At 42.3% G+C, this 72,089-nt stretch overlaps 2 protein-coding genes across 2 annotated transcripts; both read right to left on the bottom strand.

Moving 5' to 3' along the window:
- Positions 1 to 20,309: 20,309 nt before the first annotated feature.
- On the bottom strand, positions 20,310 to 26,275 carry LOC144327568 (uncharacterized). The gene is made up of 2 exons (XM_077927795.1): positions 25,435 to 26,275; positions 20,310 to 22,059 (listed from the first exon to the last, which is right to left on the bottom strand). Exons 1-2 carry the CDS (start codon positions 26,273 to 26,275, stop codon positions 21,485 to 21,487), a joined length of 1,416 nt encoding a protein of 471 aa, XP_077783921.1. The 3' UTR covers positions 20,310 to 21,484.
- Positions 26,276 to 32,862: 6,587 nt separating this feature from the next.
- On the bottom strand, positions 32,863 to 64,452 carry TMEM47 (transmembrane protein 47). The gene is made up of 3 exons (XM_028727422.2): positions 63,532 to 64,452; positions 45,478 to 45,618; positions 32,863 to 38,277 (listed from the first exon to the last, which is right to left on the bottom strand). The coding sequence occupies exons 1-3, from the start codon at positions 63,755 to 63,757 to the stop codon at positions 38,099 to 38,101; spliced, it is 546 nt and encodes a 181-aa protein (XP_028583255.1). The 5' UTR covers positions 63,758 to 64,452; the 3' UTR covers positions 32,863 to 38,098.
- Positions 64,453 to 72,089: the final 7,637 nt, after the last annotated feature.

Genomic DNA, 72,089 nt, shown 5'->3' with positions numbered 1-72,089 from the left:
CCCCTTGCTTGATAAACTTAGCAGTTCCTGAACCAGAAGGTTTTCCATCAATGGGCTCCTACTGTATATCAGCAAGAGCATGAGCACATGCTATTTAAGTGGAAGTTCACATTCAAGCTGAACCTCCTCACACAGTAAAATCATATTAGGAGGGTTCCTTCTCACCTCGTCACGCACGCGCTTGGTTGGTGGTGGCTAGCAGATGTATCAGCGAGAGGATCAGGACTAGCTCACCTCACTTTGCAAGCCTATCACATGTGAGAGGGCTTCTCTCCATATCCTGGATCAACAGTTCTAGAAGCTGACTGGGCACCTAATGGAATTGCCCAGTTAATAATTACTTTTAATATGCCAGAGTTAATTAGCCCAAACCATCTTTCACATTATATGTACCTGCTCTCTATCTCACCAAAGAAGGCAAATGAACAATTCTCAGTTGACCTGTAGAAAAAAGAGTGCATAGTTTTGATTATCCTAGAGAGCACATTTTATTTCCAAGCCAAAATTAAAACAAGGCAACCATTTAATTTTCTTCCTTTCCAATGCTTTGTATGTGGCTTGAACAGAAAAAAAACACTTATTTTTCTTTGCTTTAAAAGGCTTAGGAGGCATTTTTCTTGTTATATGATATGTATCAGGTTGTATGGCTCTCAGACCTATAATTTAGAGCTTTGGAATATCTATTCCAAAGGAAGGGTAAGTGGACCGAATGATGTAGCATTGTGCTGGTCTTTATTCCTACAAGGCATCGCCACAACTGCATTTTTTACCTTGATTCTGCCCGAGCCATAAATAATAAAAAAAGCCTTCACAAATCCCCTGAAATCGGCATTCTGATCTTTACCGGAGAAGTTCCCTCTGTCCTTTCCCACATAAATGTGAGGCTCTCAGCTTTGCAACCAACTTGCTTTTTCAAGATGTTCTAAATGTGACAGCTCCAAGACTCATTGGGCGTGCGGGCATGTGTGTTCACTGTGGATGCGTATCTAGGGAAACTGTTAAAAGCTTTGTACGGCTTGAAGAAGTGAATGTGAGGTAATAGGAAGCTGTATCATGTACACTTTCATTCACTTCCTCCTAGGAAAAGGCCGAGAGGAAAGTATGCTTTTAAAACTGATGAATATTTTACAGGCAATTCAAAGAGTGTCGGGGGGGGGGGGGGCAGAAGCAATGATTGAGGACAAGGCGAAGAAAAACACTAGAAACGGAATCCATTTTCCCCCCACATGAATTTTAGCAGAACTTGAATATGCCTCATCTCCAGCAACTAATGGATATTAATGATATTGAAGACACACTGAGAAACAGCCAAGGTCAAATAATTTCAATTTCAGTGCGGCACAAGTGGCTATAAAATCCCTTTGCCACAACTTGTTTTCACGTGAATACTTATAGAGATGAAATGTGAGTAGCCAGGCAGCCTTTGTTGCTGAATTTGTTGCTTTCCTTTATGTTATGCTAGCAGCTTTTCCTGCATGAACATAATAGAATCATGGAATTATAGAGTTGGAAGGTACCCAAAGGATCATCTACTCCAGCCTCCTCCATTGCAGGAATCTCAACTAGATCATACATGACAGGTAGCTATCCAAATCATAGTTGTGCTGTTTGGACACGTCCACCACTGCTTGGCAGTGGGGAAGGCATCATACCGCAAGGAAAACACCAGAGGCTGTGGAATCTGGAGTAATGATGTAAGAGCATAAGAAGAGCCGGCTGGATCAGACCAGTGACCCATCTAGCCCAGTATCCTGTTCTCACAGTTGCCAACTGTAGGAAACTGGAAAGGAGGACATGAGTATAAGAGCACCCCCATTTTAGCTTCCAGAAAATAGTGGCCAACAACCATCCATGGTAATGGACCACATTCCTGTCCCTGCTCCAGCCACAACAAAACTTGTCTCTCCCATATTGGTCTCTAAAGCCTCAGCTGGAGCTGTAACTCTCCAATGGTTTCACTTCACCACCAACCCCCCACACTCTTCCATTGACTCCCAAGATAGACTGAAGCCAACCACAAGGAACCCTGGGTGGGCCTCTCCTTAAGTACTACTGCAGCAGACATGACACAGAACAGCCTCCAGTCAGTTCCACTGAGTCTCTGCCTCTCAAGGAGCCCAGGCTGGAAGCTGACAGGCTCCCCAAGTTTTGCTTGGTTCCTTACTTCCGGTGTGACTGGAAAGCACACAAAGCAGGGGAACAGGTATTCCAAAAAGGCTAAAATCTCAGTCATTTAATTTTTTATTCAACCAAGACTAGGTTCACCAAATTCCTGCACCCTCAAAAAGGTAATGGAATTTCTCATCCCTTTGCTCAGTTTCCATGGGACATTACTTTTTGGCATCCTGCCCCCAGTGGTTGAAATGGCTGAAAAAATATTAGCATAGTTCTAGTTCTATGCATAGGCACATGGACAAGTTGTCTGATGTGCCATCCTTCTCTGTACCTAATGAAGCTAAGCCCTCTTAAGTTGTGTTGATCTCAATATAGAAGTTTGTCTGAAATCACTGGGATTTAAAAGTGCTTCGCTATGGTTGGATTGTGCTTCTTATCTTGTATTTCATTCTGGTAAAAAACAACAACACACAAATAGGTTCCCCCCCCCCCCAATGTCCTTGTTATGATATACACAGGAATTACATTGTAATTTACCATGAAGTAATTTCCGTTTGCTGTATAAGGGCACACCCATTAAATAAGGAATTACATCAACAGGAAAAAAAGGATGATTAAGCTGAGCACTGAAACAATTCCAAAAAGCAAAACATAAGAGGCACATCATCTGGAAAATCTCAAAACACCTGGACCATGAAGTCTTAAATAATATTTCTTTTTGTGTAAGTAGTTTGTTTCCCCTCATACTGTGCTTTAAATGCTCACGGTAGTTACTTTCTTCTTTGCATCTGACTCCCATCTGCACTTCTGCGCTGATGGCTATCTCAGGAGCACAAGAGCAGATGGAAGAATACTTTTACACCCCATACAGGAAGCACCACTTATTGCAATATGGACACCCTTTATTGCAAGTGATTACACACAGCAGTTGCTTTGTGTCTGGGAAACCATGGGATTTGATCATAATCCCAATTTCTTGGCCACACAGCTACATTAATACTTATGAATATGAAGTTATCTGCTTCTATTCAGAGATAAAAAGGCAAGCTAGATTGGTGCATTATGATTAAAAATGAATGATACTATTCTGGATATATTGCACCCTCAACAGATCATTGAAGTTACAGCTGTTGTTTACCCAAATTATGTATTGCAATATTTTTCACCCTCACTCCCCCCCCCCCATAAAAACAAGGATCTGTGCTTCTCAACAGTAGCTGAATGTGTTGTTTCCTATTTGTCATTCTAACTTCCACATTGAATCCATTCTTTCCTGTCAACAGTGCTTATATCTCAAAGGCTCCTGCTGAGCACACCAGAAAACCTTAGAAGATAATAAAGTGTTTCAAAGAATCTTCTGTAGTTTTGCAGAGCAGGCAGAGACTTAAATGGATTCTCCTGCCAAACCCCTTGTTACAGTTCGTGGTCAGCACAATCCTGTTATTCTGAGTAGCATAGACCAGACTCCCTTCAGTGCAAGGATCTCACCTAGATCATACATGACAGAGGGCCAACCAACGTTTGCTTAAAAACCTCCAGTGAATGAGTCTATCACCTTCCAAGGGAGACAGCTCTTTGTCAGAAAGTTCTTCCTGATGAAGAATCTCATTTCTTGTAACTTGAAGCCATTGGTTTGGTTCTACTTTCTGGAGCAGGAGAAAACAAGCTTGTTTGATCTTCCATGTGGCAGCAGTTTAGCTATTTGAAGATGGCTATCATATCTCCTCTCAGTCTCTTCTTTCCCAGGCTAACCATACCCAGCTCCCCCAACTATTCCTCATAAGGCTTGGTTTCCAGTCCCCTGATCATCTTGTTTGCCCTCTTCTGCACACATTCCAGCTTGTCAATGTCCTTCTTAAACTGTGGTGCCCAGAACTGGACACAGTACTCCAAGTGTGGTCTGATCAAGGAAGAACAGAGTGGTACTATTACTTCCCTTGACCTGGACACTATACTTCTGTTGATGCAGTCTAGAATAGCTTTAGCATTTTTTGCTGCTACATCACACTATTGACTCATGCTAAGCTTGGGGTCTGCTAAGACCCCTAGATCCTCTTCACAAGCCAGGTGTCTCGCCTGTACTCACTCATAACATAGGTAGAAGGAAGGTCACCTATTCCTGAACCTTTCTCCACCAGCAGAAATTAACCAATTATTTTGGAAAGGAAGATAAATTCCATTTAGCACATTCATAGTTTGTAACTTCCTAAGTTGTTGTTTATGAGCAAACAATGGAAGATATGTGGCCAGGTAATAACAAGAGCCAGATAGATTGCTGTGGAATTTTTCCAAAGTAACTAGACTGTTTGATCCACTGATGATTGCTTCTTTTGCTGCTGATTACTCAAGATGATTATGCAGCAATGAAAGATGATTGTACAATAATGAAAACTGCATTATAAAAAGCGTGATCTTTTTGATAAGCTACTTTATTAAAATGTGTTCTTATTGTAAAATATTAAAATATAATAGTTTTATATTTTAAGATTGATGTACTGGCATGCATGAGATGCAACCTTTCTGTCCGGCTAATTCCTTCTTCATTTTCCCCACAAGCAAATAATACAGGTTTGGAACTGCAGGCTGATCTTTACATGAATTGTCCCTAGTGAAGAAGACTATACTATCTTTCTTACTAATATGAAATGGTACAAAACATGCTTAAAACCCCACCCCACCCCAAGCTTGGAGCTTTCTTTAGAGAAGTAAAACCAGCAGCATGTTAAAACAAATACAATGTTTAAGGGTACGATCCATTCTCCTGAGGAGGTAGCTGGGATTTGCCTTAGGATTTGATGAAGCCATCTTTTCTCTCCTCCTCTCCCCAACCCTTCAATGTATGGACAGAGGCATATACCCAGTGCAGTGTACCAGCTAGTATTCACTGGGGAAGGCTTTTGTGTACTTCCTATACAGTAGGGGTGGCTAACCTGTGGTCCTCCACGTATTGATAAACTTCCATTATCCCTAACCATGATTTGAAGTCCAGCAATATCCAGAGGAGTTATCCATCTCTGCTGTTTAGGATCCACCCACATCACTTTTCCACAGAATACATTCCAGACTATATTTACAATGGGAGGCTTGTGATCTCTCCTGTTGTAGCACTGGCTGCAGGGCAGAGAGCAAAGGGTTTCCATAGGGCTTACTTCATATACAGTGGTACCTCGGGTTAAGTACTTAATTCGTTCCAGAGGTCCGTTCTTAACCTGAAACAGTTCTTAACCTGAAGCACCACTTTAGCTAATGGGACCTCCTGCTGCCGCCGCGTCACTGGAACATGATTTCTGTTCTCAACCTGAAGCAAAGTTCTTAACCTGAAGCACTATTTCTGGGTTAGCGGAGTCTGTAACCTGAAGTGTATGTAACCTGAGATACCACTGTATACAAATTTTTGCAAACCAATTTCCAATCATATCATGGATTCTTGCATGTTACTTTCATGAATATATGCATTTACTATAAGCATAATTTAGTCTGTGCATTTTTTTACACATTACCTGGCTGGAGAACCACTTTGCAAAATTGGGATACATGAGAATTTTGAAGGACGGCTGTGTTTCAGTTCACATCTTGTTTTGGAAATTGTGAAGTAGGTAGGTTCACCTTTAAATGTGAACTGTGTTGTGTTTCTCTGTCATCTCTACCATTTCTGTTTGCGGTAATCCTCATGGCTCTATGATACTCACAAAACATACTTATGGATCAGTGAAAGTGTTTCTTCCCGAGCTTATGCTAACAAGATGAACAACTTCCAAAACCCATTTCTTAGAGAGAAGAATGTGATATTTTAAATTCTAGAGCAGTCTGCCATGGCAAAATTTACTATGAATACAGTACACAGACTTAGACTGCGTCACCCACCAGTAAAGAAAGCTATGCACAAGTATCAATAGCCTGGCCTAGACTTGACTAGAAACCTTGAGTGATCACTAAATTTCATTAGAGCTTATTAGAGTTTATGTTATACATGAATTGTGAGCTGGATAAGAAAAGGCATTTCATCTTAACTCCTTGTGTCCAATAAAATTCACAAAAAGGGCATCTTTGTAAAACCTCTTTTAACACACACAAATAGAGCCTATCTCACTCACTACAAAAAAGAATGTTTGGATCTTTGTAAAAAGAAAATGATCTGCGAGGTTTGTGGCAAATGCAATCTTTATGGAATTAGTTTTTAAAATGAAAAATTAATGAACTTCGAATGAGACACCTAGCTTTCAGGAACTGTTAAGTTTTTGTCCAGGTATGTGACAGAATGGCATTCCATTTTTGCTTCTAGCACAAGGGCTAATTCTAGGACTTAAAAAGGAAGGGAAATAATCTGTGACAAATCAGAGGGCTCAGTCACAGAATGATATGTTATCCTGTGACATTGACATTTGGCAGTGGGCTCAGGAGGATATTGAGCAGCCTTCTATACAGATTTTGTTGTACAAAATCTGGCCAATGATCTGCTGTAAATATGCAAATTCCAGTCTCCAGGCTGCTCCTCCACTGCTCTGGGCAGCTGGGCAATATGGCTCCTTGCCAAGGGCACAAGAGTGCCTAGGTACGCCTCTGATGGGCTATGGCTAATGCCATGTGTATTCTGCTTCAAATATCAGCAGTGGGAGTGCACTGGAGCTAGAGTAAACAGAAATGGGTACACCAAAAATTACACCATAAATTTAAAGCACTTGCCATTGCCCAAACAATTTGGGAACTGTACCTTACCACCCATAGAGCTATAATTCACAGAACACTCAACGAACTGCAGTTCCCAGGAGCCTTTGGGGCAAGTCTGTTGCTTTAAATTTGCTCTACGTGTATGGTGTATATGCAGCCCAAGTTTACAAACAACCTAAGCTCTCTGCTTCTAGCCACTGCCACTACACACATACAAAACTTTTGCTTTACACATTCTGGATACCATGTAATTGTGAAATAAATTTGTGCTGATATCCGTTATTTTCTTCAAGGTGATTTAAAAGAAAAAGAAAAAAAGGAAAAGCATTCTTCCACATTTTGAAAGACTGCCTCAGGATATACCCAGTTATTAAGTTATTGAAGAAAGGAGAAAGGTTAATATTTTTGTCTGTTTGCAATTGTTATCCTAGAGAAGATTTCAGAACTTGGATTAAACTGGAAGAACCAGCCTTATAGCTGACGTTCCCCACAGCGAAAGATCCTGGAAACTGCACTGTAGCAGAGTTTGCCCTATGCCTTGAATAATTTTGTCAATAACTTTAATATGCAGGTGAATGTCAGTCCCATGTATCAGCGGCATTCAAAGGCATTGCTCAGCAGTGGAAACATATTAGGCTATGTTTTTGACCAAAAGAAAATGAGAGCCTATCCTTTTACAAGCTGGTTTCAATTTTCTTCCAGGGTTGAGACAGGGGCAATCCAATAAATTCTAACTCTTATTATGAAATCTAGCTTTGTAATTCTTCTTACACAGAGCTGAATTGCACAGCTACAGAAATCTTATTAAGTTCATCTTGTCTTTTTAATGAAAATCACAAATAAATGTAAGGATATAATTCCCCAGAGTTTTCTAACAGCTCACACCAGAAGCAGAGAGCCAGCGCCCACAGCTCTGTAACAGTTCGCCAGCCAGATTATAGCAACCACCTTTCTGTGCCCTTGGCAGCTGCCTACTTGTGGCAAACAAGTCATCCTGATTCATTTCAGAAGAAGCTGAAATTTTGCCTGCCGCCGCAAATAGAACAATTTGTGTGGAACTGTATGCAAGCTGCTGTATGGTCAGATGGTTTGTCAACTCATTTGCTGCACAGAAGATTGTAAGTTCAGGATTCTTGTGGGAGGGATGGGGAGCCGTTTAACTTTCAGATGGGCAACAGATTAGGGTCAAACTACACATGATATGGAAATTGAATGGCTGGAATTGGAGCCTTGACTCAGCGAGAAGAGGGGAATCGAATCCTTTGTTCCTGTGTTATCACGGCAAGCCAAACCTCCCACTCTCACAAACATAATTTACACATACAATATTTGTGTCTGTGTGTGTATTACTGCAGAGGGGAAAATTTATTTGCTTAAATTCCTGCTTCTGCAACAATAGAAGATTCAGTGTACCATTCTGATGCAGCCTGGACATGCTGTGATTTCTGGGAAAGACTTAAAAGGCTACAACCACTTCCATACTTCCTCTGGCCTGGTGAATGAAAGACCGTAAACTTTTTTAAAAGGCTTCATTTACCTACATAAAAGTTGATTTACCTGCATAAAACCTAAGGCGGAGTATGATTAATGTTATGTAAAGTACAACCTTGAAATGCTCAGGGGGTGATTTGGATAGGAATATGGCTTGGGCACAAAGTTACATAATGGATTATGGCTTTCCAAGAGCCATCTGCCTGGCCACTGAGGCTTGAATTTTGTTCCTAGTGCCCCCAATTTTACTTCCTTCCATAGGAGATAAGCCAATAACTATGAACAAGCAACTGCCATCAGCACAGAAAATAGTAGAGCTCCTATGAGCACTCTGGACAAACACAAGGCAACAGCTTAATCAATGGAATGTGAGCTTCAGAACATGTTTTTCTCAAAGAAGAAGCAGAGGAGCCCAGATTAATGGAAGCCTATTGATTCCACGTAAACTTAAAAAGTCCACATCTATCTGGAGACAAGAAAGTACTTCCAGCCAAAATTGCTACCACCCAATCAGCCATAGCAGCCACTCCATGCAAAAATGATGCATGGGTTCTTCAGTCAAAGCTTCCTGAAATGGTATAATAATGACACAAACTTGAACCACTCCAGAGCCAATACAGTGGTACCTCGGGTTACAGATGCTTCAGGTTACAGACGCTTCAGGTTACAGACTCCACTAACCCAGAAATAGTACCTCGGGTTAAGAACTTTGCTTCAGGATGAAAACAGAAATTGCACAGCAGCAGCACGCCGGCAGCAGCAGCAGGAGGCCCCATTAGCTAAAGTGGTGCTTCAGGTTAAGAACAGACCTCCGGTACGAATTAAGTTCTTAACCCGAGGTACCACTGTATCTGGAATCAGACTTAGCATTAACCTTCTTGCTGGGAGCACGACATGGAAGCACTGCCTTTGGTGATGACTTCAGTAAGTCTGTGAAACCTTCAAGGCAGACTGTTAGGCTCCAGTCATCATTCACCCAATCAGTTGTGAGGGTTGAGGTCTTAGTATTGTTATGAGTGTTTGAGGGGGGGGGGGTTAGGCTGAATTCCTGGGGCCCCATCTAATTCTTGGAATAGCCAAGCTAGCTTCCTGGTGAGGTGATAGTCTTGGTAATGGGTCATTAAGGCAGATGGCAAGTTAGAATGGTAAAGCAGAGCTGAGAGTTGAGTGATGTGAGCCAGAAGCTAGAAGAAGAAAAGCTGCAGTCTGGGGAGCCAGAGAGAATCAGAGCAATGCTTGATTTCTCTTTGAATCCAAGGACATGGCACTTCTTGGTGTGAAAATGTTGGTATCAGGCTCTGCTGACCCATTCTTGCTTTGGTTCATTCTTCCCCTTCCAGAAGCTCTGATAACTGGAAGTTTTTCAGGAAATGGCCGCTAAAGGGCTCAGCAGCTAAGAAGAAAATTGTTGTCTGCTTTGCTTACTGCAGAGGGGACTGTGTGTGTATCATGCCTCAAGACTGAAAGTAGATGTGTTCAAATCACTGCCATCAATAACCACAATGATCTGGCTATTCCTGAAGCAGCAAATATTGATCACTCCAGTGCAACTCCTGTATGAGAATATTCAAAGTCAACACATACCATTGTACTTTTAAGATAAAGTTACCAGACATCCCCGTTTCCTGGGGACAGTCCCCGGATTTACAAATCAGTTCCCTGACAAAATCCATCTATTTAGTAGGAAGTTGAAAAGTGTCCCCAGATTCATTGAAAAAAAATCTGGTAACTTTATTTTAAGAGTGTGTAGAAGGGATAATTTTTGGCAGAACAGTTTCTGCATTATTGTATTAAAGTAGTGAGTCTTGGCATTTGCCAGCCATTTTCCTGTTTTAGTTCTGTGATTACATCATCTATTTTATGTTTTGCTTTTGTGCTAGCAAGACGTAAACTACCAAATGTGTGGCTGTAGAAATGTGAGCTGATATAGGACATGTCAGAGATAGCAAACAGGAAGAATCAAGGTCAGTTACAATATACACACGATTAAGCAAAGATAACTCCCCACTTGTTTGGAAATCTTACTAAACTCATTAGAGGTTAAATTATACTTAGAAAAACTGAAGATTTCATCTGGTTCATGAAAGATATTACAGTGATGACCCAAAGCATGTTTTAAAGCCACAACATTTTTGTTGTTGTTAAGAAAAGTGTCTTTGGAAGGAAGTGATTGAAAAGAGAAAATCAGGCAAAGCAAAGGACAGTGAATGCCTCTCATTTTAAGATCCTATACATTCTCACTGCAAATACTAGAAATAAAATCTGCCAACATTCTCCCTTCCATACTGACTTTGTAAGGTCCCATCCCATATTGTCTGAGACCACTCCAGTCCACAATTGTGATTTACTTTGCAGCTGCCAAAATATTACAGGACTGCAGAAGGTTGTGTTGCCAAACCCTTCCCAAGCTATAGAACTCCCTGCTCCTTTACCTACACATTTGCTGTAGTCTGCAGTCAAACTGAGATATCACTAAACTTTAATGTGACTTGGCATGGTATGAATAATTTAATGTGATGAGCTGGCTGAAATGTAGAGAAAGGGAAGCCATGCTGGTCTTGATTGGATTGCCACTTTTGATCTGTTTTCTCTGCTCCCTCTGACCTGATACAGGACAAGGTGAATGGCTGAGCGAGAAGCCTGCAGCATTTAGCAATTGGCTCATACTGAAAACATCAAGCCTAAGTGAATTATTCATTAGTGATTCAGCATATCCCTTCTGCTTGCAGGGAAGGGGAAGCCCTGAACAAATGAGAATAGGCTCTTGCTTATTTTCAAACATCTAGGAAACAAATCTTATTAAGATTTTTTTTTAAAGAAGTGTGAGACAAACATAATTTACGGATGGGGTGTGTGTGTGTCTGGAGCCTATAAATAACTATGGTAAAGTAATATGTACTGATTATGTGCCTTGAAGTTATCTTAAAGGTACAGCATCCTTTCACATTAAATCTAAACTACATTATAATGCAGTTAACTGCAGGATAGATAGCTGACCTTGCACTTCTTCCTTGTATCTCCAGGGGGAAATGGCTGCAGGGAAGATTAATTCAAGAAGTATAGATAGTTTTCCAAGACAGCAAAGCACTCATAATTTGGTTAGCTTTTAAACGTATCTCTGTCCGAAGGGCTTAGAGTAGGTTAAAGAGCAGGACTAAACTATTGTAAAAGGAAGCCTTAATGATTAGCAGAAAGTGCCTGATGTCAGGGCCAGCCTGTTCATGAGGCAGGTTGAGGCAGCTCCCTTGGGCAGTGGAGCACAGGAGCTCTGCCCACTCTGTCATCTCCACCGCTGGTGGAAAAGCAGTGGTGGCTTCCAGCGAGACCTTGCAAGAACTTAATGAGATATTGCTGGAACTTGCCTCTGCTTTGCGGGTGCTACCATGTGACCCAGGTAAGGGAGGTTGCGGGGAAGGAGTTGGCAGCACAGTGGTGGCAGGGTAACACCTTCCCATTTTGCCTGGTGAAATGGGATGCACCACCCCTGTGTGGTGTTGCTCAGGAAAGCTAAGTAACCAAGCGAGTCGGTGCAGTTCTGAAATCAGAGGATAAAACCAGTGCAGCTGGGAAAGGTTCCTTCCACCATCTTGATTCAAATTGGTGCCTAGTTGTATCCAACCATAGGCAAAAATTTGCTCCTCGGTCTCAGCAATCATCATGCAAAATTAGATTATGATATCCGAAGAGGTGTCAAAATGCACAGAGGGCAGACAAAGAGACAAATAGCTCCCCCAAAAACATAGTGTGTGTGTGTGGGGGGGGAATCTCCTTTTTGATCGATGTCACTTTCCCATGACATTTTCCATAATTCTGCTCTACTGCATTTCTGGCTTGGTTCCAATCATTCCATTAGTCCAATCAGGTCATTTCATATAGGAATTTGCCACAATGAAGTTCCTTAGCCAAATCTAATTAAGCCAGATTAGGCCTAATGAGGCCTGTGGGCAAGACGTTCCCCACCATGGATAGACTTTGCCTCAACACTCACTTTGGCATCTACTCCTGCTCCGGAAGATTCTAGTTAATTACCCCCCCCCCATTATTTACTTATTTATTTCAAAAGATGGGAGCCCAGTCTGCTACAATGGGCTAGCTGCATCTAAGAGACGAGTGCAATAGGACAGGCTTTCTCTCCTTCAAAGGAGCATTTTAGTTTTGCTGCTATGCCTGGCTTTTTATGCAAGAATGTTGGTGGCATCTCTTTTTCCCCTAAACTGAAATGCTTGAACATAATAGAAATCTGAGTCCACCTAATTCATGCAAACTAGCCAATGCATCACCAGCATCAGCCAGCAAGCCTGGGAAAATGAGACAAAAACTGTTGTGTAGAATCAAATAAAGCACAATGACAAAGGGAAAGGAATTCAGAAGGGAAGAAAATGAATTTGTTTTATGTTGAAGTATTGGTACCCCACAGCAGAAAGCAAAACATACCAATTTGGCAATTGTAAGGATTATCAATAGCTCAGAGGAATCTGTTGTGCTAGATAATATGCACAGTCCCTCTGGTTTTATAGATCATTTCAATAAGCTGTATGCAGGGTATAAACCTTTTAGTAACTATATTAAGACTGATTTGTCTGGTGGTGGGTTTTGTAGAGATGGAGAATATAGCATATAGCAAACAGAGGGTCACAAAGCAGCAAGCATGCCCTCTTAAATACCACTTTGTCCCTGTAAGCCAATGCAGCAAGGCTTGTAGATGGTCCTAGGTGAACCATTTGCATTGATTTTCCTCCACACAACATGCTAAACCATTCATCCATTGTCCAGAAAAATATATATTTGTTGATGGGAGAGCAGAGTGAATGAATGCCACCAGTTTACTCACCGAAATACTATGAACAGAAGACATCCTCTGGCTTGTCATTTATAAAAGCATCTCTTATGTGGATCTGAACATGAGATCATTTAGAATTCTCAAAAAAAACACACAATATGAACACTTTAAATCACCCTCATGCACCCATTGTCCATTAACTGTGCCTTTTGCACCTCACAGATGGAAACAGGGACACCTCAGTCCTTTTACAAAGGAGCACTTCCCAAGTCACATACGCAGAGACACAGCATTTCACAGGCTGAAAGCCTATGTGACATGTACTGCTTTAATTTACTTAGCAATAGCCTGCCTTTCAAACCAGGAGAGTGTTTACGGGATATAAGGGGAGGGCAAGTACATTTGGTGCGTGACACGTCGTGCTCCTTCTGGAGTAGATTGTCCACTTTTGGTTCCCATCCTGCACCCAGCTCTTACCTGTGGCTCCTAGAAGCTGTAAGCATGCAACAGTGGCCACAACACCAGGAAGATCTTTGACTGGCTGGCTAAACGAGGTGAGAGGGCGGGTCGTCAATGGTTCTCAAACCCTCGGTGAGTTAGGGACTTTCCCTGCATGTAAAGACAAGATCTAGCAGATTGAGCAGATGAAACCAACAGTCAAGAAGGTGGTTTCTGCACATGCTTTGAGGAGCAGATAGAGCTCATCAACCTGGGAAGGTAGCCCACCTTGGAGAAGGAAAACTCTGACCCTAAACCTCCACTGCCCTGTGAGATATCTTTAGGAGAAGAAAAGGTTAATGAGTAAACTACACAATTCCAGTCCAGCTGGTGCCAATCATTTTGCTCTGCTTTCCTTTGAACCGTATCAGCAAGGCTGAGGTGGGCCATGGGGTCTGGGCAGCCTAGGGACTCCATATACACTACCCAAGCTTGTGCCTTATGGAGGTCACTTCGGTGCTGCTAATACAGCCATTTGACTTTGCCCCCATGTGGCCCTTGTCTTCATTTCATGCAGGTGGGGCTGGGGAAATAGGGCAAACAAAAAACAAAAAAAAGCCGAAGGAAGTGAAGGAAGGATGAGGAGGAGAAGGCCTCTGGGGGTGTTCAAAGTTCTGAACTTTGCAACAGTGATCCTTTGGCAACATGGAGAAAATTGGGGTGGGAGAAAGGAGGAGGAGGAGGCAGAAAGAGAGAGAAAGGAATGGCCATGAAAATTGTTGGTTTTGATTCTGCCCACCACTGGCTTTGACCTCTGAGGGAATGTGGTGGTCAACAGAGAAAAAATTCCTCATGCCTGGAAGGTGAAAACACCCAGCTAATCTCTGCTTGGTATTTGTCATCTCTAGACTCAGATTTCTATGTAGTTAAAAAGAAAAAGAAAAATTAGGATGCTCTGAAGCAAGATTTAGTTGCCGGTTACTGTTAAGAATAATACCTTTCCCACTTAAAGAAGAAAAAAATTATGTCTTTGAATAGCTATGCCTGAGCTGCATAGGGATTAATTTGAATATCCCGATTGGTTGCATGCTGTGGTTTCCTGAAAGGATTTATTCTTTCATTTGAAGGAACTCTAAACACAACTCACGTTCTGTCTACAATCCTGTGAACCTCAACTCTAACCTCAAAATTGTTATATTTGCTATGCTGGAAGGGCCAGTTAACTATGACGGAGATATGCAAAAGAGAGTTGGAAAAATACTGCTTACAAAGTTGTTACAATATAGCAATGAACATCACTGCAAACCTACCATTTTCTAAGGGAGAGGGAGAATCTAATTCATATATTTTCCCATAGCATATTTATATAAAACATTAGTTTTCAAACCACCATCCATGGCTGCATTCTATTTTGTTTTTTGTTTTTACCCAGAAACAGTTGAGTTGCATCTATATATCATTTTCATATATCTTCAAGCTATAGAAGGAAATGCACTCCTGTTTACAGTAAGAAGTGTGAGGCGAGGAGAGAAGAGTCTGAAGAACCTGTAAAATATGTCAAAGAAGAAAGGTTATAGGGGTGCATGGACTGCAACCTCTTTCTAACTCATCAATTACCTAACTCATCAATTACCTGTGTATCTGAAGAAGTGTGCATGCACACGAAAGCTCATACCAAGAACTAACTTAGTTGGTCTTTAAGGTGCTACTGGAAGGAATTTTTATTTTATTTTTTTACTATGGCAGACCAACACGGCTACCTATCTGTAACTAACAGACAAGATTCAAGCACAAAGGAAAACCTATTTTGCATCTTTTGTTGGTTGTGGTCAGAATGATCATCTTATGGGTATCCCGCCCCCCAACTTCTTCCTTGATAAGTATACTGCCTCTTGTTTTCTTTCTAACAAATCTAGGAAAAAAACATCAGGAACCCAGCAAGTAACTGAATCCCCTTTTGTTAGCTGAACAATGCACCCTCTATTTCAGTCTACTTTGACTTGCTTGTGTTACAATGCTACTGAAACTATTTTCTAAAGTGTGTATTGCTCATCCAAGCAGAAAAGGTGACTTTTTCACACACATCCCACCTGATGTTAATGCAGATGTTCACAGAGCATGGTTCTGCAAGCCCTTGCATGCCAGGGTCCAATTTGTGGGGCAGTGCAGCTGACTCCAGTTATAAGGGAGGCCTGGTCTTTCCCTGGGACTTGCAAGGTCTCACATGGCCTTACAGGATCTTGGGGAGGGGTGGAGGGACAGCCTTTTAAAGGACCTTGTCACGTGCCAAACCAGGCCTTTGCCCATCATTGAGCTCTCCCAACCTACTCTCCCTCAGTTTAGCACCTTTTACTGAGGTTTTAGGTGAGCACTGTTTTTTCAGGGCCAGAAAGGAATTTTACTCTCATTCACAATTGGTTCTTGGTTGTGAGGTTTTTTCCTTTTCTCTCAGGGGCAAGCTGGCTTTGATAAGCATTAGTCTTTGTCTCCACTTGGGCAGAAATGGCATCTCAAATATAGGGAGGACTCCACTAGGTGTTCCACCTGGTCTCAGCCATAGCTTGGGTGGTGATGTCACTCACTTCAGGTTGCCAGCTGGATCCTAGGTGCATGACCTGTGCCATGTTGGGTCCTCAGCAGCTGTGCTAAGAAAGATTTTCCTTGAACAAAACATTGGATGATTGAAGTGGAAACAGATCGTTGCCACAATGCCCTGCCAAACCTCACCTACCTTGCTATGTTATGATGTAATACATGTATTTTGGATATATGTTACCCACATCCTTGTCTCTAGAGCAGTGGCGTAGCGTGGGGGGTGCAGGGGGGGCCGGCCGCACCGGGCGCAACATCTGGGGTTAGGGCAAATCCACAGGTTAGGGGGCGCAAATCCACGGGTTAGGGGGCGCAAATTACTTGCCTTGCCCCGGGTGCTGACAACCCACGCTACGCCACTGCTCTAGAGCAACATAATGCATCTCTCCCAGAAATATCCAGTCCTGTTGAACTGGCTGTATGTACCTTTCGTTGAGAATAAGATGCACAACTCTATCTAATGACCAAAGTTGAGTATGACTGAAATTGTATGTATGAGTTGCTACAGCTAGATCAGGGCCTATTACAGCATGCCACACAGATTGGAACTGGGGGAGGCAGAATTGCATTTGCTTGCTGTTTTGAACAACCATTCCCTACAGCAGATATTTGTATTTAGAACGTATTCTAAAAACAACAACAAAACTGTCAAAAGAGTTTTCTTTATCTAAGGGGAATTCAGCAGTTTCAAAGCATGTGGTTTTGTTAAGATAAAGTTCAAAATGAAAAGAGGGGTTTTTATATATAAAAAAAAATGATAAGGAAGAGTTAAGTATTTTTCAAAACAGAAACTGGTTTCCTGCTGTAACTGCAAGTTCCTTTGTAGTGAAACAGCAGCACTAGCAGCTAAGTAACAGTTGTGTACACAGAAATAAATCTCACAGAATTCTAGCTGTTTGTGTAGCCTTAAAATAGATTAAATGTAAGCATAATCCATAGCACAAATCATTCAGAAGGAAAACAGGAGTAGGATAAAAAGGATGGCAATTGATAAGGTATTGTTACAAATTTATGCTTCATTTCAGACATCAGAATACCAGGTAAAACAGAAGAATGACACAATATCTTCTATTAACCCAGTTTTTCTCTTCAGTGCAAACTATTAATTATGCATGCATGCTTCTAGATACATCCAGTTCCTACAAAAGTGAATGATAAAATTCTTCAATTTTGGGGGGCCTGGGATTGCTTTCATTAAGTGAATTAATACTACCAGAAACATACCCATGGTTTCTCCAGTTTGGGGTACAGAGGCTAGTACTTGTGGCTCCCTCAGGTCCATAGCTTACAACGAAACTGAACTTTGGAAACAATTAACTAGATCTCAGTAATTTGCTGCATCTGGGGAATATCAGCATGTCTTCTGTGATGATACCAATTTAGTAATATTGTTCTGTGTCAAAAGCGGAGGAGGGGGTAGGAAAGCAAACAATAGATTTATTATAAAAATGTGTCATTTATAAGTAAGAGAAGGGAAAGCTCAATGTTAATGTCTTGTAATGGTATAATGCAAATAGTGGCCAAGTGCAAATGGAAACGATGATTAAAGAACATGCAAATTGTCAGATGTTTCTGTTAAGTAATCCGCTTGGTTTCAATTGTCAATGATAAATTATTTGAGGCACTGATGTAGAATACTAACAGTAGTGCAAATGTTCCCAAATATGTAAATTAAAATCTAAGCCTCTGCTGTATTGCATCCCCCTAACCTGCCACTGTGTTCTCAGCTGTTGCCAGTATCCTCTTTCAGTATCTTCAACCACATGAGCCTTTGAAAGAATGCATGAAGTATTGGCAGTAACGCTCCATGGCATTTCCCAATATTATATGAAAGAGCTCTTTGACAAATAGACCTTATAACGGACCTTAAAACTGGAAGTGAAAGCTGAGATTTACAAAATCAAGGAAGAGGTTAGTAGAAGATTGTGACCATGGGTGGTTTTGGGGGACATTTATGATGTGAAAAGTAAACAGGATATGTGAGGTCATAACAAAAATTACAGAGTCACAATTTACAGGTGAAGGTGAAAGATACAGACTTTTTGGAATATGAACTATAGATAAAGAACTAGTGGCTAACTCCAAATACAGGAAAGGGATTTTACTTTGCCTGATTTTTAATCTATAATTTTAATGTTCTTCATACTGAGTTATTTCATTATCTTTGAAGAATATCCTATTGTCTCATTATATTGTGCTGGTTCCAGATTTTGGGGAGTACTTGGACAAGACACTCTCAGAAAAAAGAGAAGGGCAAACACCTTGTTTGACAACAGGGCCCTACTGGAGCATAGACCTCAGCAATGTCATTATGCCATACTCAAGGAAATATCTGACTGGGTTCTTAATATTAATATACTGTATTGCTCTATTAAATGTGTTGCTCTAAGTCAAGGATTCCCAAACAGTGGTCCATAGAACTATGCATCTTTCAGGAGGTCCATGGCCTGACTGCAGAGTTGTGGTTGAAGATGGGAGACGGCACACCCATTGCATTACATTTTCATTTTGATTTTCAATTGTATTTTTATTTCTTCTTTTACTTCTTATAATGTTTTTTCTCGTATTGCAATTAAAAGCCATGCAGTGTCTAGCACAGCACACTATAATTTCTGCAAAAGGCAGATAAATTGTTAAGTGGTTTTCCAAGACCCTCAGCAATTTTCAAGTAGCTGGGAGGAGGAAAAGTTTGGTAATCATTGATTTAAATCATGTTTGATTATATGCTTATGGGGAATGAATTTATCATATTTGGATGTCATATTCCTAATAAACTTCATTAACATCTACTTAGCAACCAGCAGGGTACAGAAAAGTACTGTATTTTGCCCTATAGACAAAAATGAAATTTTATTTAATTGGCCAGGGGATAGTCTGTAGGTACATGAGACCGTCACCATGCTGAAGCAATGCAGACCTGAAGCTCAGTGCCTAGGTGGGTGAACATCTGGGAATGACATCCACATTGCTTTGGGTTTCATAACATAAGAAAGGTGGGATATAACTATGAGAAAACTACAACAACAGCTCCTTTCATCCATGCTGCCTGCAGTCCAAGATTCAAGACCAGAATAAGCAAGAGAGTACATATCCATTCCTTTACTATTCACCTTAGATTTAATTTAATTTGATATTTTTTCATTATTTATGACCCTCAGTATATTGTTAGGGCATGTAACAATATTCTCTACCTCTTTGCAGAACCCCCCTCCCAGCTTTAATGAGGATGGTTTGCCCCTCTGCTGTTTTGTTACAATTCACTTGTCATCTCCACACCAGGAAAACAGTCTTTTTTTAGTGACAACTACATTCTGGAACAATTTGTGTATGTTTGGCATGTGCTAAACCGATAACTTGTCATCTTTATGGCATTTGACTTTGCACCGAAAGCTAGCCATGCTGAATCACAGAAGAAACAATGTTAACAAACTTGGAAGAAAAATACAATTTAAAACAACAGTTCCCAGGAAAGTGGGTGTTAAAAAGCCTGTTCCACAGAATTATAGAATCAAAGCGATGAAAATAACCTGGAGAGTATCCAGTCCAGTCTTGACAAGAATTAGTATTATAAACTGATACCTTGGGTTACAAACACTTTGGTTACAAACTCCGCTAACCCGGAAGTAGTACCTCGGGTTGAGAACTTTGGCCCAGTATGAGAACAGAAATCGTGCGGTGGCGGCGCAGCGGCAGCGGGAGGCCCCATTAGTGAAAGTGCGTCTCAGGTTAAGAATGGTTTCGGGTTAAGAACGGACCTCTGGAACGAATTAAGTTCGTAACCCAAGGTACATAAGAAAGGTGGGATATAACTATGAGAAATCTACAACAACAACTCCTTTCATCCATGTTGCCTGCAGTCCAAGATTCAAGACAGAACTTTTCAAAGGACTCAAGGCATGTCACACAACAGCTGAACAAAAATCCTTCCTCACTTCGCTACCTCTTTAGGTGAACATTTTTTAATATAAAAAATGGGGGGGGGGGAGAGAGCAAATTTGTAAAGGTTTTGTAGAAGGCAAGCTTACCACTGACTGTAATGCAGCACCCGATTATTCTTTCTTTTTTCTTAATACTAAGAATGACTTCAATGAGTTTCTCTTGGTGACTACCTGTTAAGCAGCACCAGCTGCTATTGCGTGTTGAGTTCCACAGTTCCACCCCCCAAATAATTACACACTTCACACTTAATTTTTGTTTAAGGTTTCTGGCATAATTTTTGGCCACAACTTTATTCAAAATACAAAAAATTGTGAGTGGTTGCTTAGGCATTGGTTATGACTATCTGTCCTGGCCCTCAAGGACAGAGCTGGCCCTTCCGGACTCCACCGGAAGCCAGCGTGGGAAACACGTATTGGATGAGAAGGGAGACCGGGAAACAAGTCCTCACTTCTCACCCACATGTTCCGGTGGGGCTTGCACGGCCCAAGTCCGGCTCCACGGACAAGGACGAAAGAATGGCAAGCCCCTGGATTCCTTTAACGGAATTCCCATTCCGCATCATTTGGAGGGGTAGGCACTTACCCCTCCAAGCACCAATTAACCAATGCCTAACCGCCAACCTTACAAGTTGTGACGATTTGCTACGTAGTAGGCAAAAACCAAATGGCACCAGCCAATCAGCCAGATGGCAAAATTCCTACTAGGCCCCCGCACCAAGGCGGACGACCCCATGACAGGCAATAGCAAGGTCAAAAGAGCAAAACAAAAAACCACCCTATAAAAGGGAGGGAGGGCGGGTGATCCGATGCAAAATGGCCAAGAGGACGTCCCTACGTCTGGCCCTTCTATTTAATAGCTTCTGACTCCTCCTCCAAATTGGTAACAATCAATATTCCCCAGCAACCCAATTAACCCTAAAGGCCATGGTTGCAGATTAATTTGCCTAGTCATGGCAGGGTGGCCTGTTCCCCAACCGCAACACGTGCTCTCTGTTAAGGAGAACACGCTTTGCGTGTTGAGTTCCACAGTTCCACCCCCCAAATAATTACACACTTCACACTTAATTTTTGTTTAAGGTTTCTGGCATAATTTTTGGCCACAACTTTATTCAAAATACAAAAAATTGTGAGTGGTTGCTTAGGCATTGGTTATGACTATCTGTCCTGGCCCTCAAGGACAGAGCTGGCCCTTCCGGACTCCACCGGAAGCCAGCGTGGGAAACACGTATTGGATGAGAAGGGAGACCGGGAAACAAGTCCTCACTTCTCACCCACATGTTCCGGTGGGGCTTGCACGGCCCAAGTCCGGCTCCACGGACAAGGACGAAAGAATGGCAAGCCCCTGGATTCCTTTAACGGAATTCCCTTTCCGCATCATTTGGAGGGGTAGGCACTTACCCCTCCAAGCACCAATTAACCAATGCCTAACCGCCATGGAGCCTCCAGCTCACCGCCAAACCACTCACAGCCCCAGCCAAGACCTCAGCTTGGCAACCACCGCACCTAACCAAGCCTCATTCCCTGAAGCCGAAAGGTGCACACCATCATCTCGGAAAAAGGATGGCATCTTAAAAAGAATCGCGGGGTGAGAAATAACCTCTCCACCCAGCTCCTCAATCCTGCGCTTTGCAGCAAAATTGATGCGTTTCCTGGCCCTTTCAATTGCGACTGGGCAACGACTGCCCCTCCACACGCATCTTTGCAAAAGCTGAGACCAAAATAACTTAGTTGAAGGCACCATTGCCCGCAATGTCCCCAGGTCCGTCCAAATTGCAGCACGCAGGGAAAAACAGTCCATAGCAACCAGGTCATTCTCTCCCAGCTGTATTACAATAGCCGATGGCGGCCCCTCGCGAAGCAACTGGCTCCGGATCCGCGGCAGGAGCTCCGACCATCGCATACCTCGTCTGGAAAGCCAGGACAGCTGAACATGCGGAGGAAGGCCAAGACCTGGACCCACACCAACCTGACGTGCTGCGACACCGGCCCAATGGACGATGCTGTGCCCCACCATCCACACTCGGACAGGCGCCGGACCTGGCAACATAACAAAAGAGAATAAACCACATTAGCGAACATAGCCTCTGAAAGCATTCGATTTCCAACGGCCCAAATCCTTTATCCTGGCAGCTGACAATCCCCAATGAGCTGCCATCGTGGCAGCCCCAATTCTAAATGAATGAGGGGCAAAATCCCTTGCTGCGCCACCACAAGCCAGAATTGCTTTACGCATCACTTTAGTGAATTGCTGTCTTGACAGTGGCAACCCATCCTCATGCCTGAGCAGAGGCCCATCCCCTCGGATGCGCACCTCCAGGTACTTGCTCACATCTTTTACAGGGCAAGGGCCTGCAACCCCCGTAGCAGGGAGACGAATCAGAGCACCCTTACCTCTCTGATCAGTCTTAGAATGCCGAACTGTGATCCTCAATTCGGTAGGGGATAACTGCACGTCTTGGAGGAAAAGACCCCAAGAACGACCATCCCTATGATCTTCCACGACCATTTCACCCACTCTTAAAGCACCAAAAAAGGCGATGGAGAAGGCAGCCGAGAATAGGCGAGCCTCATACTTTGACCAGCACACCACCCGCAGCTTTTTCCGCATATTGCTCAGCATGTCAAAAGATATGGGGTGCCTTTTTACTGGGCGGGGAGGACATAGCCTACCCCAACCTTCAAGGGCCTTGCGAACAATGTACTTAGCACAAGGATCCGTATCAAAAAATATTTTACAGAAGAATGCAATGGCAGCTGCCTGCATCTTAATTGTCTTAGCTGCCCGCCCCAAATGAAATAAGTGTGCCAGATATCTTAACACTTGCGAAGAAGTGGGTGGGGCCCCCCGCATTACGCTGGCAGACTGGCGCATGAATGTTAAAAAATCATCCCAAACTTTTGTATAGGAACGCAAGGTGGAGGGGGAAACCGATGCCGCTACTCCCTGCAAAACTAATTGTTGCCAAGGTTCCAGAGATGATCCGGGAAATATTCCGGAAGTATCCGTGCCTCTGGAACCAGAAGTCTGAACCGCTCCATCTGAAAACGGGACAGAGCATCAGCGATTTCGTTAGAGACCCCCGGAATAAAACGTGCAGAAAAAACTATATTACAACGCAAACAATGCAGTACGAAATTACGCAAAAGGGCCGACACCCGCGGGGAACGGGACGACAGCTTGGCCAGCACCGTCACCACCGCCTGATTGTCAGACCAGAAGCAGACACGGCGGTTCCTGAACTCCTCGACCCACAAATGCACTGCCACTGCAATGGGAAAAAACTCGAGAAAAGTTAGGTCCCGCGTAATCTCACCTCCCCTCCACTCAGACGGCCAACATTTAGCACACCATCGTCCCTTCCAATAAAGACCAAAGCCCAGGGAACCTGCAGCATCAGAATGAACCTGGAAGTCATTATGCAAATTCAACGTATCTTGCCATAATGACACTCCGTTGAATTCCTCTAGGAATTCCAACCACATGGAAAGATCGGCCCTCACTTCACTAGAAAGGCGCACCCTATGATGTGGAGCCTTCAAGCCTGAAGTGAGTCGAGCTAAGCGAGAACAGAAAGGGCGCCCAGGGGCCACTACTCTGCAAGCGAAATTCAGGTGTCCTAACAGCGACTGGAGTTGCTTAAGAGACACTTTCTTCGAAGGGAGCAATTCCTCTATAATCTTTTTCAAAGCCACCAGCTTGTCAACCGGCAAGCTAGAGGTTTGAGCAACCGTATCCAGCAGGATACCCAGGTAAGTAAGCCGGGTGGAAGGACCCTCGGTCTTATCAGCAGCAAGCGGAACCCCGAGTTCCTGCGTGATATCAGCAAACGCCTGCAGTAGCAACAAGCAGTCGCCTGTACCATCAGCCCCGGCCACTAAAAAATCATCCAAATAATGAGTGACTCCGCCCCTTCCTGTCTTATACTTAAGAGCCCATTCCAAAAAAGTGCTAAAAGATTCAAAAGCGGCACATGCAATTGAACATCCCATAGGCATAGCTTTGTCGAAATAATAGCTGCCCTCATACTTAAAACCCAGCAACCAAAAATCCTTTGGGTGAATTGGCAAAAGGCGAAAAGCCGATTCGATGTCACACTTTGCCAGTAAAGCAGCATGTCCGAATTTCCGAATCATCTTGATCGCCTGATCAAGAGAAGCGTACCTTACAGAACACAGCTCCGGAGGAATAACATCATTGACTGACGTACCCTTGGGGTGTGACAAATTATGGATTAACCGAAATTCACCAGGGGCCTTTTTTGGCACAATACCCAATGGGGATATATGCAAATTATGAAAGGGGGGGTTGCTAAAAGGACCGGCCATGCGCTGCAAGGTCACCTCCTTTTCTATCTTCTTGCGAGCAACCTGAGGTAGCTCGCGAACTGATTTCTGGTTAATAGGATTCCGTGCCACGGGAGACATGGCTACTGGAATCCGAAAACCAAACGAAAACCCATCACTCAAATAACGCGCAGCCTTCCTATTGGGATAAAATTGCAGCCAGCTTTGCAGGACTGGCAGCCGAACGGGCGTACAAGCCAGGGAAGTTAACACATTATTTTCCTGTCCCCGGGGTTGAAGCGGAGGGGGTTGCTTTGGGGGTCTGCTGAGAACCCCCTTTCCCTCCGCGAAAGGGCCGCCTGCCAGAATAACAAGAAGAAGCAGGGTGCAAACCGTTGCACCTATCACACATGTGAGCAAATTTGCACCCCTGGCGCTGGCAAGAACCCTTATTAAAATCCCAGCATGTTAGGCGACGTGCGGTTTTAAAGGTCCCTGGCCTCATTTTCTGCTGTTCTGGCACCTTTTTATCAATGAGCGGAGCCACATAAGTGGTCCACACATCAAGATCTTTACGATCCCATCGGGCCGAGGGAATCTTAGCCGCCCTACGCCTGAAATTCTCATCATATTTGATCGCAGCTTTTTCACCCGCTTTGGTGAAAGCAGAGCGAACAATAGATAAGTAAACTAGCAAATGAAGAGATCTCCGCGGATACGCCGCCATGACCACTCCAGCAAAGACTTGGAAACAATCGAGCCAACGCTCGAAAGTCTTGTCTGCACTGGGCACGCCAGTGCGCCTCCTTGAAGAGCTCACCCTCTCCTGGTCCTCCGAAGGAGGGGCCAGCTTAAAAATCTCAACGTAACGGCCATTCAAAATCCTAGCTCGCAACTTAGTTGACAGATGTGAACCTGGGATGATGTCCCTGGCGGAATTGGTAGAGACCTTAACGTCGGGGACCAAAACGCCATCCTTACATTCCTGTACTGCCCCATACCTAGCCCGATGCGTGTTAGCCCGACGTTGCCAAGCCCACCTAGGGAGCCCTGAGGCCGCTTCGCCAAAGCCCCAGTAAAGCTCGATAGAACTATCCGCCTCACCGTCAGAACTAGAGGAAGACGTACCGGTATAAGAGGACGACGAGTCGTCCCTCCTCCGTTTTGCGTGCCTCCGTGAAGATCTCTTGCGGCGACGATTTCCACCTGATGACCTCCTGGATGGCACTGGCAAGCTATCTTCAATAGAGGACCCGGAGTCAGGGTCCTGGCGTGAAGTACTTGGGGCTGCATGGGAAGAAGACGAATCGCCTCTCCTCTGCTTGGCACGCTTCAGTGAAGACCGACTGGAACGACGTTTACCGCCCGAGGACTCCCTGGCAGGAACTGGTCGACTGCCTTCGATGGAAGACTCAGAATCAGGGCTCAGCTGTGATGTACCTGGAGCTGAATGAGGAGAAACAAGAAGTGAGGTACCGGAACCCGAAGCCACCTCATCCGAAGGCTGAGTGAGCACAGCACGGCGGGTGGAAGCTGCCACAGGGGTTTTTCCCCTTGTAGCCCTCCCAGAGGCACGGTGTGGCCTCCGGGAACGGCCGCGAGCAGCAGGTAAGCAATGGGGCTGGGTTAACTGGGAATCCACTCCCACGCCCCCAGCTGATAACCCTTCTCTTCCATTCTCGCTAGAAGCAGACGAAGCCGGTGATGATGACCCCACTGGATGCGGCAGCCTGGCAGACGTGGAAGGCCGACTGGAGCATTGTTGAAGAAAACCATCCATATCCGCTGCAAAGCGAGATAAGGCTTCCGGATCACCGGCCATGGATGCCACCAAGGATTGTACCCGCCCCACTGGCTGCCTTGGAGCAGATGTGCGAAGCGCCTGTGATGGGCCTCTGATCGGCCGTTTTGTAGATGTGGCAAGGCGGGCTGAAGCTTCCTTTGGTGTTGAAACTTTCTTTGGAGCCATACCTACTTTTTGCTTAAGACAAGGAAAGTCGAAAGAAAATAAATCAATAGATAAATAAATCAATAAATAAAATTAACCTTCTGTTAATAATCAATAATAGCTATCCCTAATGAATGGATTAACAGCCGCAGGCCAGTGCTTTTGAAACAAGAGTAATTAGTAATGCACGCTAAGTCATACACCAAATAAATAAAATACAACCAAGAGGCAAAGAAAAAACCTAAAGGAGTAAAAGCAATTCAATTAAAGAAAGCTACTTAAATTATTACCAATAAATGAGGATTGATGCAATATTCAGGCCAACCAGCAGGTGGCGCTAAATAAACCCAGCTAGTTAAAGCAGGGAAGCTGCACTACCAGCTGAGCCACTAGGGGAGCTCACGAGCAGCAATCCTGCAATAGGTCCCAGCGGCCACTAGAGGGCCGACAGGCAATAGGAAGAAAGAGCACCCAGACGCTCCGCGAACAAAATGGAGGGCCCCGGTGAGTCAGCGTGACCGTCCCAGCCCGACCAGGCTACACCGAGGCCTGAAAGGCCTGCACGGACCACCCGCGCACCACCGCGACTCCCGCTGCTCCTCCGCTTCGCCACACACTCCAGGAAGCCAGGAAAGCAAGCGCCAGCCGCGCCACCACTGATCCGCCTTATTTTTCCTCCCCAGCCGATCCGGGACGTCGGGAACTCAGGCGGCAGCGGCGACGGAGCCAGGAGCCGGAGAACAAGTCCCCCGCCGACAGGAATGCCCCAGGTAAAAAAGGAGCCCCCCGCTGGGCGCCCGCTGCTCCCTTAGTACGCTGTTCGGGGCAGGGGGGGATCGGGGCGGGAGGGGAAGGGAAGCTCAGCCGCGCTCAGGGACTGCGGGGCCCCGGAGGACGGCCAGGTAAAACGCAGGCTTAGGAGCCTGCAATCGGAAAGCGGTTGATAGGCAGACCCTCCCCACCCAGGAAAATTACGGGGCTCCTGCCCTAAGGAGCGGGAACGCAAAGCCTCCCCCGGCTGGGGGGGGGGTCCCCACCCGCAGCCTATCTACTAAATAGGGGTCTTAAATAAAATTAAAACAGGGGGTAAGAATGAAGGAGGAACGATGGAAAAAGAATCAGGGGAGAAGGGAATAAAGGGAGGATGAGGAAGAAACCAGGGGGCAAATAATAATTAGTTAATAAGGCCTAATACAACCGTCTCAGTCGCACGCAGCTCCTTGATCCGATGCAAAATGGCCAAGAGGACGTCCCTACGTCTGGCCCTTCTATTTAATAGCTTCTGACTCCTCCTCCAAATTGGTAACAATCAATATTCCCCAGCAACCCAATTAACCCTAAAGGCCATGGTTGCAGATTAATTTGCCTAGTCATGGCAGGGTGGCCTGTTCCCCAACCGCAACACGTGCTCTCTGTTAAGGAGAACACGCTTTTCCACCTCCCTGAGAACATTCTGTATCAAGGCAGTTTCGGTCTCCACCCCGGACTAGAAACCAGACTGGAATGGGATTCAAATAATGAGCTTATCTACACTCATTTATGAATGATTAGGAACTGAGTGTTTATGATTTATAGGTGGTATTGTACATATGATTTTTGGAGGGTATACTATAAAATTTTATTTTAAAAGGAATCTGAGCTTGCAAATGCATAGCATAAATGTTGCCCAAACACCTGTGTTTTTAGGGAGCTTGTGTTCACAATGTCTATTTTCTATCTCCACTGCTGAGAGGCAGGATGCCTCTGAATACCAGTGGCTGGGAAGCAGGCCACCATGCTTCAGGTGGGAGCAGGTACCATGCTCAGGTCCGGACTGTGGGCTTCCTATGGGCATCTGGTTGGCCTTTGTGAGAGCAAGAAGCTGGACTAGATGGGCTCTTGACTGATCCAGCAGCTTTCTTCATATGCTTTAATGTCAGAATCAGTGGCGTATGACAGAGTATTGGTGAAAAGGTATGCAGGTATTTCACATTTCAACATTTTGTGAACTTAGTGGGATTAGATAATGTGCTAGAGTGATTGGGGGAGAGGCCTGGGAATAATCTAAAAGAGTACTTCAGCAGGCTTAAGTCTCAAGCTGCCTTGTTAATAAAAAAAAGTTCCTCAAGCATGGATAAAATTGCTGAGGCACAGCAAGGTGTATTGGAAAGTTTCTTCACTCTGCAGCAATGCAGTTATTAAAAAAGAAGTCACAGCTAGTATTGGGAAAGGCTAGGTGAATGAAGGATAGTCATGGTTAATGTTACCAAAGATGAATAGCAGAGTCATATCTTCCTCCCTGCCCCCCAGGACATACAATTTTTTTTGAAATGAACCCTTCCAAAAAGAGATGAAGTGTGTCTAAACAAAATGATACCACCTGTGCAATCTATATTACCTGCAGCATTTGTAAGCCATATGCATGGTGTCTTCATACTGTCAAGTTGGACACTCTGAGAGCTTGTAACTATTCATTTTATATCTATGAAGGAAAGTGGCCTGTTGTGCCAACACTGACCCAAGTTACTGCAATATCCTACAATCTGAATCTTTTTTTTTTTTTTTAACAGAATGGATTATTGTAGTTCCCCCAAGGAATATGATATCTTTATTTCCTGCTAGTAAAACCCTGCAAGACCATGGCTTTAAACGTTTTCACTAGGACATTGTAAAGAATTCTGTTCACCCAGTGTAGGTAAAGTGATACAATGGATTTGTAAAATGATTGGCACAGAACAGTGGCAGCAATAAAATATTGCATTATAATCTGCATGAGAAAATAATTGCTGTGTGCTGAAGTCTTTGAAAGGACGGACGGATGTGCTCTCAAATGATGGAATGTGGCTGCAGCTGAATGCAGAATATAGGAAAGCTTTTTACCCAGTAAGATATAATATGAGGTAGTCACTTTACCTGCTGTGGCAGAAGCAGAAGCTTATGTCATTTTGATTATTCTGAAGCTTTATCTCCCACCCTTCCAACAGGTTGCTGAAATAGGAAGGGAGGGGGCCAAACAAATCCCAAGTAGATCAGAGAAATGGAGCAATACAGTAATGCCCTTCTTGCCACTGTGATTGTTCCACCCTCCCTATGTTTCCTTCACCACTATGACTCAACAATCGGATATTGTGCCTGTGCTGGGCACAATCCAGCCCATTGTGAAGCTTTGATATGTGCCATTATGTATAGAGTTTTGTGTAAGTCTTTTGTCTGCCTGACTGCTCTGTTTCACAGATGAAGAGTGTTCCATTTGAAATACTACTACTAATAATGATAATAATGATAATAATAATAATAGTACGAAATACAAGGGCCAGAGAGGCCAGTGACGTGAGACTAACAGGGTGAGCATCTAGTCTCCCCATAGTTAATACATGCAGATCAGAGTATCACATTCCTCTTACCAGTGTGGTGTAGTGGTTAAGAATGGTAGACTCGTAATCTGGTGAACCGGGTTTGCGTCTCCGCTCCTCCACATGCAGCTGCTGGGTGACCTTGGGCTAGTCACACTTCTCTGAAGTCTCTCAGCCCCACTCTCCTCACAGAGTGTTTGTTGTGGGGGAGGAAGGGAAAGGAGAATGTGAACCGCTTTGAGACTCCTTCAGGTAGTGATAAAGCGGGATATCAAATCCAAACTCCTCCTCCTCCTCCTCCTCCTCCTCTTCTTCCATGACCACATCTCTTTATCAGTACCCTTGAACCCTTATCACACCTTCATTTTGGCGTGTTATGGAATAGGGGTGAAAGGATTGGATTAGTTACAGTCCATTATTCTTCTGACATTCCAATATCCTTTGGGTTCCTCTTTACTTAAATTCTGGTGGGAACTGCAGATTTTGGATTGTCAGTAACAGACTATAGGTATGTACAGTAATAAAAACTAAAAACTAAAAAATCCCAGGGAAGTAGTATTGCGAGCCTTGTTTTATTTTTCTTTAGCATTCTTGGTTACCTAACCTATTATTATTTCAACAGTTCCGGCACATGCTAAAAAAAAAACAACTTTTATTATTATTAAAGGAAAGTTCCAGCCTTAATTGGTAGAGGTACCTTTCTAATATATATTTTATAAATGTGTGCTGTCTTTAACCAGCAAATAGTAGAGAGCTTATTCAGTATGTCTGCCAGAGCTAAGGTCAGCAGCACAGACAGAGTTGGACAAAGAACACCATTTTCCAGCTTTTTTGTTAGTCTTGGCTTGAAAAGACCACACATTTCCTTCCCCGCCGAACAGTTTAGCCTTTGTTCGGTACAATTAATATGCTAGGCTGAGAGCAAAAAATGTGTGAACCTTAAGAACGCCGTATGATTGTCAGGTAATTAACAAACTGGAGCAGCTATGCTTTAAGAACCACAGATAGGACTGGCTGTGGACACAGCTTTAGTTAATCTTAGTCCTTTGTATTTTTTCTTCATCTACCAAGTGTATTGTGGCTATGAGAAGCAACTGTGCTTTTTTCACATGTCAGCTGTCTGAATCCCAATACATCCAGTTAGCTTAGTGCAGACCATGTTGGCTTGACTGTAGAAAAATTAATTAACTAAACTGCTTTCAGGCTTCTCAATAAGTTATGAAAACTATTTTTTATATATAAAAAAAACTTGCTCAAGAGACAATTGTAAGGCTTGTTAATTATTTCCTAGTATCTATTGTCTTGGCACTGAAATCAAATAAAAGCTGTGGATTTTTGTTTTTAATCATTGACTATATTGCCCACACTATACTTCAAACATTTAATTTAAAAGTGTGGCATCCTGCAATGTGTGATCAAATCTCACTTCCATGTTTACTTGCAACATACAGCCTCCTTTATTAAGATAACAGTTCTTAATACTCAGGCATGCTTTCAGCTATTGATCCACAACATTCTGACTTGGAAACACTTAGAATTAAGATTTCAGCAACCTTCTGTGGTGCTCAGTTGGCTTAAATTCAAGAATGCAACATGTAAGTCCATCAGCTTGCTACCATTTCAGTGACTGGGGGAACATATATGTCATTAGAGGTTAAATTGGAAAAGTGATTGGAAAAGTTGTCGTAAAGTTATAAAGGAGGCTGGGAAGACAGAATTTATTGGTGCCATCATGCTGCAGATATTTATTATAATGATCATTGTGGGGGAGGAAGGGAAAGGAGATTGTTAGCCGCTTTGAGACTCCTGAAGGGGAGTGAAAGGCGGGATATCAAATCCAAACTCTTCTTCTTACTCACTGTTGCAAAATAAACTTGTATAACTTGCTCTACCTATGGAAGAACATGTTCTGTCTTGATTGCTTATCAGCTGCTTTCACTTGGTTTTCTGGAATATTTTAACAGGCTAGCCAAAGTATATGTGTAATGGTCACAATTCAGAAAACTGTTTAACTAGCTGTGGTGCTGATGCTTTTTTCTAATGGCCCAATATCTGTATTGTACAAAACAGATATCCCGATAAGTTAAGTTTCTGTAGGAGCCCTGCAAAGCACAGTGATCAATTGGGTATACAAGGAGTGAGATTATCTTTCAGGTATCCTGGTCCCAAGCTGTACACCTTGAACTTAGCTTGGTTGCTAATGGGCCACCAGTGCATGTTTTTTCAGCAGCTGAGTAACATGGTGGAAATACCCTGGTGGTCTTCAACTAGTGGGTCAAGTCAGGAGTGAGTACTAAGTTGCAGTCTGATCTAAGATGGGTCACACCGGCAGGTAGACTACCAGCCTAGACCATATTGAATGGCAAAAAGACTTCTGAAATGTGAAAGCTTAAACTCCTGTTTAAGGAAATATATCCCATGGAAAACATTTGAGCACATCTAGGAGGTAAGAAAGTAGCCCATCTAGGAGAAGGAAAACTCTGATCCTAAACCTCCACTGTATTACAATATCTTCAGAAGAAAAGACTGAGGAGTAAATCCTACACAAATCCAGAGTGGAGGGTCTAAGACAGTTGGATTGCGCCTTGTATGCCTACTTCCAGCAACTCCTGCAGCCAAGCTGATGCCAAATGGATTGCTCTGCTTTCCATTGGAAATTAGCAAGGCCAGGAGGAGGGTCCTGTTGTCTGGGCAGCCCAGGACCTCCATACACACTGTCCCGGCTTGAACCCCAGGGTGGTCATTTTGGCATTGCTAACACAGTGGTTTGACTTCACCCCCAGAGGCACACTCCATTGTCTCTCGAAACAGACAAGATTCCAACAACATTTCCAGGCTTCTAATGTTTCATTTTAATGTAGTCTTGTGGCATGGACTGAAAGAATGGTATTGTTTTCCTGTTCCCACAACAAACTACAGTAACTCAGAAAGCTTGGTATAAGAGACTGGGACTGCCATTCTCTACCACCTACCTTGGAGAAGCCCAAGTTAATCAGTTAATCAGATAAATAAGATGAGCGACCCGGCAAGTTGCACAAGAATGGAAAACAATCAGTGCCTAGTTTCTGTTCCTTTGGCCAGGTCACCAAACTAAGTTTAGTTCATGCAATTTTTAATCTCTGAGGGCCATTACCAGGCAGGACACTGCAGAGGAGAGTTCCAACCATATGGTGCTTAGCTTGATGCCATGCATTCATCTCACACATTTCATTACTCCACAGGTGCACCTAAGGAATCTGGTAATACTTGAAATATGTGCATAACACAAACAGTGTGTTACATTTATGTATCAGGATTTTTTTTTATTTGGATTACTTTTTCAACATACAACCTAATGTTAGCTACAAAAGTTGTGAAATGGTAATACTACGAACTGAAAGGGGGGGGGAACCACCCCACCAAGTTTTGATTTCTTCTTTTTCTTTTAAAAAAGTACATTTACAGCTTTTCCCATGACTAAGATAAACCACATTTTGATGGATCGTTTAATAAAACATAGCATACATTTAGAAAAAAAATAAATTATAAAAACATTAAAGAAACTAATACCATCAACAGCATGAAGAACCCTTCATTGTTCATTGTCAAGAGACAGAAATGAAATCTCTAGGCACAGTTTTAGGCATTATAGAGGACACAGAGGCAATAGGTTAGTGTGCACTGTTCTGTACAAAAATACAGTCTGAATAAATTACATTGCTAGCCATAAGATTAAACTTCACTTTATCAGTCAGTTCATTGCATGTTTAATAATATACAGTTTACATGCTAATCCATATATATATATATATCTATATATCTCTCACTTATATTTCAAACACATAGTTCTCTCTATATTTATGTCTTTAAAATTTACATGTTGAGCTTACAAAAGCTGAACGTAGTTGTGCAGGAAATCCAAGAGAGGTCCTAGATAGTTGTCAGCACCGGACAGAATACTTTAAGCTTTAAAAATACAAATATCTAGCCCTGGTTGCAGCTTTGCTATATATAGTTTTATGTGTGTGCACGCGCATCTGCAAGTTAAAACAATATATGTGTAGTGTGGGAATTCATCCTGTTAGTGACATAAAGCCAAATACAACTGAGTGCTAACAATTCAATACAATAATGATAATCATACATTAAAATGTGATCTTTTACACATACAATCAAACACTAAAGTGTCTAATCCTGTAGATAGAAAAGGGTATTTCTGATGTGCATTATAATTCAGTACAGAAATCCTATGCAAGGTAGAACTGTCAATGTTTCAAAGAAGGTGTAAATGAAGCATTAATATCTGCACTGAGGTAACAGGGACAACAGGGTGGGGCAAGATGTAATCTTTTTCATTCCTTAAATTTCCCCCCCTGGATTTCTTATGGTAAAGACTCAAAAACATTGTACTCATGCTATAGTTAATTGTTCTGATTGCTATGTTACAAAAACACAGTAAAATTACTGAGCTGTATCCAATTAAGCCATACTCAGAGTAGACCCACAGAATTTAACACAGCTAAAATAGTTTTGTCAATTAATTTTAAGGGGTCTTCTCTAACTTTGAATGCAATGCTATAGTACTAAAAGAATACTAATAACAATCCTGGGTTCACATCTCAGTGATTCATAACCGATCAACCTTGTCAGTTTGTCACTGTCATCTCCATTTTCTTTCAATGGAAGCTGGAGTATCTGGTCAAGAAGACCAAACTATTTCCCCACCGATCTAAACCATGGGCACAGTGACAAACCTGTATGTAATGTGTGGTAAATCAAATCACACAAACAGCAGGACTCTGTGGCACAAGTTGTCAAAGGAAGTTAAACCTATGGAACAGAGTCAGGTCTTCACTTCAGCTACAAGTTTGCCACTGTTTACAGCTTGAAATAAAATGAAAGCCCCACACTGGCAACTGCTTATAAAAAGATGAACCTGCCTTTTGTACTATCTTCTCTGGCGGCTGGTATCCAAACTCTTAGCCATAAATCTTTCTCAGCACGTCTAATGTTGTTGGACCACAACCCCAATGACCCCTGGCTGAAGCTGATCACATCTGAAGTACCACAACATCCAGAAGGCCACAGGTTTTCCATCCCTGCTGTACATGAACAAACTTATGCCTTTCATCATACAAAGCATTGTCACTGGGCTCTAGTGCATATGGGAGTGTGCACAGAAATAGAAGTATCTTATATTATAGAATGAAAAAAATGGCACAATCATTGAAAATGGTGGCCACCACTGGGCTTACCAATGCCATAAGCTCCAAATTTTATATTATCGCATATATATTTACAACTCTGCAGAGCCAAACAATAGCCTAACATCCCAGTCCAGAATATAATAATATGCCACCATACTTGCTAAACCCTATTCAAAATCCTTTGGCTTATTTAAGCTTCAGTCACCTGTGAATGTACATTCCAATCTCAGTTGCCAAAATCCCTTTATCCTTTGCTACCCGTGCTGCACATTCAGTGATTCTCCTTTTCATTCTAAACACCCTCTATCCTTCTTGGATGAATTAATAGCTACATACAGATATTTATTTATTTTTTGTCTTATTGTACTCCATCAGCTACCTACCACCATAGTTAGCATCTGTTGCAGGATGAAGGGTAAGAGGGAGCTGACCACATTAATAAGTCTGTTCTGCCAGTGTATGTGTAGTGTAGCAGGGGTGGGGAAACCTGTGGCCATTCAGATGTTGCTGGACTCCCAACTCCAGCCAGCGTGGTCAATGGTCAGGAAGGGGGAGAGCTATAGTCCATCAACATCTGGAAGGCTGTGGTTTTTCCAGCCCTGAAGTACAGGATCACCACAGATGCATTCTTGCTCCTGAACGTGCATGTTCTTACTGCTCCCTCTGCCTCATGCACAAACCTATGTTTGCACACAGATCAGAGTACAGTTTATTTTTTATAAAACAATATTGCATTTTTAATAATGGCATGGGTAAACATATTTATCATGGTTTTATGATTTATAAAACACACCTTTAATCTCTCTCTGATTTGCTGTAATTAAAATTACTTCTGAGGTCTTAACATTAAAGAACTATAGTTATATAGTTTTGAGGACTGTGCTCTTAAAGAAAATCCATGCTAGGATATATCTTAATTTCCATTTAACAAAAATAATTGTTTCTAAATATGTATCTTAGAATTGTATACACTGTATAAAAATATTTTCAGAATTGAAAATACCCAATAAGCTGATTGTAAACAAAAATAAATGTTATGTTGTGTAAATCAATTTAAATTTTCTACCCCAGATATTAATCTTGGGTCTTAAATACTTTATATATTTTCTGCAAAATTTAAGTAAGAAATAACTTAAACAAGCTGCGATAAATGCAAATAATTGTCAGCCAATCCATTAAATTTTGAGGAGAAAATAGTGATACTGATAATATACTGTTAAATTATAATTTTCGTAACAGCTAGTCTCCTACAGAAAACATATGTTCACTGGATTACTTTTAAAAATAAAATATAAGTGAAACAGAAATTTGCCACATTAGTATATTTTTCTTCTTCTTCAGGAACTTTTAGTTGCGTCGTAGAAAGCATTATTTATTTTAATGATTTCATTTACCAATGAAACTCTGTAATAACTTCCCTCCATTGGGACCCACCTATCAGTATATGATTTTTGAGCCAATCACTACCATTAGGAAATCAGATATTTTTCTTCTACTCCATATTAATATCATATTAATTTCTCTAGAAGTTTTCAGTTTAAAACAATATTAAAGAAGATATCATTACACTGGCCTTTTTATATACATAACTGTATCATTACCATAGTGCCTCTGCCAAATAGACATCATGGCTGCATTTGGACATCATGATTAACCATTGTTTATCATGATGTGAAAAAGCCAAAGTGAAGCCCTCTTCTCTGGTGTAGCTGTGATATCAGATGAACTGATATTTTGATTAACTGCACTTTAGTGTTATGTCTAACCTAAAATGTGGTTAATTATCACTTTGATTTATTGAAATGAACCAGCTTCATAATCCACAGTTTGCAGGTGGCTTGTTTTGAACGAAACATTATTAGGATTAACTACGTTTTGTTGGGTTTTAACAAGACAACAAACCTCAGTTAATAAAAAGCCATATCAAAAGATTTTAAACCACTTCATGGTGCTGAACCAGAAGAGGAGAGGGCATGGGGGTCCCCCACAAGTCTGAGGGTTGCCTATGCTCATTCCTGTTATAATAAACCATGGGTAGAATTCCATGTAGTGCTAAAGAGATTGTTCCATCAGTGCAAACATTTCTGCTTTCCTGATAGGACAATCTCCCATCACGTACTGTTCTGGGGGTTCTCCCAACTCTCCATAATAGATTTGGAGGAGGGACTGGAGAATGGGGAAAGTCCTGTTGCATTAGCAAGAGTCCTTGCGCTGGTTTCTGCTAACAGAACAGGTAGTTGAATCCAGCTTCATCATCTAAATGAAGCCAACGCCATGTTTTCTAACTTTGCAAGCACTTGGTTCACCCCATCCTAATCTGGCACATCAAGCTTTAAATCAAGCATTTTGAGAATAAATTCATATGGGAAAGGATTCATTAAAATATTTTGAAGACTACTCAATATTCAGAAACAGTTCTTGAAAATCGAGATTCATTTCAAACCTTTACTGTTTCAGCCCGCTGTTAGGAATAGGTTGAGCTGACCTATGTTTTCTCTTGATAGTAATACTAATAAACACCTTCTATAAAAATAGTTGTTCCTCATGGAAACCTTACTGCAGTGTTTGGAAATCAAAAGATGGTCAGGACTAGCACATCTCATGCATGTATTCTCTTCTTTTTATTCTCTCACGGGAGTCAACAGATTCAGTGTCCTTCTCTGCTTATACTTGGTTACAACCGAGACACAAAGTCCAACCACATAATTAGAAGAATGCGCTCCAAGTTTTGACTTCCTGATATACCACAGCTGGCTGGAAAATGTGGATTGCCAAATGTACAAACTTGTGTTGTCAGGAAATAGCAGATTAATATGTACTTTCAACTATGTTCGCTTTTCTCAGCATCCAATCATTTAGAAGTTTGTTTCAGCAAAAGTCCCAGTGCACCAATACAACACAGTGGTGTAACTCAGTGATCAATAGAGAATTTGAATCATGTATAATACAAAGGAGCTTCTACTTAGGCCAGCTACTCCCTTGCAGGTGACAGCAAATGCAGGTGCCATATTTTCATTCCAGCTTGTTTCTCATGACGACTGCTGCCACCTTCGTCCTCGAGTCGTACTGATCTTTGCTTACCAAAGGTAATGTATCAGTAGCTTATAGCATTTGCTAATGTACTGATGAACAGGTGTAATTTTTGCCATTCTTTTAAAGGGGTGTTAAAAAAGTTAATTGCAAGAGTTGTAGCCCAAAGTAAAGGCTGATAAATCAACAGGGCAGACTGCTGGACAATCTACAAAAGTTCTAAAAACACAGAGTTAGAAAAAACAGAACAATCCTTGTGTTATTTCTTCTTCTGCTGCTTTTTAAAGTAGCTCCCTTTAATAGTAGTCTTCATAGTTCTTAGGGTTTAGGCAATACAGTATGGCACCCCCAAATGAAAATATAGTTGCACCCCAAGCTAGTCCATAGCCCCAGTTGAACTCATGGTATATTCTCAAATTGACTGTTTCGATGAACTTGATTGGATACAGGACGAGACTGCACACCTGAAGAACCACTGGGGAAAAAAGAAAAGGGGGGAAAGGTCAAATATGAGGCTTCATCCATTTTCTTAGAATAAATAAAATGCTAAATCACTAATCCTTTGGTGGAGTTTTTGATGTACGCTAGGAGCATACTACATACAGGCAACTCCCCACTTAATGCGCATTTGGCTCATGTGCAACCATGTATATGTGTGTGCAGTGGCGTAGCGTGGGGGGTGCCAGCCGCACCAGGCGCAACATCTGGGGTTAGGGCAAATCCACGGGTTAGGGGGCGCAAATCCACGGGTTAGGGGGCACAAATCCACGGGTTAGGGGGCGCAAATTACTTGCCTTGCCCCGGGTGCTGACAACCCACGCTACGCCACTGTGTGTGTGCCAGGAAATAAATAAATACCAGTAATTCATTTCAAACCCGGAAATGGCTGGAGAGAGTTAGAGAGTCCTTGTGGCTCATGAGGAGACCCTCCCTGGAGCCTGAAGAGGATGTCGGTAAGGGTGGATGAAGCCCTGAAGAGACCGGAGGCGCAGCAGGGTTTTGTTTAGGCTGCTCAGTCTCCCTGCCTAACAGCTGGTGTGTGCAGTAAAACAGCAGCAGCAGCAGTAGTAGCTGCTGCTTTTCCACTCATCCTCCAGCCTTCAGCCAGGCCCAGAGACTCAATTCTGGTTTGCCTGGATTGGAGAGAGAGGGTGTTTAAAGGGGACTCCCCACTTCACATGATTTCACTTGTGCGATCAGGCTTCCAGAACGGAACCCCCACATTAAGTGGAGAGTCGCCTGCATTTAGAAATGCAATCTTGATTTCCTGCCTGGACTGTACCACTTTCAAAGTGCAATCTTGATATGAGAACAGTCTTGGAATGAAACTTTCTTTAAAAAATAAAAAAAACCACTTCTGAGAAATAGAAAGGGTTAGAGCCCTGTCAGTAGCATACCCCTGCTTTATTTAGGGCAGCTGTGTGGTTCTAGTACTTTGAATTGGCTTGGAAATAAATTGGCAGCCGTTACAGTCAGACCAGGGTTGGTGTTATGCGCTCAAACCGCCTTTCCCTTTCCCAGTCACTGAATTCTGCAGCAGCTGAAGTTTCTGAACCATTTTCAGAGGCAGCACCACATATAATGCATTGAAGTAATCTAACCTAGAAGTTCCTGGGGGATAGACAACAGAAGTTAGGCTATCCCTGGGCCACCAGCAGATGGAAGGCACTCTGTGTCAATCTGTGCACTTCACTGGCTCCCCACCTGGACAAGGTGGGATTCTTTAGTCATTTGTTTGCTTTATTAAGAATGTTTATACCCTGTCTTTCCTCAACAAGCTCACGACGTAAGCTACAACTGTAACTTAGTTTCACAAACTGTTGTTAAACAGCAATAAACACTACAAAACAACAGGAGGAAGAAGATGAAACAAATAGCCATAGAAATAGTATCCTGACAGCAATTAAAAAGTACTAGAAAAAGAAAAGAACCACTTATGGCTCACAAATCTTCCTTTAAGTGTTATGTGTATGAGAGAAAACATTCAGCTATGGTTTCCTTCATCTTCCAGGTGAACTGATATGATCCAGTAAGCGCTGTAGCTGCTGATGTTTCTAAACCTGAATTTAGCTTCCAATTTAAGGGCATAATGCTATTGGAAATTCTCTGAAACAAGTCCTGTTGAAATGACAGAACTAGCACAAAAGCACAGTGGCAGTCATTTCAATTCACATAAAACCGCATTTGTTTCAATAAACCTTGCACAGCATTCCTGGTGGAATGTGCAGTCCATGTAAAATATATTTAATCTAAAATTTATTGAGTCCACGCTCTGGTAACCTTCAGGTTAGACTACTGTAACGTACTATATTTAGCCCACAGAGAATATGGCAATCTAAATATAATCCTATGTATATAGACACATATTTCTGGAACAGGGCAATGGCCTGATATTTCAGGGTTCTGAAGAATAAGCCATATCAATTATCCTTTTCCCTTTACTGCAGATCAGACTTTCTTTGCAATAACAGAAGAACACAGGTGACTAAGCTAATGGCTTCTATAAATAGATCATAAAAGAGTGGGGAAAATAAAGTAGGGGATGATGAAGATAGATAATTTAGGAAAGCTCATTTATAATTATATGACTCAATGTAATAAAGAATATCATTTATCAACTAATTACAACAGAATTCATTTGGAATTGCACATTAAAAATACATATAACCGCCAATTAATATCTTACATTCCTGACACAGCCATATTCTTACCTTCCACACAGTGCAATAAAGCTTCCTAATAATTTGTAACATTCAAATATTTGTTTTGAACAGTAAGTACTCAATAAGAAATAGCCTTGATGTCACTGATTATTACCAAAGCAAAGTTGTGCAGTCAAAATTTTATCAGGTCTATGTAACTGTCTGAAAGACAAAAGTTAAACAAAGTCTATGTACCTGCACAAGTAATAATAAGATGCCATAAGTAGAGCATTGGCTCTGGATGTGGATGACAAACATCAGCTGACATGACTATGGTTACAATTATGAATTAGATCCTATGGCAAAGGTACCAAATGTGCATTAGGTTATACCAGGAAGCCCTCTCTAACCCTTCAATGCAGAGGGGGCAGGGGCGGAGGAAGGGGATGCGGTGGGTGCGGTCTGCCCCAGGTGTCACCACTGACGGGGGTGACAAAATCCTGGGCAGCACTCTCCTGGGAGAGACGTGGTAGCTTGGGTGTGTGCAGGCTCCACGCTGCCCAAACGGCCAGCCCGCTGCCTCCCCCCCCCCAGCTGTAGGGCAGCAGAGTGGGAGGAGGCAGGCAGACTCCGTAGGCCCCACGGTGCACCCCACCTCTATGGGTGGCTCGCCCCACCCCTGGGCGCACTGCCCCAGGCGCCCGAGCGGCTTCCTCTGCCGCTGAGGAGTGAAGGATCTTTTTGGCTCCACAGGCCAGATCCTTATCAGGATTGGCCTCGCAGGCCAAATTCAATAGATGGGCAGGGCTGCCCACCTGTCAAAATCCCTTGTATGGCTTTGCAAATATCCCTAGCTCCCCTTTAACCCCTGACATTAGAGAGTTCAAAGTAGGAATGGGAAGACTTGTGCAGGCTTTAAGACAACCCATGTGCTCCTGTATGAACATCTCAGGTCTTTTTTTTTTTTGCAAAGAAGGAGCCACCCTCCTTCTCCTTTAAACATTGGAGCAGATCGCCTCTCCCGCTCCTCTCAACATCCATTCCACAGAATCCATGCCCGCTTTATCCCTTTTCTTGGCTTGTAACAGATAGCCACGAAAGGTTAGCAGCCTTGGTCTGGATTTGGACCCCTGTTGACTTGAAAGGAACAGTGGTATAGTCCCTGTCTTTGGATCCTGCAGCTCTTGCCAATTATAGGCAGGCGTACAATAGTTGATACTTGATACTTGAGTGGGTGGTTGCTGAACAACTGCAGAGTTCTTGCAAATGCGGAATGGGTATTAAGTGGCACCTGTAGTAGTGCCAATTCTGCCGATCGAAACAGTCAAGATAACTGAGCTGAGAGTTTGTTGGACCCTGGGTGAGAACCTGGAGGCTGAGGGGTGTGGGTGTGTATGAAGCAAAATGGATTGATAATGTGTATATATATTAGCAGTGGCGTAGCGTGGGTTGTCAGCACCCGGGGCAAGGCAAGTAATTTGCACCCCCTAACCCGTGGATTTACGCCCCCTAACCCGTGGATTTGCGCCCCCTAACCCTAACCCCCAGATGTTGCGCCCAGTGTGGCTGGCCCCCCCTGCACCCCCCATGGTCTGAGCACTGGCACTGAGCACTGAGCCAGCAAGTGCCTTCTCTCATGTCATTCCAAACAAATTTTGAGTGCCTTGCCCCATAATTCCCAAACAAACGTCAAGATATTCTAATGAGTCTTCCTTGCTATGTGAGCCATACTTGGGCAACTAAAGCAGGATTCTGTAGTGGAGAAATGTCCTTTGTCAGTTGTCTTTCATTGTATCCTTTTTTGGAACATCTTCACTCCACCAAATTGTTAATTTATGTGTATGTTCTTTTGCTGTTTTATTTGAGTGTGGTTTAAGTTTTATAGCTTGCTTAAAGTGATATTTTGATTGTATGGGAATCTTGTCTTCTCAAATGTGTTGTATTGCATGCCAGGGGCAGAGAGAAGTTGGCATTGCAACAACAGGAGCACAAACATTTCTTCTTGCCAAATAGAGCATTATTTTCCCCTGCCTTGTGCTGGCCTAGGGGTTGTCCCAACCCCCCAGAGCTGAGGGTGAGCAGGGAGTTTAGGGATGAGCAGTGGCGTAGCGTGGGGGGTGCCAGGGGTGCCGGCCGCACCGGGCGCAACATTTTGGGGGGCGCGTTTGGCCGGCCCCCCTCGAGGAAGCGGGAACCTCTCCAAGGCACAGCGTGCCGTCGGTAGAGGAAAAAAGCCGCGCAGCAGCAGCAGCAGCAAAGTCGGGAGGAGGAGGAGGTGGAGCGAGCCTGCTAATTCCTTGCTGGGAATTAAGCGGCTCAAGACTCTCTCCACTGGCCGCCTGGGTAGTGAGCCGAGCCGAGCAGGGAGTCTGGCGAGGGGGTGGGAAGAGACTTTCCCCCCCTTTTTCCACCTCGCCTGGTCAAAAAGGAGAGCGGAGTCTCCTCAGGGCGCCCTCAGGCAGGGCAGGGAAAGGCAAGCAGAGCGAGGAGGAGAGAGGGGGGATAGGGGGGGAAACGCCGCGGTGTGGAGGAGGAATCAATTTAGGAGAGAAAGCGAAAAGCCTTGGAGAAAGGGGAAAAAGGAAAGAAAAGAGGCAGCTCCAGGAGAGCGCGGGGGAAAGAGAAGCCTCGCTGCTGCTGCTTGGGAGAGTAAATTACTGTACTTGCCTTGCCCCGGGTTAGGGGGCGCAAATTACTTGCCTTGCCCCGGGTTAGGGGGCGCAAATTACTTGCCTTGCCCCAGGTGCTGATAACCCACGCTACGCCGCTGGGGATGAGAGGGGGAAGCCCTGGTGCATTAGTGGGACTCCTTGTGCTGGCTATTGCAAGCACAGCTAATCAGTTATATCTGGCCCATGCATTTTATACTGAATATAATTTGTTCATCTAGGCTGAGATCTAGTGGCTTCCATATTGCTCTGGAATTACACAGAAGGCAACAACTAGAAGTGGCTAGGAAAAATAATAATAGAAAAAGGATGCCTAGAAGACTTTTTTTTTTAAAAAAAAAAAGCAATTTAAAACTCATTTTTAGTAAACCATTCTGTTGCCAGCACTGTGTCAATTATGCTAGATAAAACTAACATATTTCATGAATCTATTTTGCTAATTTCTTTGACGACTCATTGAGATATAGAATTCTGGTAGCCTAAACTCATGTGCCCTCTGCTAAACTATAGTGGTTTAACTAAAATAATGGAAACAGCAGGGGGCAGTAGGATACTTCCCCTTATCACTATTTCAATTCTTGAAATACTAAGGACCTATCTTTTCACCTCCTTGTAAATGGATTTTTAAAATCCATCTAGCAGAGAAGATGGCCTTGTCATTCTCTCCATTATGGGATATCATACAGGCTTACTGTTTCAGTTCCAGCACAGATATGATTGACAGAATGGAGGGATGCTGTGCCTGGAAAACTTCAGGGAGAAAAAACTGTTACTGGCTAACCCAAAGGACACTGAAGTGCATACCAAGTGGTGATTTCAATGCAGATAGTATGCACTGCATTATCCTTTGGGCTGATCTGTTTATGTGGGTCTTTCTTAAAAGTATTTCTGAGCACAAATTCTTTCCTTTGAAGCTTTGCAAAATAAAATAAAGGCTTTACAATGTGATGGCTGTTACAAAAAGTAAATCTGACACAATGAAATTGATTCTTCCTGTGAAGCATGGGGAAGATATAAACACCTTTCAGTTTAATCCTATTTATTTTCGTACAGATGGTTTTGAGAGCTAGTACTTAAGGGACTTTTACAATCAAATATTTGAAAAGAATAGCATTAAGCTGAAAGAAAGAAAGAAAGAAAGAGAAAGAAAGAAACCATCAACACCATCAAAAGTTGCTGCATATAGGCTGCAACTTTTTCATTAAACATAGTGGGATTTATTATCACTTAAACATAAATAATTTGCACTGTTAATGGCTCTGTCCTTACAAAGGCCTGGAATGTGGACAGTGATGATTACCCTATATTAAATTTCAAAACTGCAACACTACTAGGTTAAATACCAATAGACTTCTTGTAAAAGTAATGCACCTCTGTCATATAACAGCATATAGAGTTCATTTGCTCAAATAGCTGGACTGTGGGTTGTTGAATAGTTGACAGCTCCATACAGTCCTGTTCATGGATTCTTCATACTGTAGATTATTGTTATTAATATCCCACCTTTTCCCCCGACCGGGACTCAAGGTGGCTTACAGATAAAATAGAAAAAGTAGAAACAGAAAAGATAGCAATTTAAAAAGCAGTTAAACACTAATAGAATTAAAACATTTAAAAAGATATATTTTAGAATACAGGTAATAATAATAAGCGGGGGAAAGGCCCAGGAAACCCAGCCAGATGGGCAGGGTACTATTATTATTATTATTATTATTATTATTATTATTATTATTATTGAGACAGCCTACGATGAATTGCAGTGCAAACATGGGGAATGAGCAGTCGTCTCCATATTCATAAGTACAGTAAAAAAGTGCAGCTATGATTACAAATCTCCACATGTTCAACTTGGTTTGCGACAGATTTTCACCACACAGGTATGTACCCAACTGAATGGAAGAATTTGATAAGAATGAACTGACACTCTGATAATAACCCTTTAAATCACATCGATCTCATGACTATTTCCACATATCAGGGAATGAAAAAAATTGAAAAAGCCCAGTCTATGTAAAGAACCCCCAGATCACTTGATATTCTTGAGTTTTCAAATGAGAAATAAGGGATTGTTTTTTTAAAAAAAATTGCATGATAATGCTTCAGAATGCAAGACAGGTTGAGTTAAGGCATCAGTTACTGCACATGAATGCTTAGCTGTGAATGATTTGGCCATGGGTGCTAGAGATTCTTTGTCATGTAAGCAAAGGTTGATCATGCTGTATAATCAAGAACTTCTGAAATAACCTTGGGCAATGATCTGATTATTGGCTTACAATGCACAATGAGTCACTCTTTTCTGCCCAAACGTAAAACTACAGCTAGGAAATTCTAGCATACTTCAGAGAACCAATCTGTTTGATTTACCTGCTGCAAACAGCATGACAGCAACTGGTCTGTAGAACCGCCTCCGGGATCCCACACAGATAGAAATTAATCCAACCAAGAAAGCTATAAGAATTATGGCGGCACCACCCAACAGCATAGAAAGTGTAGCGATCTGCCAGTCTGCAGAGAGAAGGAAACACAAATAATTGAAACTAGATAGTAACTCATATAAAAAGAATGTCTATGTAAAATGCAAAAACAAACAAGGACTCCAGTAAACACAGAAAGGTGTTATTCATAACAGAAAATACAATTGCATTCAGACTTTTAAAAATAGCTTTTCAGGACAGTTCTTTTAGTCAGATTTAAGATGCTATCTGTATGTATTCTATTTTAGGTACCAAAGGGAAAACTGCAAGATTCTGTGTGCAGATATCGGGTGCTTATAATATTGACCATTTATCTCTTCACCACTTTCCTATAGTAGTTAATGGGATACCCCTTCCTTAATTTACAGCCACAAGCCTATGCATGTTTTTTCCCAGGGAAGTGTGACAGAACTGTAGCTTTAGTTATAAAAGGTTTACAATAATGAGGAGCTCAGTAAAACTTGGTATGACTAAAGTAGAAAGGAAAAACTCATAGTAAAACCATCAGAGGGCTATTTGCAAATTAACACACTCAGGAGTGCCAGCTTGGCTTTGTGACCATGGGTGCCCAGAGCTGTGGGTGCCATACAGCATACATGGCCCTGACACCAAACCTTTTCTGTGCCTGGCCCCTGGGGAATTTTGTGGGTGCTTGGGCACCCAGGGAGCTGGCACCTATGAACGCACTTGAATTTCAACAGTTAGTTAACTAGAGCTATTAATGGCCCAATAATCCTAAGGTGCATTTGAATGATGGGTGGAACATGAATACACCAAAACAAATGATACTTCTGATTGAAAACAATTCTATTGTTTCAGATATATTTGTCCAGGCTACAATTTATATTTATTTTAAAGATTTATAGCCTGTTATTCATTGGCACAAATATCAGGGTAGGATACAACATAAAAAAACACAAGCAAGCAAAGTTCAAGTCAGCTAAACAGAGAAGGCTAAAACGGACACTCATTCAAAACCTAAAAATAGGAACTACTTCACAATGACAACCATGTCAGACGACGTGCAAGGGGAGGGCATCCCACAGAGAAAAATCCATCTTGTTTCACCACCAAATGTATCTCCTCTAACAGTGGAATGCAAAGAAGAGCCCCGACGGCTAATCTTAAAACACAGGTATCCAGGGCCACAGTTCAACAGTACTGTATGTGGAGACCATTTATAATATAAAATATAATTAGTCAGCTATTTTGCAAGAAAATAGGAGCACAGGGGAACTGAATCCATTCTTTCAGGCCCTGCAGGTGGATCTTGGTGGTGGGAAGGGCTGTAGCTCACTGGCAGAGCACATGCTTTCCATGCAAAAGGTCCCACACTCTCCAGGTCGAAATGGAAAAGTCTCTTGTTTGAACTCTTGGAGATCTACAGCCAGTCAGCAGCAACAATACTGCACTAGATAGGTCAATGATCTTAGCTGAGATTCCTGCACTAGGGGCTGAACTAGATGGCCTCAGGGTCCCTTCCAACTCTATGATTTTATGATCACTCACACACAGATGAAAATATAGCTGCCCCTATGTGTACATTGGGGGCAGTCATCTTTTTCTCTTGTTAACTACCCAGGAAGGGGTACTCTGTCATACCATACTACATCTTCCAGTAGCTTTTTAGTGAAATGTGTTCAATGAGTGCAGGAAGACCACTTGCTAAATGGTCTTTAAAAGAAAGAAAAAATGTCAGGGAGGACCGCAGACCACCTTGGATATACTTATAATTTTATTTTATTTTTTAAGTGTAGGGGTTTTTCTTCCTAGGTTGACTTAGGACGGGACACCACTGGCTTCTTTGCCTCACACAGAAAAATGTATTTGGTGAGCCTAGGTAAGAACAATAATTTGCAACAAATTAGACTACAGGATTTTGTGCTTTGTATAGACAAAAGTTTTTTTATAATGTATAACTTTGGGAACTTAGTTTGCACACTCTCCAATCCCACAGTTGTATTAATTTTAAAACAGGACTTCTCGGCAAAAGAAATAGGGCATTATGTTATATAATTGATGGCACAAAATCAGGTTAAACACAATACACCAAATAATCTTGGGCTGAGATTTTCAAAGCCAATTTAATGAGTGTGGTGAATTAAAATCCCCCAGCTAATTTAGAATTTCTTAATGCAAGAGTTCTAAAGGCTCTTCAAGCTAATGAAATGTAGCAAGAGCTGAGGCAAGGGTAGAGCTGCTCTCAAATTCAAGAGCAAATTCTGTCACACATGTGTATAATATTTATTTTACTTTAGAAAGAGAACTGTAGGTAGTTGAATGTTTTATGCAACCCCGCCCCCAAACCAAAACACTCAACATACCAGAACAGAACAGTGCTGTACTGTTAAACAGAGAGATGTAAGTAATTGACGGCTTATGAAAGAATTCAGCGAAACTTTCTTTGGTTCAAACAAGTCCTATTTGGATGCTCGAGTTATGTATGATTAACATCACATGAGGCACCCTGCACCAGCCACTTCCCAACACTATCCAAATGTTTGGGAGGAAGTCTGCAGCAGGGCAGCATAACCAAAAGCAAGTAGGGTGTCTCTTGTGACCTCAAACCCTGGGTGCTTAGTCTGTAATCACTTTAGGATTGGGGGGGCCCTAGGCAAGAGTCTCTAAAAGGTATGAAAGCGAGTCATGCATAAGATTTAACTTAATTCTATATGTGAAGCTGAAATGGAAGTGTGGATAATTGCATAGTGATACATTCATTGTGGTCAATTTTTATTACAACTGGAGTGGAGAAAATTACCTAATACATTATATCAATACCACACTGTTAATACATGAATACAAGTCGTAAATAGAAAGAAACAAGCCACTACCTTTGACATGTGATAGTCTTACATAAACAGATACAGATCCCGCAACTCCCCCACTCGAAAGAAAAGAAAAGAAAAGGTTATTGAATGAAATCATGTTAGGAGGGACATATGGTGAATTGGTGATAGCCAGTTCACAGATAAATGATTAATCACTATACCTTTGTTTAAGAGTCAATTCTCTAGTATCCCATTGAATGAAATGGACTTTTTCACACCTGCTTGGAAGAAAAGTCCTCAGTCAAATCACTGTACTCCTAACCTTCATGGACAGTGTTGGAAACAACACATTGTCCCCAGTCTCTAGCTAGCATTGGGGAGGGGCCTGCCTGAGTCATAATGGTAGGGGTGCATTTAGTGAAAATGACCCTGCTCTCCTGCCTCATAACTGACTGGCAAAATAGGTCTACAGTAGCACAGGAATGCAATGCATATGAAATGTATACTGAGTATACTGCATGCAGGCCACTTTTCCTGTGGCAGCAGATTTAAACTATCTTCACACTGTGTCCCTTTGTGGACCTACAGGCTCTTTTTTGTAGTTTTGTGGCAGTACAATGAGTTACCAGTAATACACAAGAGTGTATCATGCATACCACTCCTAACTATGGAAAGTATCTGGATTGCTGGCTCAGGTAGACCAGATCTAGTTTATGTCACAATTAACTTTCTTTTATTCTTTTAATTTATTTTTTCCTTGTTCTTCAGCAACCTTAGAGCAGATAACGAAAGATTTAAAAATACAATAAAACAACATTAAAACTGCAGACTATAAAACAGCTTTTGAAATCAATTAGTGACAGCTCGGTTGAAATGCAGTAGAAAACTACAATATGGAAAATGCCTGAGCAAAGAAAAATGTTACACCTGACTCTGAAATGACATCAAACTTGACACGAGGAAAGTCTATCTGGGGAGAGAGCTCTAAAACTTAAAAAAGGTACTGGTTCTAGGTCACTATCTGCTTCATCTCTCATGGCAGATGCACTCAAAGGAGAGTCTCATGAAAAGATTTCAGTGTCCTGGCACAAGACAGTCCTTGTGGCCTTTAAATGTAAGAACCAGCACTCTGAATGGTGCCTTGAAGTAGACTGGGAGCCAATACTGTTATTTAAGACTGGCAAGATCTGTTCCAAATACCCAGTTTCAAGTCTGCACTCTAACAACTGTTTTGCACCAACTGAACCTTCTTGGAAGTCTTCAAATGCATGTATGGTAATCGCTAACAGGAACTGCTCTGCAACTGCTGTTATCATTTATACTCACAACAGCCATGTAAGATAGATGAATTAAAAAGGTAGAACTAATTCATTTTTATACAAATCCAAAGAAATTATGATCCAATTATTAATGGGACCTAAATTAGTCACAACGAACTTGTCCTAGTGATTTCAATTGATTTCATAAGCACGGAATTCTCTGTATTTGGACCAATATATTTTTAGCACAAAGTTATGTAGGTTATCGGATGAAAGTTACAGAAAGTATTGAATGTACAGCAACAGACTCTTGTTCCATTTGTTTCATTATCCAATAAGATCACAACTAACTGTACATCTGATAAGCTTCCTAAACTGGGCTGAATGGTGGCATTGCAATATAATGGGAGTTTGTGGTGAAGCCAACAGTCTTCCCAAGGGTTCAGGAGTAACTCAATAGCACACACTTCATTATGTTAAAGCAGATGAAACAGGAGTTTGTTACATCCATACACAGTGAGTTTACAATCCCTGATTCAGTTTCAAAATTTCAGAACAAGTGGTTTTAATAGCTACATTTTGACCACACTGAAGCATCAGAGCCCTACAAAGCAAACTGTCTGCTTTACAAATATTTACAAGAACTTGTTTCAAACTTCAGAAATACAGATTCTCATTGCTGTCGCTGATAACTCTCTAAACATGTAGGCAATCCCAATGCAAGAAATATATAAATCTGTCTTTGTGCTATGAAGCAGACTGAAGCCACTAATGTTTAGAAGCTGTGTGCATAAAGGACTCACTCAGATGGCAATTCCTTAGTGTAAGACACTATGACCCTTTTGTGAAAAGGCCCATGTGAATTAACAGGGCAGCAGGTCTGTGTTGTTCACACCCCTAGGGTTGCGCAGCTCCTTGGCTTTGTCCCTGATATCCACACATTAAATGGAAAATTTTGACCAATGGGTCTAATTAGCCGACTCCAGTTGGCCCATGAATCTGCTTTGGCCATACTGTGCCCACCTGCCCTATACATGGTATCACATATAATGTAATGTGTGGAGTAAGTAAAGATGCTTCTGGGCCAAAGGGACTTGCACAGTGTTCCACAACAACCAGCTGATCACTGATGCAGACATAAACAGGTTATCATGGGACATCATTCTGATGGATAGTTGGGCAAACACAGCTACCTGTCAAGCCACAGGGGATAGGAAAGATAAGGTTCTGGCCCACAGACCACATTCAGTTCCCCACTTCATGTCTACATGTTTGGATCTTTACATATATAGGCTTTCACTTCTCAGACAGGGAGCAATCCGACCCTAAGGTGCAGGTACGGCTGCATGGACCTACTGCCCCTTTAATTGGGGAGAGACATTGTGTTTAACATATGAAGGGACTTTTCTGAGATGACTTTCCCCCTTAGTTTTTGTGCAGGGAAATAGTTTACCCAAACACCAACATATGGTAATACCATCCAGGAAATTAGTATTTAGACTGGAATCCTGACCTGTCAGTAAGCCCCACTGAACCCGATGGGAAATTAGACATGCATACGATTCCATTGCCAGTGACTTAAAAAAAAATCTCTGCCGGTTATGTGAAGAAAATATTTTGCTGATTAAAAAAAGGGGGTGATGACTTACATAGGTCTTATCTGTTTTAAAATGCAGTCACAGCCTGATTCTGTACATCACTACCCAGTGTGATTTTCACAGTTGAACATAGTAGTTATTACATCACTTGTCAGACTTTCCAGAACACTAGAGTATTACAAACCTTTGCAATTTAAAATATAATGCTGCTTTAGTACCAGACCAAAATAAAATTTTTAGAACTATTTCTATTGATCTTCTATGTTTCAGCAGGAGATGATTTCTTGGGTAAATACATTTTCCCACTAAGTGGTTGAATCTAAAGTATAATAACACTAAGAACCATAAGTTCAATGAAAGTGTACTTATGATGCTTCAGTTCTTTCCTAGAATGAGAACCCCCCCCCCCCCCGGTATGGAACTGAAAATAAGACATGATGATCTATGGCAGCTATTTCAAAAAACTGATGCAAACCTAGTTAATTCTTTTGGATAGCCACAAATGCTTTAAGCCGAGAAATGGAGAACTAGCATGGCCAAAGGTTGGGGTGATGGAAGTCAGAGGCCAACAACATCTGGGCTGTGACGGCCATCAGCCTGAATGGCTTTAAAAGAGGATTAGACAAATCAGGGAGGATACAGTTGTCACTGGCTACAAGCCCTACCTTCACTGTCAGAGGCTGTATGCTTCTGAATACCAATGGCTAGAAACCACAGGATGGAAGAGTGTTGTTATGCTTAGGCCTGCTTGTGGGATTCCCATAGGCATCTGGTCAGCCATTATGGGAACGGGATGCTGGACTAGATGGGCCAATAGTCAGATCCGGCAGGCTCTTCTTATATTCTTATGGAAGGCCACAGTTTTCTCACTCCTGTTTTGTTTTATGCAATATCTGTTTTCCCATTGTGCACTTCACTTACATGGGATAAATTGGGAGAGGAGAAAGTATCTTTTTTTGTGACAGTGTCAATGAACAATCATTATTTTTCTAGTTAGGATTCAGAAGTGTAGCCAGGATAGTCTGAATAAAGGCTGGCTCAGAAAATACTGCGGTATCCTTGAAAATAATTCACCACCACCACCGAAGAAATGTTCCCCTGCAAAAGGGTTTTATTGCAACACCTTAACACTGCCTGCAATCCTCCTGAATGGCATCATACAGGTATAAAATAGTATCACAATCTTCAGAGACTGAATTACAACTTAAAGTAGAACAGTAAAATTAAAAGAATGTTTCACATGATGTACAACAAATTTGTTATCATGCTTGCAGAACGGTAATCAAATTTCCTGAGCAAGGTCAGTATTTGGGGGATAGGAAGAAAGGAAATATTTCATCCCCTTGTACCACAATTTCAGACCTTCTTTCCCTTTCTCATGCCACTATATCCACCTCATGTCAGTAAAACAGTTGCCCATTCTCTCCTTAACAGGATAAAAGAGTATTCATCGTGATGTTGGTGGCTATAACAACCTCAGTGGTTCCCCATTGTGATGTCTTGTTTTGTAAGATTAGACTCTCCAAGTGCAAAACAAAAAGGCCTGGTTCACACAAAACACTAAGACAAGTTAACCATTAGTTGCTCCCTCAGACATTCATGGATTGTTTCTCCAAACTTTGATTTGTTTCCCAGCTGCTCTTGCCTTGTGCCTTTGTACTTTGGTGAGAGTTTGAGGTCGATGCTGGATTCACATGCAATGCTAAGTCATAGTAAGGATAGCCAAGGTTTGTAAGCAAACAGTACATGACTTCCCATTATGCTGGCAGTAAACAAACCATAGGTAAGCTGCTGGAGTGCGTTCAATAAACCTCCATGCTATATTGAACTTCCACAACAAATCAGTTTAATCTAAGCAAAATATCACAATATCCTATCTTTCACCTCACACTCTACTTCTGTATCAGAGTGTTACTAGAATTTAAACATTCATGCTGTTGTTTCTTACTTCTTTGTGCACTTCTACACAGACAATAGAAACCTCCACTTTCCACAGCTCCTTTAGGAGGAAGGGGGATATAAAATGAAACAACAATAATAATGCCTCCTTCTGCATCTCTTTGTTACTGCCCTCTACCAATCGCCTCCTTAGACAAAAAGCTGAAAGTAACTAGATAACTGTCATTTAAGAGAAGGCTGACAATTAAACCATATTAATATACCCAAAGTAAAAACACACAACTGTACTGTGTAAATACCCTAAAATCTGAGCCACTCTTTATTCTCAGAAAGTGGGGTGGGACACTGTGTTTCTCCTATAATACAGTAGAGAAGGAACAAATCAAGAAAACCCAAACCATTATATAAAAGTTTGGAAACTTCAAGCGACACAGCATGCATTATTTTCACTGCTGCCTTGTGTGTTCATATGGGAGTCTGTTGAGGTAGCATAATAATTTGTGGAGGGAAAGACACTTTTTATTTGGGAGCCAACTTTAAGCAACCTATCTTCGTTGATAGCCAAAGCCCGGTATCTTTCCCCAGACTCAGCCAATAAGAATACTGAAGGTGTGGAACACTGTAGCCCTACCTAACCCCTCAATTCTATTCTTTGTCAGCTGTCTTTGGCTGCCCCACTTTGTTGCTCCTGCCTTTCCACCAGTGATGTGGGCCTGAGGAAAACATCTCCTCTGAACTGGGTATTTGTATGGGCAGAAAACACTGCATTAGCAACAATGTAAATATCATGCCTGATGCAAACTCATTAATGATGACTTTTGTCCCCAGCAGATGTGATTTGCTTTAAAAACAAAAAACAAAATCCTGCATATTAAATGCAAAGCCACATTTAATATCACATCTAGTTTGGCCCTTATAACTGTGGGGAGTATCAATTCCATAGACAAGTTTTCCTATCATTGCACTGAATGAAGGCATTTTGGGTCAACTTTATTCATGCCTTAGTAACTTCCATGATCTCTTTCAGCTATTTAGTTTTATCTCATTGATTTCATGTGTTGTGTTTGTCTGCCCTCCAGCTCTTCCCCTCTCTCCCCCCCAATTTGCGGCTTCTTTTTCTTGTTACTGTGCCTCTATTTTCATAGTTACTGTTCTTGAAAATCAACCGTAGCCACATTTCAAAATATTCAACGTAAATAGTTTCTGTCAAAATTTTATTTTTACTTGTCTTAAATAACATTTTATTTATTTCCAAGTGTCATAACTAGGCATCGGGCAAACCAAGCATCATAACCAAAGTGGCACTTGAACTGTGTACAATAGATACAATGCATGCATATACCCTCTTTGCACACATTGGTCTCACAAGCTAGAGAGCTGAATCTTGAGAAAGTTACAGGATAAGTTGGCCATACACTTTTGGCAAAGCCAAAGCCAAAGACTTATGAGTAAACTTAGCCATGGGGATAAGAGAACAGGTTCTCTTATTGACTGGAAATGGATTAAAGAACAGGAAACAGACAGAAGCAATAAATGGATAGTTCTCAAAAGGTAAGGTGTAATAAGTTGGATTCCCCAAGGGTCTATATTGGGTTTTAACTTCCTCATTAAAGACTTTTAGTTAGGGGTGAGCAGTGAGGTGGATGAGTTTACTGACAACACTGAATTATTCAGGGGGTAAAAACAAAAAGGGATTGGAAAGAGCACCAAAAGGTTTTATCCAAACCTGGTAAATGGACAATAACATAGCAAACACACATTAATAGAAGTATAAACTGGCGCACATTGGGACAAAAAAGTACACTGATGGGGTCTGAACTGGCAGTGACTGACTAGGAAAGGGATCTTAGAGATGTGGTGGAGAGCTCAGTGAAAATGATCACCAAGCATACAGCTTCTGTGAAAATGGTTAATTCCACATTAGGGATCATTAAAGAAAGGATTAAAAATAAAACTGCCTGTATTGTAATGCCTTTATACAAATCTATGGTATGATCACACCTCAAATACCATGTACTGTTCTGGTCACCTCATCCTAAAAATAATATTGTAGAACTAGAAAAAGTGAAGGGGGACAGCAGTCGATACTATCAGGAGGGTGGAGCAGTTCCCTTTTGACGCATGGTTGCAACGTTTGGAACTTCTTATTTAATTAAGGGGACATATGATAAAGGTGTAGAAATTATTCATGGTGTTGAAGAATGTGGACATAGTGCTAGAACTTGGGGTCATCCAATGAAGCTGGGTAGTGAGAGAAAGTTAAACTATAGAATTCTCTACCATAAAATATTGTTATCTTGTGCTCTGTAGCATTTGCAGTTCTCTCTAGTTCTCTAGCACGGCAAACTTGGAGAACGCTTCAGCAAGTGGTCATTCTCATTGATTCCAATGGAAGAGAGCTGGCCATGTGGGCTCATTTTTCCACTGAAATGTATAAAGTGCTAACTTTGGCTGGTTTGTGTCCTAACTTTCTATACTCTCCATTTCTCCATCGGAGTCAGTAATGATATGTTGACAGCACTAAACTGAAGGGGCTCCTGTGGAATGCCACCTGTTACTGTTTCTCATTTTGACAGTGATCCAATAATTACTATTCCTTATATCAGTGCTTTTTTTCAGAGGAATTCAAGGGTACGGAGTACCGGCACCTTGTTGTTGTTGTTGTTAAAAAGTGTGGTACTTACAATTTCATGGTGAGTACCGGCATCTATTTTTCTAGGAAAAAACACTGTCTTATATTAACTGAAGAAGTCAATATTGCATAAGCTAGCACCTCTCTCCTCCCACTGCTTATGAATATGAATCCTACCGCATCATCTTTTGCAACTGAGTATGAGTCAAGGTTACAGTCCACTTGATTCTAAATATAAACCTCATAAAATATTTAGACTACTTATATTATCACTAGCAGTAAAAGCATCCTTTAAATTCTGGAAGCCCAATTAAAAATATTTAAAGGAGAAGCAGGCATTAAAATTTTAAATGCTGCAATATACAAAAGCAGTAACAGCAAGATAAATTAGTTTAGGATACACTTCACTGAAGATTTCTTCCATGCTTAGAATAAAAAAAACTGAATACAACAGTTGGCTTATACATGATATGGTCCAAGCACAAACTTCCCAGAAAGATCTAGAAGAGCTATGAGAGGCACAGAGAAAGGGGCTATAACTCAGTGGAAGGCCCAAGCCTATCCCTGGCCTATTCCATATAGGGCTGTAAAAATACTCATTTGAAACGTGGAAGAGCCACTGCCTGTCAGTCTGCATTTATTCCTGTTGTGTCTAAAACACAAGGTGGATGTGTAGCCTTTTCACCATAAGTTAATCAAGGTAACCGGCACAGATATGTCTATCCTCTAAAAACTGACCAATAGGGATTTTATTGGATTGGGGTTGGGGCTCACTTATGTTCTTTTTCTGGGAGATCTTAAAGAACATGTGTCTGTTGCTCTGTTTGCTTTTTCCTCTCTTTTCTAGGCCACTCGCCATATATTCCATCAGTATTTCCCCCCTGATTTGGCTGACATCTCAGGCATGATAAGGAACCTTTGCTCACTTGATTCTTAAGGTGCAAGAACACGAAGAGGTAGTTAGTAAGCTGTGGAAGCTGCTCCCTGACATTCCTGTGTGTGTTAGTGTCTCTTCACAGGACCAAGTGATAATGTGCAGACTCACAACTAGATCATAATCAAAGAAACATGGGTTGCTGTGTGTCTTTCCTGATATTGTGTTGGCACACAATGCTAAAGGCAAATGAGTAACCTTTCCTAGAAGTGCAATCCTATATATAGACTTTGGCTTACTTCTACGTAGACACCTATAGGACTACCTTGCAAGATGCACAAAGATTTCAAGTGGACCTGACTCTAGCTCTTCTTTGACTAGAGGCAAGTACAGGCATTGATGTTGCTGACTACATAAGGAAATGCATGGCACTGGTGAAACATTGCTATAGTGCTGATGATGTGACCCTATGGAGCATAGGAACAAGCACTGACCTTTTCATTCCTAGACGGGGGTTAAAGTGCTGGACTAGACCGAGGTTTCAAGTCCCCACTCAGCCATGATGCTCACTGGGTGACTTTGGGCCACTCACTGTCAGCCTAACCTACCTCACAGAGTTGTTGTCAAGATAAATTGGGAAGGGTCAGAACCATGTACGCCATGTCTAATCCTCTTTTAAAGTCGCCCATGTTTGTCCATGACTTTGCCATCTGTCTAGGGCTATGTGGCTGACGGGGGGGGGGGGGGCTTCTTGTGGTCGCTTCAATGGGCTTGGTCCACCACGTGGTGCATGACAGGGCTTTCTCTGGTGTGGCCCCTGACTTTAGAAGTCCCCTCCTCTGGAAGTCCAAATAATGGAGACTCTTATGGGCTTCTGCTGGCAGGTAAAGATAACATGGGCTTTTGGAGCTAACCAGCAACCACTATTACTATTCATGCTTTATGCTGTTACTCTATTACTATTTTGTTAAATGCATTGTTTAAACATTTGTTTTTATTTTTTTGCTTATTTTGTGTGTATGTGCATGTCAATTGATGGAAACCACTCTAAGATCACATTGAAGTGATGAAGGGCGGTCTACAAATCTGTAGAAATTAATAAACATTACAGTAGTACGTCTGGTTACGAACACTTCTGGTTATGAACGCTTAAGGTTACGAGCTCCGCTAACCCGAAAGTAGCTGCTCCTGGTTGCGAACTTTGCCCCAGGATGTGAATGGAAATTGCGCACCAGAGACATGCGTGCAGCAGGAGGCCCCATTAGTGAAAGTGTGCCTCAGGATAAGAACGGTTCCAGCTTAAGAATGGACCTCCAGAACAAATTAAGTTCGTAACCAGAGGTACCACTATACTATAGAATCCATTGAACTGGATAAGGATTTCTGAATTGGAAGTGTCAGAAATGTTGATGTGCTTGCTTTTTAAAATCTGATTTTGCACATTTCTATCCAATTCCTCAAAGTAACTACTATCTATTTAGTGGTATGGCTGCCAGTGAGGACCATTTAGACACCCCCAGTTGCTGCTTGCCCTGCCAGCAGAGAAGAAAAGATTTAGAAGAATCATAGAATCGTAGAATTGTAGAGTTGGAAGGGACCATGTGGGTCATCTAGTCCACCCCTGCAATACAAGAAGACACAGGTGGCCCTTAAGGGGATTGAACCTGCAACCTTGGTGTTATCAGCACCACACTCTATGTAGATTAGCCTTCTTGGATTGCAGAGGAAGCATCTTGAACTTGTAGAAACAGTTCAAAATAGGGAGGGGTTCCACCACAGATGCAAGGATGCTGTAAAGATTTGCATTCTTATACAATATATCACAATTACTCCTTTGAGAAAAGAGGGTACATTCTGGAAAGCTTTAAAATAAAGCCTTCTTTAAAATCCATCTTCTAGTTACGTTTCAGAGTAAGACATGAATTTGCCTTTTATACGGCTTGTTGGCCATGGCGTCTGTAAAACTTTTTATGTTAACAATTGCTTTTTCCATTCTGCTTAGCTATTATTTTTCAGTTTTAAGAAAACATTTCCAGAAAGGCAGGGAAGAACAGTGTGTTGTGACTATCAGTCTTGCTGAGCTATTTGCAAATATCCATCACTATCAACTCAGTTAAAGCCATGATCTACATATTCCCAGGAGGAAGCTGCTTTTGAGCTGTCAATTCCACTTGGAACAGCTGCTCTCATGCAAAATAAGCAGACACACAAACTATGACTGTTAAAACATAGGTTAGTTAGTAGATAATAGATTTAAAATGGGATATTGCAATATTTCGGTAAAGCAATGTGGAAAGAAAGGAGTAGTTAATTTGCATTACATTTTTAACAATACATTGAAAGATCCTAGATGAAACTAGTAAGCATTTAGTCCTATGGATTCCCAAAAGTTATAAGGAACACATCTGAATGCTGCTGTATAAACATTATGATACATGTTTCACCAGAGAGAACAATAATATCCTGTAAAGAAGAAAGCTTTATAATGCTTATTTATGTTTTTCTCAGTGTAATATTATTTTGATGATTCAGACTCCCAAAAGGCTTTTTTTTTTGTATAAATGCATGTGTATGTGCTTAAGTGAAAATACACATTGTCTAGAAAGACCATAATGTATCTCAAAGTGCCACTTAATTTTGCCAATACTGCAAAGGTAGTATGCCTGATCTGCAATAAACAACATAGTATGTCAAGCATAATTCAGCATCATACGATTCTACAGCAAAGGCTTTGAAAACCTAATGCAGTGTGCCATACATGTGGGCTACATTCTTCACACGTTAAACATCATAAGAAAATACAGTATGCGTGCACTTACACATAGCTCTGATGTAAGAATAAGCCATGTTGCTATTTTAAATGGCCTAATCTACATCAAAACAACAATGTCAGACTTCCAAGCTATGACTCTTCACAATTTTACTTCCGTGTAGCTCCAGAGAAATCAACAGGGCTGCCCGGGAGTCTGGGATCTTAGCTGAAATCTACCGACTTATTTTAAAATGCCATGATCAAAACATGCATTTTTTTAAATCAAATCGTCTGCACAGATGGGGGACAACTGCATGTCTAGTTTATTATCAGGCAAATTTAATACGGCTGGATGCCTCCTGAAATATTTAAAATATATACACAGCCCTCTCTCCCACTTTGGTATTAGCAGTGTTAGCAGAAACATGCTGATGCTCAGTTAGCGTTACAGCTATATAGCACATTATATAGTTAACAAGGGATATGCTGGCCGTTAGCAAAACTGGACAAAGAGACTGTTTTCTGGTAATTGCTCAGAGGATGTTCCTTGCTGCAGATACAACCAAATGTGCCCTCTCTGAGAGCAGTCAGGACCTAAAGTCTAATTAAGACAAAGGTTTTTAATTAAACCCTGGATATGCTTTAGCAGGCTCCGGTGTGTGGCTGCCCTTGATTGTGCCACTTGAGGTGCTCTCCTTCAAGGGACAATGAAGCAAATGTTTTAAGACGGTAGGGGGAGATGCCTTGTGCCTCTGGCTCCTTCTATTTCTCCAGTGACAATGCTCTTTGCCCTGGTGTCATAATTAAAAAGTCTTCCTAAAGGAAGCTCTTTCTGCTTATTTCCAGTATATCCCAATTATTTTAACCTTAAAAGCCTTGCCTGCAATGAGACAGAATAGGGATACTTTGTTTTATGTAGAAGAAAAAAAGGCTAAGTTCTTAACAACAAAGGGCTATTGTGAATGTAGAACAAATCACACTATAGATTTAGGACCCAATCCATTACTCACCCAATGCAATGAGGGCCTTTTGCCAGCTTGTGCAGAAGATTTGTTTGTATCAAAGGACAAACATTTGTGCATATGCATGTCTGTGTAAACAGTGCACATTCTCATATTTCAGGAAAGCTTTCAAAGCTTGACTCTAAACCCAGATACAATTAAAGGAAAGGTCTTGCTTAAAATAGCCTCAGTAGTCATTCCCAGCAGCTTGTAAAACATGGAAAACTATTTTAAACAAACCAAAAAAAAATCAGTAAAGCTTAGTCTATGACTTCATAGAATGGGAGAGCCTTGAAATTTCCTGAAGGAGCAGGAAGGCATTCAGGAAGACACAACAACAAATGCCTGCTCTTCCCATTCATTTATTGTTCAAAAATGCAATGACAAGCCTTCGGCTCACATCCAACCCATTCCCCTCACTCACACTTCTATAGGAAAAATCTAAAAAGGGAGATGTCTGCCAGATGCAAATGGAGAGTGCTTAGCAGTCCTCTAATGCTGATCTGTGCACTATTTAACCTTCCTAATCCCTCATACTTTTGAAGGTAAGGAAATAAAGTAAAACCAGCTGAACTGAAACTTGGTCCCCCACTTCCCACCTCCACCCAATTCATCTGAAAAGTCTTTATGCAATCAAGGGATATCATTTCAGAAGACAGAGAAAGGGGCAAAAGGATTCCTGTTGCTAAGGAGACACATCAAGTCAAAGCTGACATTCCTACATAAATTTCAGGGGGTGGGGTGGGAGGGGAGAAGAGATTTTTTAAAAATACAGCTCTGTTACAAAGTTTGTTTAGACTCCCTGGTAACAGCGCAAAGAAGCAATTCTTTAAAAAATCAAATCAAAATGATTTACTTTACATGACACAATTGACAGCAAACCTCACCCAACACCAAATCTTACTTGATGGAGTGATAAAAAGTACAAAATAAAAGAAAGGACCTCTGCTGCAGTTTTGAAGCAAAGATCTCCAAGAACATTTTTAAGAATTTTCAAAGAAACAAAGGCATGTAGCAAAATACACAGCAAGCAGTCAAACCAATAGGAAACCAATCTCTTATTGGACAATTTCTTAAAACACAAGGGTAATACATGATTCAAAACCAGATTTAGGGCTTAGTAAGTGAAGGCTACAGTTTAACTTGTAGATGTTTCCAATAGAGATTATAGAAGCAGCTGTGATACAGTGGAAAATAGAAGCAACTCTCACAAAAAGGATTTTTGCAGACTGAGCAAGCCACTTGATATGGGGATGGAGGGATGATTTTGAAACAATCTTGCTCATTTCAAGGGGCAATTTTTCCATTAGGGGGAGATATTATTTTGCTTACTGAAAGAAAAAATGGAACAGGATAAATGTCAATAAGGCCAACAAGATACGGTACATGGGGGAGGGGGGAAGAGACTGAGAGACAAAGCTGCATATGTTGCCTAGTGAAAGTTCTCATCAGGGACAGAGAAGGAGGAGAGCACAGGAATAACAGAAAAGGGAAAGTGTCAGAATACAGTGACATCGCCGAAGAATTGATGCTTTTGAATTATGGTGCTGGAGAAGACTCTTGAGAGTCCCATGGACGGCAAGAAGATCAAATGCATCCATTCTTAAGGAAATCAGACCTGAGTGCTCACTGGAAGGACAGATCGTGAAGCTGAGGCTCCAGTACTTTGGCCACCTCATGAGAAGAGAAGACTCCCTGGAGAAGACACTGATGCTGGGAAAGATGGAGGGCACAAGGAGAAGGGGGCGACAGAGGACGAGATGGTTGGATAGTGTTTTCGAGGTTACCAGCATGAGTTTGACCAAACTGCGGGAGGTAGTGGAGGACAGAGGTGCCTGGCGTGCTCTGGTCCATGGGGTCACGAAGAGTCGGACACGACTAAACGACTAAACATCAACAACAGTGACAGGAGAGTGTTGCTTCTTATGTTGGCTACAGATTCAATGAACTGAAAGCCACAACTTTTTTGTCAGCTTCAGCTTGAGGACTGGGAACTGGGTAAAGGGTAAAATACTGATTTGAAGTTAAAAACAACAGCAAGATAATCCACAAACCACCTCCACACCACAACATGCAGGATTGAGGCTCTTTTCATGAACGAAATACGCCAATTCATTAAAAACAACAACAGGGTATCCCATGATGCAAATGCTGTGAAAAAGCTAGCCCTGTTTTCCAGCCCTTGCTGTATCCTGACTTCCAAGACAAGAGAAAAGGAGTGCATAATGCTGTATGTGTGTAGATGTAAATACTTAACTGCCTGCTTCACAGACGCATCATTTAAGCATATTGCTTCTCTGTCTACATGGGGCTATGAGGAGGAGGGACAGCTGGGGAAATAAGCAGGCATTCATAAAGAATAAATTCAGCATAAGCTGGAGGGAAAGGTAGAGGATTGGAACTTGGAATGGCAGACTTGAGACTGCAGCTCATGGGGTGCTGGGAAGGAAGGGCATTGGGGGCACGCATGATGGATTGATCGCAACTAAAGCAGAATGTGGCATTTGGATTTGGGCAATGAGAAAGACTACTGGGGAGGATCTGAGATGAGGTGGGAGGAAAAAAGGAGTAGGTTCAAATTAGGATGCAGGGATGGGTGTGCTGTGGTGTGAAGTCAGGTGGGATAGAAAAGTGGTCAGGGATGGAGAGGCGGGTTGTGCTGGGTCCAGGTGGGCAGCAGGAGGCAATGTGAGGGCAATGAGCTATGCCCTACGTGGGTAACAACGGACTGCCGACTCCGGATGATGGGACAAAAGAGGCGTTTTGAGAAGGCGAGGCTACCGCTATGGAAGCAGAAGTGTTCAGGATAAGAAAAGGCGTTCTGTTAAGAGGTGGCGCTGATGGATCCTGGAGAGGAAAGGGGGGGCAAAACGGGGGGCAGAGGAGTAGTCAGGTGCTGCGGAGGAAAAGGCTAACCTGAGCGGGGGGCGGGTAAGCTGCGGGGGGCGGGGGGGGGGGATGAGGGAAGGAGATGCTATTCTAGGAGCGGGATGGAGGGGGGAGCAGGGAGGACCCTCTCCGAAGAGATGTTGGGGGGCGCTGCTGCAATGGGTGGGGTCAGAGGGAGAGGCGCGGGACGGGGAGGGAACGGGGGGGGGATTTCAAGTCAAGAAGAAGGCAGGGAAAATGTGCCGGGCAGGTCCCCCCCCCTCTCTCACCGCTGTTCAAGGTAGTTATGCAGCGCCAGGTCTCCGGGTTGTTGAGTTTCTCGCAGGACTCCCACAGGGAGAGGTAAGACTGGTGGTCGGCTGTCACCCAGGCCGGGCTCAGCACGGCTCCCAGATCCAGACACAGCGCCAGGAAGATGCACACCAGCCCCACCAGCTTGAGCGGGGTCAGCACCGAGACGCGCACCTCCTCCATGCCGCTGCCGGAGGAAGCCATGGGCGAGCGGGGAAGCGGGCGCCCCTCGGCTAGCAGCGCCGCCGCCCGAGCCAGGGGAGCGAGCGGACCTCGCTGCTGCTGCTGCTGCTGCTGTGGCTCCTGCCGCTCAGGTACGGACGAGGAAGACGGGGAGGCGGCAGCTCCCTCCAGTCGCCACTTCTCGGCTCGCGCAGCCCGGCTCTCCCCAGCAGCACATCACTCCTCCCCTCTTCCCTCCCCCTGTCTGGGCAAGGGGCGGGAGGAGCTGCACGGGGGCCGGCGTGGAGCCGCGCCGCGCACGTCACTCGCAGGGCTCCCTCCAGGGAAAGAAGGCGGGAAAGGCTTTCGGCTGCCCCGGGCAGCGGCCAGCGCGCGCCCCTTTTCCCGCCCCAGCCCTTCCGCCGCGCATTCCTCGCCCTGTGGCGAGAGGAGGCGGCGGCGGCGGCGGGTGGGGCGGGTCGCTCGCTCTCTGCGGCCTTTGTGGCGTCCGAGAGGCTTTTCAGAAAAAAACGAGCGCTTCGAAGCTTTTCTCTGGAGTTTTCTCCTCGGGCTCTAGCCCATGTCAACAAACGGTTTTCAGACGGGGGAAAAAAAAGTTTTTTTAAACTTAGGTTTTCTAGGGATGTGTGCCCGTTCTTCTTGGCCACCTGCCACCTTCAGCTGCCTCTTGTTAGTCCCCCGTTCGGCGCCCCTTGCTTTGCTTTTGACGCAAACTCCCCGCGGGGGCTGCAAAGGTCCAGGACAAATCGAATAGAAAGCGGAGGATTGGCAGCCGCAAGCAGCCGGGCGGCGGAGGGATTTCTGGAGTGATGGGTCGATGGAGACGTGGTCCCTTTGCTCCTCAAGTCTCTCTTCGAAACCTGCTCCCTGCTTCCTTTATTTAGTGCTGAATAAATATCAAATACGAGTGCTATAGAGCACTGTGTGGAGGGATAGTGGCATCTCATTCGCTACAGTGGGATGAATGGGGAGCAAAGCCCATGAATTGAAATGCCATGCCCGGATTGGAGGGCTTTTATTTATGGATGAAAATATAATAACTAGGCTGGTGTGACAGGGTTGTCTCTAGAATGTCTTGAGCCCAACCAACACCCCCTACAATAATCATAGTAAGGTAAGGTAAAGGTACCCCTGCCCGTACGGGCCAGTCTTGCCAGACTCTAGGGTTGTGCGCTCATCTCACTCTATAGGCCGGGAGCCAGTGCTGTCCGCAGACACTTCCGGGTCACGTGGCCAGCGTGACAAAGCTGCATCTGGCGAGCCAGAGCCGCACACGGAAACACCGTTTACCTTCCCGCTAGTAAGCGGTCCCTATTTATCTACTTGCACCCGGGGGTGCTTTCGAACTGCTAGGTTGGCAGGCGCTGGGACCGAGCAACGGGAGCGCACCCCGCCGCAGGGATTCGAACCGCCGACCTTTCGATCTGCAAGTCCTAGGTGCTGAGGCTTTAACCCACAGCGCCACCTGCGTCCCTACAATAATCATAGTAACTTAATACAAAATGATGCAATCAATAATGAAACGTTGGAATGGCAGGAGTAACTGGCAGCAGTGAATTCGAAGCAAGGAAAGTACCTCTAACTTCATCCTGGAGTATCAAATGGTGTAAAAAAATAAATACAACGTCCACTCAGATATTTACATAGAGATTGGCAGGAAGCATTTCATTTGAAGTGACAGTGGTGAATTATAATGACATTAATTCTAATTGGGATCCTTTCTTTCTAGTCTTCATGCTATAAATTTATGCTGTTTTGATAAGTCTTTCAACAAATAAAGTCATTCATTTTATTTATATGCAGCATTTCCCACAAATAAGTTGGTTCCCAAAGCAATTCACAGAAAATAAGCAGTCTTTAAATGCAATGGTACAAGAAGACACAGAATAAAAACAATAATATCACCACAACATAACCCTAATCCATAATTAACAGTTTGCGTGAAATATATCAAAGAATATTCCACTGTAGACTGTTATCCCACCATTATTCCTAGTTAGATCTCCCTTCCTTCTGTTTACACTGCATAGGAGTGAGTGTTGTTGCTTATGTATCCCAAATGACATCACCTTTGAAAAAAAGGTTGGTATGAGCCCACTTGGGGAAAGCCCAATGTTTGTAGAAGAAGTCCAAAAAGTATTTATGTGTGGGGACATAAGGAGAGGAAACCCCAAAGGCACCCTAATGAGCACTGAGCATGCTCAGCAACCTTGGAATGCTGACTTGACTTGGAGAGAAGAAATGGAAAACCATGTGGAATGGAATAGGCTAGATTATATTGGGAGAGCAGAGTGTGGGGCTGATACATTGCAACAATGAACAGGAGCATTCCACTGCAATGTTTTGTTCTTGATACCACTCCTTTCCTCTATTTCTAATGTTTAGGCCTGAGTGATGTTGCCTGTTTAGCCACAGGTAACTGATATGGGAAGCATCATCAACTTGCAGAAGACCAAGGTTTGCAGAAGCACAAAACATGTTTAGTGGGGTGGGAGCCCCATGAGCATGTTCAGAGGTTGTGGAATACTGACTGACTAATTAGCAAGGGAACAGAGAACTGAGGTTTGTCTGTGAATGACTAACTGGGACAGTAAACAGGAGCACTCTGCACTGCAACTTTTTTTTTGCAGGTCCCACTTGTACTTGTCATTCTATTGTGGGTATTGTCATTCCTTTTCAAAATATAAAGAGAATCATTCCACCACAGGCAATTTCATTCAGTCTAGATTTTTTTTTTTTAAAGTTGCTTATTCCACACTAGAGTCCAGACAGCTTCGTTCCACATACATTGTACTCTAGACACCATCAATCTATTCTCATTTGCTATGCTTGTCGTGCCTTTTCATCATTCCTTCTTCTTTTTTTTTAATATGCCCCAGAGGCCTCTGAATCCCTAGTAGACTTAAATCAATTTTCACAGTTTTGAAATCAATCCATTTTCCAGTTCACCCCCACACTTGTTCTCTCCCCCCACCCACTTCTCTTTTTAATTTGGCTGCATTCATTTCTCTAGCAATTTGTTCAGACAAAACCCAAAACCAAACACTTTCAGGAGTACGATTAAATCTGCAGTGCTTGTTTGGGAGTGATTCCAACTTGGCTGAGAGGCATGCTAGGTTTCATGTCATGTAAGCAATAAACACTTCACTGTGCAAACGGTTGCTTCCTTTGAATGTATGGCCCAGGCAGCCTTTTATAAGGGATTCTAACTCATCTTTTAAATGTGTGATTTGACCTTCACAACACCCCAGATCACATACAAAGAAGAAATGTCTGCTAATCAAACTGCTCAGGCTTGGCTTGTCATAAACTCTGTATTTAGTGTTAGGTGAAAGAATCTTCCCCAAACATACTTGATCAATGCTCTGTGGTTTCTTCTTTTTTTATTATTTTAAAGGCTTGTCACAATCTGCTTCAGTTCTGATGAACCATTATTTCTAGGTCAATAATGAATCCTTTTGGGCAGAGGGGAGGAGAGCAAACATAAAGAATAGCAAAGAAAACAAGAGGCGAAGGAATGCGTTTGAAGCCAACAGTTTCCAGCTGTTAGTCTTGATTCAAATGTAATTATTTTCCAAAAGAACTAAAGAAGAGACACGAAATTATGTTTCTGGGTCAGGGTTTGCAATGAAGTATGCAACTAATTCATTCTAAGGCACAAACATGCTGTAGCTGTTTTCTTCACCATGGTAATATATTTTCTTCACCGTGGTAATATATCACGAGAATGTATTCTGCACCACATTGCCTTGACATGTACCATATATTCGGGCAGACCTGGATTATTCAAGGCCAGGACAACAGGATCATCACCACTACCTTGGGACACATCAATGAAGCACTGTCACGCATTCCTAAAGTGTGCAGAAGAAATTGTATTCCTCACATCTGTATTTTTCCCTTTCCCTGGTGAGCTCATGAGAGTGTATGTAGAGTCTTTTTATTTTATCACCACAACTGTTCTGTGAAGTAAATTCCAAAGAAGGTAGCAAATGTTATGTTGCACCCAAAGCAGACAAAGATCCTGTGGCACTTTAATGACTCACAAACAATATTCAAGTAGGTACATGAAATTTAGGGTCATAGTAGCCCCTACAGAGGGGATCAACCCTGCCAAATTTGAGATGGGTAACTCCAGAAGTTTTCATGTTAGCCACCTTTAAAGTTGACTTTGTCCCCACCTGTTTCTCTCTCTTTTTTTAAATACATTTTGAATGCATATATGTTCCAGTTCATGAAGATTCTAGTAAAAGTTATCTGAATCATGCAATTGCAATTGTATAAATATTGCTTTTCTTCTTCTTCTGCATTCCTTTGCCTGTTGGTTGTCTGTAAATGGGCTGGGGATACACGATTAAGAGTTTCTGTCAAATCGTGTGTGCACCACTTCAAAAATGGTATTGTCTGTTCTGCAAGTTGAACTTGAATATGGATCGGTGTTAACCTACAGAAAACTCATGGAATGGAAAAGAAAAGATCTGCTCATCTCTACATTGCAAACACTTAACCACATTGTTTCTCAGTACAGGCCACCTTGGTCCAAGACAAATTCACCAATTTCTGAATACTCTGAACCATTGGGCTTGAGGATCATGCACTGGATTTAAAATCTGGTTTAGACTTCTAGTCTTCTAATACTTTAGAAATGTCTTGGGGTAAAACAGCCATTTATACTCAGGAATTACCCTGTGCTGGTATTAAAAAATGTTACTTAAAAATTGAAGGTTGAAAGAAAGAAAATAAGGGCATTGGTTTATTTACTGTCTGGTAAAATTTCAATTAGTATGTTACAAGACATTGATCCATAAGCCTACCAGACTGCTGGGCTAATCTCAGCATTCATTCTACCTGATGATAATTATTAATTACAACATGAAAATATAATTAGAAAATGAGGAAGGAATTATAAAATGATAAAAAATATTCTTGGGCCCAGCTATAATATAAACAATAATCCCAGGCTACACAGATGTCCACAGTAAAGGTTTAATGCTTCCCCTGGTTATTCTGGAAAGGGTAATAGCTAATAGCAGTAGCAATAAACCTTTCTTAGTTGAGTAGATAATAATATGGGCCCAATCTCATCTGTGCATCCCTTTAACAACTGAGGTAGCATAAGAGAAAATAAAATTTCCAGGCTGCAACCCCAACTCCCAATGCCGATGGATGGCATGGTGCGGGTTGGGGGACAGGATTCAGCACAGTGACCTCTGCTGGTGGTGGAGAGGACCACCAGAGGTGGGGGTTCACTATGGTGGAGGCCTGTGCTCCCCCTGAGTAGGCAGAAAGCTACCAGTGACAGGTCTCCCACTTGTGGTAGCCAGTACAAAGCCCAGAAATAGTCTTTATGGGGATAGAGTGCTAGAGGCTTTAAGGTCCACAGCTGGCACAGCAAAAATCTGCCCACCACCACCACCTCCTTCAGCTCTGGCCAACAGGCGCTGGTGGGGCTTTGGGTGCAGCAGTTGCTCCTCTTCTCCAAACTTCCCCAGAGTTAGTAAAGATTGCATTTCTCCATCATTTCCCCCTCTGAAAATTCCATTCTGTGTTTTTTGCAAACAGCCATATAGAACAGGAGTTGTATTTCCTGAAGGAGATGTCTCCACAGGCTAGGAGATCATCCTTCAGAGGAGAAACCAGTGCAAATGAAGCAACATCCTAGCCTGCAGCCGAAAACTGGTCCAGTTAATTCCTTTGTTCAGTTAATTCCCTATTGCTGTGAATTCAGCTTTAACCTTTCCTGATCTGCATAGCTGCTGCCTGATATTGGCAATCCTCAGCCACCATTATAGACCAGTGGGGACATAGGCGGATGCTGCTCGGGTTGATCCTAAACTAGAAGTGTTTTTATCTTGTCCCTGCCAAAACAAGACAAGTGTATAATGCACAGCGCAGTGGAAGGCAGCAGTTGATTAAGATGCTACACATTGTGAAAATGACGGTTATCTGAGAAACAGAGATGATGCTGATGCATTTATCCTGCAGCAAAGAGAAGGAGCTTGTGATTATGAGGACTCTTTATTATCTACTGACATTATATTACCCCACGCAGCCAAGTGAGTCACCACGAACCCTCCAAGCCAACGCACTTGAGGAACTGGCTTAATTTTGCTCTTTGTTGCCTGTTAGAATTCTGTTCACATTGAATCTTGGAATCTTTTCCTGAAATTGTTTCTGTTTGTATGGCTGACAGAGTGTGTTTCTTCACTCATAGTTTGAGACTTCACGCGTGCCTGGAAGCAAGCTAGAACAGGAATCTATTTGTTACTGACGGAATTGATGTTGTTGCTGCTGTTTTATTATTTTCAATTTTTTGCTTGTTTATGGGACCTTGAATTCATTTGTTGTGCCAATTGCTACAGATGACACAGTCTCTGAAAAGCAACCAGCTTACTTGAAGTTCCTTTTAGGGCCATAAAGATAGTGCCTCCTAATCCTTCTAGTTTGATGGTGGTTCCAATCAATGCCATTCAAAGTACAAAATCAGCACTTTATTAAAATGTCATTACTGGAAGGAGTGGTTTTACAAGACAAAAATAGAAACCCAAGACATTCCTGCATCCCCAGACTCATTCAGTGGTTCTGTCCTCATATTCCAGTCTCTTCTTGTATAAAGGAAATGATAAGAGATACACTTCCACACATAGTCTTTCCCCATCCAGTGTTCACAGGGGAGGTAGTACGTAAAAAATCTTTTGAGTGCATTGCACTCCACCGCTTCTCAATGGTGGTAGACTCTCCTTCACTAGAATTTTTTAAGCAGAGGTTGAATGCCCATTTGTCAGGGATCCTTTAGCTGTGATTCCTGCGTTGCGGGGGGTTGGATTACCCTTGGTATCTCTTCCAACTCTACAATTCTGTGATTCTATGTTTGAGCCAGTAGGAGTAATCACTGGACTATGGTCTGTGTGCAAGATGACACTACCAGGCTCTTGTTGTTATCAGATGCAAAAGTTTTACCTTAGGCTCTACACAGATAGGCAACCTGTAGCCCTCCAGATGTTTCTGGGCTCTAACTCCCTCTGCCCTAGCCAGCATGGCCAACAGTCAAAGATGGTGGCAGTTGTAGGCCAATAACATCTGGAGGGCTACAGGTTATTATTAATATTAGACTTAAACCCTGTACCTTTCTCCAAAGAAGCGCAGAATGGCAACTTGTCCATACTTGGACTACCTTGGACTTGGACCACTGTGTTAATAGCTCTGGTCCACAAAAGCTTATGGCACAGTTGAAGATCAACTCCACAGTCTTACAATTATAGCTATGAAAAGTTCAGTAACAAATGTATAATGTTCTTCTTTTTTTTTAGTTCAGGGCCCCTCTGCCAAGCACCCAATTTATCGTTCTTTCAAATGAGCAGGTATCTTTATTATTACAGTGCAGCTGCACATAGCTGTCAAAGAACCTTGCGTTCATTACCTATAGTGTCAGTAATATCTAGTATATACAAGAAAAATCCTGTTATCCAATGAAGAGAGCAGTAGGCCAACAGTGTGACTAAGCAGTTTTCAGAAGTGTGGTTTTCAGAGGTTACAGCAATCACTAAATGAAAGAAAATGTTATAGGCTATGTGATGGATTAAAGAAAAAAATCCTTCATTTTTTTCATTGCTTTTTTTGACCGAGTGGACCTGCATATGAAGGAAACGGAGGGATATAGTGAAACTTCAAAGCTTCCCCCAACGGTACTCTTTCCTAATGAGTTAAAAAACCATAGGGCATATAAGATTTCCTTTAGTTCTCAGTCTGCAGTGAATGACTGACAATGACCTAATTTCCATCATTACTGGTAAAGGACAGAATGAGAGACAATCCATGAAATTTTGTATTTCTACAGGCTGCAGAAAAATCACGCCCAACTGACAATATCTGATCCGTAGTTCAGCTGCACAAGGAAAGGTACACCAGAAATATGTGTCTGTTTCTGGCAGTGTTTGGTCATCAAAAAGTCCTATACATTTGTTAGTATGTCTCATTTCAAAGGCTTACTGAATGCAGTAACAAGTATTAGCTAGATCTGAGCCACCATTTCTGAAAAGAGTTTCCGGTGACAATTTTTGATATTTTTAAAAAGAGAAACTTGGAAAAATACAGAATTTTGCAGAATTTTCTTCAAATATTCTCTGTGTAATTTGTTTGTTTGTGACAGCTGCCATTCTACACCCACAATTCCCTGGATCAATGCTAGGTTTGGAACACTGTGAAAGGTGCAAAATGCTGGCTGATGGTGTCAAGAATTTTCTTTTCCTAAGCAAAAAGAAAACAAAGAGTTGTGCCTCTGCTAATGGTGAGCTCAGTCCCCAGCAAATTCTTGAAGAATTTATCCTCCCCATAGAAAAATATAGATGAATTG

The sequence above is a fragment of the Podarcis muralis genome, chromosome 4 (genome assembly GCF_964188315.1).
Source record: "Podarcis muralis chromosome 4, rPodMur119.hap1.1, whole genome shotgun sequence".
Taxonomy (NCBI): Eukaryota; Metazoa; Chordata; class Lepidosauria; order Squamata; family Lacertidae; genus Podarcis; species Podarcis muralis.
The sequence above is the reverse complement of the archived record's forward strand: the minus strand, read 5'-3'. Positions and strand labels throughout refer to the sequence as shown.

Excerpts from the sequence above, each read along its gene's own strand:
- LOC144327568 (XM_077927795.1), bottom strand. The coding sequence starts at position 26,275 with ATGGCTCCAAAGAAAGTTTCAACACCAAAGGAAGCTTCAGCCCGCCTT. Across the intron at positions 22,060-25,434 it reads CTCGTCGTCCTCTTATACCG|GTCCGGCGCCTGTCCGAGTG; the intron begins GTACGTCTTCCT and ends TTATGTTGCCAG.
- TMEM47 (XM_028727422.2), bottom strand. The coding sequence starts at position 63,757 with ATGGCTTCCTCCGGCAGCGGCATGGAGGAGGTGCGCGTCTCGGTGCTG. Across the intron at positions 45,619-63,531 it reads CATAACTACCTTGAACAGCG|ACTGGCAGATCGCTACACTT; the intron begins GTGAGAGAGGGG and ends TTCTCTCTGCAG. Across the intron at positions 38,278-45,477 it reads TGTCATGCTGTTTGCAGCAG|TGGTTCTTCAGGTGTGCAGT; the intron begins GTAAATCAAACA and ends TTTTTTCCCCAG.